Source organism: Pavona decussata, unplaced genomic scaffold (genome assembly GCF_977016875.1).
Source record: "Pavona decussata unplaced genomic scaffold, jaPavDecu1.1 SCAFFOLD_234, whole genome shotgun sequence".
Lineage (NCBI taxonomy): Eukaryota > Metazoa > Cnidaria > Anthozoa > Scleractinia > Agariciidae > Pavona > Pavona decussata.
This window is the reverse complement of record NW_028145639.1, coordinates 1,747,668-1,818,618: the sequence shown is the minus strand read 5'-3', so window position 1 is coordinate 1,818,618 and position 70,951 is coordinate 1,747,668. Positions and strand designations below refer to the sequence as shown.

The window sequence follows — 70,951 nt, the reverse complement described above, 5'->3', positions numbered from 1 at the left end:
AAACAAATTTGTTTTTACGACTCAAAATCTAAACGAAAATTTTGTTTGTTCTTTTTTTCATTGAAACTCTAGTGTTGTCGCATCAATGTTTACATTTATTTTTTCTCGAAATGCTCGTGTTTTCAGAAAGAAAAGATTGAAAACATTTCTGTGAAGTCCAGCTGATTTAAATTCATACCACTTTTGAAGTTGTCAATTATTTCATTTTCACACTCGGCGAAAAAAAGTTTTTACGACTTAAAATCCAAACAAAAATTTTATTCCGTACTTTCAAACTCTAGTGTTGTCCCATCAATGTTTACATTGATTTTTTTTCTCGAAATGTACTTTTTCCCAGGAGGAAAAAATCGAAAACATCCCTGTTAATAAGTTGGGAGTTTTTGTTAAGTTATTTCAGATTTACCCAAGAGGCTGGCATCATAAAACATTTATATTATTCATTACTGGGAGTAAATGTTTATGAATATGATAAACTGTCTGTGCCATCTTATGAATATCGACACGTTCGCTGCATCGACTGATAAACGTCTGTTACACGAGAGAATTCATGCACTTTCAAGTTCTTGGTTATCAAAGTTTTTGCTTATCAAATTCAAGGAACATTATTTTTATGGTCATAGATATTACGATAATTATTCGGTTCTCGAATTTTTGGCCTACTTTATCAGGAAATGTAATTCTTAAGGGAATGTTTCGCAAGTTCTTGAAAGTGCTTGTGTTCTCTTGTTGTTTTACAGTTGATAGTTGTCATAAAACTCTGATGTCTGGTGTAAAGGAAAGTTGATTAGTTTTAACGTTGATTAAAAAAGGCTTGTTATACAGACCACAATAAGAACACAACTTTTCGACCAAATTAATATTTCTGATTATCGAGATCAAACAACAGTGAATGATGTTTTATTTTTTGCAAACCTCTAGTGAAACTATTAATCAATTCATTTGATGATTCAATTTATCTGCACCACCAAAACATTTTGATCGTCGTTCGATTTTAAACAGAAGAAAATAATGGGACAATATGATCATTTTTTCATCAAAATTAAACATTTTGGAATCAGTTAATTGTAATTCATAATGATCCAAGATACTTTTTGTCACTTAAATGTCTTTGTCATTCTTGTGTTTTATAATCTTGAAGATTTCGAAACGATTTTGCAGCAGTTTGATTCTTTGTAACAAAAGTTGCGCTGATTATTGTCGCGATATTAAATTATAGGAAAATACTTTGAATTGATTGTTCGTTATCAAAAAATTTCAAGATTTCCGTTTGGAACCAAACCACGAAACATTTAGGCGACGTTTTTGTTTTACATATAATTATTTTGCTATTATTCACTGTTAATTGTGGATCTAGATTGTACAAGAAACTAATTTTCCCTGGACACATGCTTCTTCAACTTATAAATTGTTCTATGACCAAATACACTCGATTCAAACGGGACCATTACGTAGAATTTCGTTTTTCAATTTGTTTATAAAAATTATAAACAGGCACTGAAACACCGAGCAAAACTTATTTGGTCGCGCAATTTCTTCTCACTTAGATATTGTCTTCAGTTTTCGTTTCAAAAATTTTGCACATTTTGCTTTCGACAACATTCACTAGATTCTTTTCCTCACTAAACGCAATTACTATTACCTTGATTTCATTGTGCGTTTATTGTGGTCTGCCTAACATTGCATGCGTTTATTTGGTTGTTTGATTTTTAAAATGAAACTTGTTCGCACTTAATAAAATGATTTTGTACCAAGAACCAGACATTGGCGTTTTATGATAAACTCTTAATTCTAGATGTTTTGTTGGAGGAAAAGATCTTTCTCTCTGCAAGCATGTTCTCGATGTAGCACATTAAGCTGATTTATCAATGCATAATCGTGAAGAGCTAAAGTTAAATACTTAAAATCGGCTTGGATTTGATACTAGAAAGAACATGGAGCCATATAATTGTCTATTTTATGCTCTAAATTTTATCACTTGCTCCAAACTTATTTCAATGGCGACAAAATGGTTAGGCCACACATTTTCCACTGTGCTACAATGAAAATTGTCTTGCAGAAAAAGATCTTGTCATTAAAGCAACATGGCAAGCTATGATTGATTGGACTTAAAAAAAAACTATTGCGATACGAGAACTTTGAAATCATTTTTTCCAAAACATTCTGTACAATTTCCGTACAAAAATTTTTTCATAGCTTGCCATGTTGTTTTTAACATCCTCCTTGTATACACCATCTCGTGCGGAAATTTTTAAGATTATTTTCGGCCTAAAACGTTTCTGCACGAGATGGTGTATGTTTTTTGGCGGGTTAAAATTTGTAGGGGTTGCCCCTTGAACTTTTTTGGAACCAAAAATGTTCAAGGGGTCCCCTTCTAAATATTTTGTCAAAATTGTTGCCAGGGGAAACGCTGTGCAAATTTACTCAAATTTTCCCGCCAAAAGACTTAGTATATATAGGAAGAAAAATTTTGTCACACCTTTTAATTAATTAAACGATTTTCACTTAATTAATTAACTGAAGTAGAAGAACTTGTAACAATTAATTGATATATTATTAAGAGAGAGAAAATAAAGACAATGAAAGTGAAATGACTGTTGAAATTTTATTGTTGTTGTCTTCTAATCAATTATTATTACTTACATTAAAACAAAGAACACTAAAAGTAACTATTGAAAATTAAAAAAAAATCCGGCGCATGCGTATTTTGAGGCACCGTATTTTTTCCAAGTTTTTTGGCGGGAAAATTTAAGATTTTCAAACAAATGTTAACAACTTGGCACTTTTTAAAAATTAAAAAAAAAATTGGCGCATGCGTATTTTAGGCGCCCGTATTTTTTCTAAGTCTTTTGGCGGGAAAATTGAGGCGATTTAAACAGGGGTTACCATAAGCGAATTGAAAGGAAATTCGACATTAAGTATTCCAATACAAAAATGTGAACAAGTTTTGGCTAACAAATATTTAATGCAGACTTTGCTCTTTTACAAATAGATTCAGATAAACTGAACTGCAAATTTGTTTGTTTTTTTTCAAAAGTTGCTATCTGTAAAATATTTACTCGTCAAAGCTTGCTTACGATTGATGAAAACAGCGCGAAATATTTTGTACGATTTGGAAACAATTTAAAATTTCAGACGGTCAATAACATGTTAAACAACAATTTGAATTATCAAAGACTTTCAACATCTTGCGAGTTCAAGAGGAGCATGCGATATTCGAAAGCAAACATTACATCGTGTAAATTCGCCTTTCGGTATTGATACAGTGCAACACAAAAATAACTAACAATTCTAAATTTGATGACAAAATGGATCGTTGAAATAATTTCCAAAAAATAAACCAGTCAATGAAAACTGCCGATAAATTTGGGCTGATAACAGATGACTATTTTAGTCATGAATTGTTTTCTTCACTAAAATAGGAGCGAAATAACAAACTTTGGACTAAAAATACTCATGACCTGATAATAAATATGCTGACAAATTGTGGCTCTTCAAAAAGCACTCATTGAAAATTGAAAAAAATCGCGCATGAATTCGAAATTCTTACCAGAAAACTACTATCAAATGACCTAAAATTTCCACTGAGAATTCGTGTTAGAAACTTAAACAAGAACCCGCAATAAAAAAGAGATAGCTTCTCCTACCTCATTGTCACACAGTCACCGCTTTAACGTCACATTAGGAATGGCGGACAGAGTGAGCAAGTAGAAAGTAAACGTGAAATCGGTATTTCAAGAAATAAAGCCAAAAAATAACCTAAGCTGCTAAAAGAATATTTTGGACAAAATATACTACAATTGAGACGCAGAAACAAATTAACAATTCTCTTGCTTTATTCACGAGGGAAATACGCATATGAATTTCAAATTTATTCTGTCAATATTCTATTGCATCTTGCCGCACAGACTCGGCGATTTCACAGCTCAGTGTCTACAATGAAATGACTGGCGGCTTGGCCAGGCCAAGGTTCCTTTATAGTGCGGGTCCGTGTTTAAGAATCTTGCCTAAAAACAGACCAACGGCCTAACAGTTTCCTTGACGAGTCGGGATCTCAGCCTTATAAAATCTATTGGCGTTTGGAAAGTGACAAACAAAAGATAATGAAATGGCAACTTTTGACAAAGGTGTATTGAGGTGTAAACTCAAAACAAACAAAAAATCGACCTAACACTTTCGCTAAGAAGTAAAGTTTCAGCCTCAAATTTTTTTTTCTGAAAGTTTACATATGAACGAATCAAAATATATAAATTATATTCTGAAAACAAATAAACGGCCTAGCTTTTGACAGTAAAATCATTACTCAAACAGTCAAAATTTGAAATGAAAACAAACAAATAGCCTAATGTTTTTCCAGGGAAATCAATAGAGCCCGAAGCTATATTCTTAATTAAAAATATAGTGACAAAAGTTGAATTGAATACAGAAAAAATGTCGGTAAGTGTCGGTAATGTCTGAAGCTTAAAATCCTTACTAAAAATTGACTGAACCAATCCAAATCTTATTTGGAAGCAGTCAAATGGCCTAACTTTTTTTTTCAGAGAAATCAATTAAGTCCGAAGCTATAATCTTAGCTGAATATATATAAGCAAAAGTTGTTAATGGAATTGAATACAAAAAAATGCCAGGAATGCCTGAAGCTTAAAATCCTAATTAAAAAATGACTGAACCAATCCAAATTTTATTTGAAAGCAGTCAAATGGTCAAACGTTTTTTTCCAAAGAAATCAATAGTGTCCGAAGCTATAATCTTAACTGATAATAAATTAACAAAAGTTGAATTGAATAATGAAAAATATCAGGAATGTCTGAAACTTAAAACTCTTACTAAAAATTGACTGAACCAATCCAAATTATCAATCAAATGGCCTAACCTTTTTCCAGAGAAATCAGTGGCGTATGAAGCTTTTTACCTTTACTGAAAGCTCACTGAAACAGAACTTAAACTGGACTGACAAACAGTCTGCCTGAAACAAAAGTGTCTGAAGTTTTAAATCCTTATTCTTTGTTGAAAATTGGCTGAATCAATTAAACTTTGAATAGAAAACAGGAAATGATAAAGTAACAATTTTTAAAGTGAAATAGTATCTAGAACGTTGGCTGAAACTGATAAACAGTACACGATTCAGTTTTTGATGAAAAAAGTGTCTCAACACCGAAATTCTTGATAAAACCCCACAATTAGCCTCGAATTTTTAACCAAAAAATTGTGTCAGCTACAAAATAATTAGTTTACGAATTGTCTAATGTTGGATGTCGCCTTTCATTAATAAACTTTCAAATTATGGAAGTGAAACTGCATGAAAGAGAAAAATATAAAGCCATACTGTCCACCGAGAAATTGAATGTCTCCACCTTTCTTAAATTCCCTTTGAACACTTCTTAACAGGAAAACATTTTTATTGAAAAATGCCTCGAATACAAAATTCTTAATAAGAACTTGTAAACAAATAGTCTAACATGTGCTTAGTGAAAGTTGGAAAACAAAATTAAACCGGACGTATCCTGATAAGTAAAGTTTTACTGTAAATACAAGTAGAAATCGGCGTGTTCCTGACACTGGATTATCAAGTTGAAATATAAATTTTTCGGTGTATAATTTACATTTTAACTTGAAACGTTGTTTTTTTATCGTTGACTTTTGCTTGTATTTGTATTAGTAAACCAAAAGTAGACAAAAAAATATTTTTTTCTGAGAAATCATGTCTCAACCTCAAATCGCTTAACGAAAATTAATAAAGGTAAACTCAAAATGACAAAACGTCTCTTAATGTTATTTAAAAATGAAAAATGGCTCAACATTTTCACCGCTTAGTTGTAATTTTCAATGAAAACAGTCAAACAATCAAACATTTTTACTGAAATGTATCAATTTCAAATTCTGGTTGAAAACTGACAAAAACTGACGGCCTGTCATTCGTATTTTCCTTAACAGAAATCGTGGCTCAACGTCAACAGTCTTACTCAAAGCCAAAAATACAAAATGTTAACTGAAAAATCAAATGGCTTAGTGGAATCCCTGCGCAGCTTAAGTTTCTTCGAAAAACAGCAACTTTTGAAGCAAAATATGTTTTATGTTTTACACCATTTCAGCACATTCAGGCCAAACTGATGAAAACATTGAGTTGTAACATTGCCACAAGGTGAACAAGGCAAAACTTTGATACATTTTGTCTGCTTTCATTATTTTCGTATCAATTTTCCTTGCTTGGTCGTCTTTTTTTCCTTTAAAAATGTTTCAAGCTCACTTTTGAGAAAAGATGAATTTTTAACGGAAGGTAGTAATCGATGAGTAGGCCTATTTCCGTCGATTCTTTTCTTTTTTTTTAACAAATTACCCATTTTTTTTTTTTTTGCATCATCTCTAACAAAATTGATCCGATTTTTCACGTTCAGGCAGGTTCTCTAGGATCTCTTCTGCATTGCTGTTTTCTCAAAATCTACCCTGTGTTTTTAAAAGATGATTAACTGATAAATACATTTGGTGCAATGTGGCTGAATATGCCTGTTCTTATCGTCAATGATTGAACCTGTTGAACCAGCGACTAAAACACTAAAACAGATAAATGGTCAATTCTTTTCACTAGAAAATTTCACTTAGACGTCAACATCTTCACTTAACAGTCAAAAAGATCCAACGTTTGTACTGAGAAATAGTTGCTGCATCTCAACTACAGCGAAAAATTGAAAACTGGTAAGCTATTTTATTTGGAAACCGCTGTCTCACAAACATGTGACCAAACAATTTTTTTTTAGAAAAATAGGCGTGTCTGTTTGAGTTATGTTCCCGAAAATTAAGATAACCGAATACCAATTTTACAGCTGTGCTATTGATGTAACAAATGGTCCTACATTTTTAGTGACGAATTCTTTCTTTATCTCTACCATTTTGAAGTCTTTACAAGTGTCAAAATTGATCGAGCTGGTAATAGTCATAAACACTTTTTTTAATCATGAATGGTTTCGTAATATCGCAGCCTCATACTGAGAATTTAAAAGAAGCTAAAAGAAGAAAGACAATTGCATATTCAATATTTTACTGAAAAATTCGCTTTCATTAACCAATTTTGAATTACAAAAGGGTAACACTGACAAATCCAATCTCTCTGGCAACAGAAAAAAATCAAAAATGGCAACTGAATTCAGTGACAACAAGTTTTCACATTTTTTTCTGACCGATCGAGCAAACCTCAAAGCCTAACAGTTTCCTTGACAAATCGGGATCTCAGCCTTATAAAATCTATTGGCGTTTAAAAACTGACAAACAAAAGATAAATGGTTATTGACAACGTTTGACAAAGGTGTATTCAGGTGTAAACTCAGAACAAACAAAAAATCGACCTAACACTTTCCATAAGATATAGCGTTTCAGCCTAAAAAAATTTACTGAAAATTGCATTAAAAGAATCAAAATTTCTTCTGAAAACAAATAAACGGCCTTGCTTTTGACCGTAAAATCATTAGTGTCTGAAGGATTAAATTCTTACTCAAACAGTAAAAATTTGAACTGAAAACAAGCTGATACTGTTAAGAAACCAACATCTTGTAGTACTACATGCAATACCAACTGAATCAGTGAATGAATAATGACTTGACATGTCTGCAAAAAAAAATTGTTTCAAAGTCAACATTCTTCCTAAAATGCGAGAAGAAGCTGGTGAAATCTTCAAGTGATTGATTCAAACTGAAAAAAAAAAAAGAAAAAAAAAAACTACCGGTACTTTGTTCGAGTTATTTTTGGAGTTGGATAGTGAAAAGAGAAGTATTGATTTCAGTTATCAGCGACGTAAGTTTTGGTTTGTTTTGCTTTAATAATTGGAGTCTGACTTTTAAAAGAGAAATGTTATAGGTGACATTAACTGATGTTTGGACAGACTGAGCGGAAGTCATCATCAGAGTCAAGTAAATTGTAGAATGTCAGTAGATGGTGTTTAGGCCCCTGGTCACTGATTGGTCAATTAAGCCGTCCCGTCATTGGCTGTTAGAGGGGTCTTCAATCGAGTGTCGTAAAACCAAAACCAAAGTAATGAGCCAATCAGAACTCGAAGTAAATACATGTAACCGGCACCAAGCGCGGGAAAACGCGTGCGGGCAAGTCACGATTGGTTCGACTTTTGTTTCTCATTGGTTGAGAAAGTGGCGCGAGTTTTTGCTAACAATCACAGATCTCTGTAAGCAAAACCATAGTAAACGCTTAATTGTTTTTGACGCACAATTGAAAAGCGTTCTAAAAGCCAAGACAGTGATTGGTCAGTTGTAAGTGTCTTTCCGTTTTTTGTTGGTCTAACTTATGTCAGTCTGTTGTTAGTCAATTGATCAGTACGTTTTGTCAGTATTTTTGTTGGCCATTCTGTTGATGTGGTCGATAAGCAGTAAGGATAAGTTAGTAAGATGGAAGATGCCGAGCTCTTGGTATTGGATTCATTAAAATTTGTTCTTAGTTATCAAGTCCTCACTTTAGGTAATGTATTCAGCACTCAGTCAATTCTGTATGCTTGATTTCTGCCGCTCCCTCAGGTCAAGCCGAGTAATTCTGTGGTTGATTTCTAAATGGAGCTCACCAATGTGATCTGTGTCATCATTATTTTTGGTCACTCGCTAGTGTTTAGCCAGTCATTTATTCAAACTTTTGCCCGACTCACCAATCATAGGCGGGCTGGCAGTCAGAGAACATGTTCAGTTTTCTTGTAAGCTGTTTCATGTGCGTCACCACTTTCGTCCTTAAGCTGGCGATGTATAGCAGTCACCGTGATAATTTTTTGAGCAGCATGCCATGTAAATTCAAATTAAGATCTGTTTCTGCCCTGGTGAGCTAGGAGCTGATTCAATCGCTTCTAGGGCCATTTAGGTAACAATTTGAGGCAAAATGGCGCCATCAAAGAACATTTCAGCCCACTCTGGGACTTGTTTTAGCCCTTGGGGGCATTTCAGCCATTGACATAAGGAAATTCTGACACTAATTTCCAAGTTAGCTCTGCAAATAGCACTTTATTTTACTTACCAAATCGCCCAATTTCAAGGTTTAAATTTAAAACAGAGCTTTTAAATTTACAGTGCATGGATTATGCAAGGTTTGTCATACGTCTCAGAATCGAAGTGACTTTAATATGGTGGCCGGTATTGTCGCTATAAAACTAGGTGTCAAGCTGATGTTCGTTTGGCAGGATCGTTGTTTCTCCTCGTGTTCAATCTAATCGCAGACTCTCAGTTGTGATTGTCCTTCCTTAAACCATTGTTTTATTTCTTTATGTCGTCCGGTGTGCTGTTAGGCGAGTCGCAGGCTTGTCCAGAATATACAGTGGTTGTTTTCGATTGTTTGATAGTCCGTTACTAGCTGAAATACATTTTGTCAAGTTTTTTGTCGGTGTGTGCCGGCCTAATGTACAATTGTTGTCCGTAATGAGTTGATCTTAGTTGCTCTCAGGTCTTAGTTATAGAAACTTGAATTCCCTTCAATTCGATCTTCTCAGTAAAACATATCTAGGCGTTTTGTCCACAAGGTAGAAGTTTAGAAAGGCCACGATATCCATGTTTTTTTTGACAGCCGTGGTTTAATACTAGGAAAGTTTTTTATGGCTACCTGCATTCTGACTAGTTGGAGTTGGAATATTGGTGGAGTGTAATTTCACGTTTAAGGTGTCAGTGTCTGTGTCAGTCATTTGTACCAAGTTTCAATCATATCTGAAGTTGTTAGTTTTTGTTTAGGTTCATCGCAAAACGTTCTAGCGTAAGTCGTTTTAAAAGAACTCAGCAGCAGTCCAACAGAACGACTCAAGTGCTTTTCAGTTGGTAGCAAGGCTGAGTCATTTGTCGCCAGCGCCAATCTGCTTCAGTCTTGGTAGCGTCTAGTCTCGTCTAGGTTCTTAATTATACCTTAGTTTGTCGCTAACAAGTGCGTCCAGTTTGTGTTTGTTCTCTCCATTCAACAGTTGTTCGTCCTCTGTCTACTCATCTCGAAAAGGCAGTCAATGTCACCAACGACAAAATCGAACAATGATTCTAGACAGACGAATGTTCTGTACCTTTATACTCTGTTGACAGAGGTTTGATCGCACAATGCATAGGAAATACAGATTCGGTTTAGCTGCTTTCATTTTCTACCTGCTATGAATTATCACAAAGCACTGAATTTTGTTTTCTTAATATCGGGAAACTTGTTATTCATATGTTGCACTGTATCTTGAAATTTATCTTTTAAAATTAATTTGTTTCAGAAAAATGGAAGAAAAGCTATAAATCCAAGTACATGGGCGTTCACTTCCAATTTATCCCAAATTTGGCGCAAATTAATTATTCCACAGAATTGCTCTCTACTACAAGCCGTCCAGGACCTTCGCAGTCGCCGATGAAAAAAAATAACGCCTAGGACCCTGGCCGAAAGGTACCAGATTAACCCGCACAGAGGACATATGCGCGTATAAACCGTACTCTAAACTTTGCAATCCAGTTACTCCCCCCTCCCCTATAAAAAAGCTTAATGTACATCAGTTTATGCTTGCACTATCGCGTTACACCTAATGCTAGACTAAACACCGGTTTATCTTCGAAATAAGCGGCCTATATGCGGGTGAATATGGTAACCTTTTAGCTGCGCTTATTCACGAATAATGTTATAGTATCTACCTCTACTTCTTGTTAAATTGATCTCTCTCGCTTGCCTCCTTGCTTGCTTGCTTGCTTGCTTGATTCCAGTATCTGAATGTCCCTTGTATCCTGAAAAGAATAAAGCAAAGATAAGATTAATGCAATTACACCAGGATACAAAGCACGGCGGAGGCTTGTGCCTGCGTATACACAGCAGATATCTCAATCAACGTTGTCGAATTTTCAAGCCTCAAGCTTACACAACAGGACTGAACGGTCGTATCGGTAGCTGTAAATCTCTTTGTATTCAGCTGTAATTTCATGGTTGTCAAAGACAAACGACTGGAGAAAATACGGTTTGCCTCTTCGATTTCATTTCTGTAGAGATGAGCGATATCCGAGTTTGGTAAATTTGTTAATAAATTAGCTGTGTCACCTTGTTGGGTGGGGTGCCACATTCCTAACTTTTAATCAATTTTTTCTCCCAAAGAGTGGGGCCTAACCCCTGGGGAGGACTCCCATATAAAAGTGACAGGGTGATCGTCGGAAATGTTTGAAAAGAACCCCTAAAATTAAAGGTACCCAATTTTGTGGGCGTGGTCCAAACCCTCCAAGAGGTACCAAATCAGTTGATTGACATTTACCTCCTCTCATATTTTGTGGCTCAATACCCTAAAAGGTACCACCATACCTCTGACAGAAGCCATTTTTAGATTTTAGCACCCTAAGGGGAACCAAACCACGAATTTTAACCCCTTAAAGATAAGACGATCATCCCCATCACTTGCCCCTGGGGTAAATCATACAGAATTTATCTCACTTGCCCTTCTTACATATAATCATATTAAACAAGTTCAAGAATTATACCTCAGTTCTGCTCCTTGTTTAAAGTAACAATCTTTCTTGCTTGCATGTGCCTCAATTCCAATCGTGTGTCGTGATAGTATTGCTCTGTAAAGAATAAAACAACAAAACAGTTCAATAAAGTAATGAGAGAAATCTCCACAACATAGAACGCAGGGAGAGTGTTTACACGATTTAAGCAAAGCTTAACTCAAATAAAGAATAGACATATTGACTTCACTTCAGACTAGAAAGGCCCCAAGGAGCACGTTCCATACACGATGGGGGTAGGGGTGTGTAACCAGTCATTGAAGCTTTCACCTGTACTGTTGGAGCTAATAAAACAAATGAAGCCAATTAAGGTGAAACAACTCACCACTTCGAATAACTGTAGGTTGAAATTGATGAGGCCTCTTTGACACTTCCTTTGCTCGCTTTAGGAGTTACCTGAAGACGGAAAAGCATTATGTTATTAAGATATACTGGTAACACTTCCTGTTGTGTTCGTATAAATATTGATCGAAACAGAAATTAAGTTAACGAAAATAACTACTCACCTTTTAAACAATTTCATACTGCCGGAGGATGATGTTTTCTTTGGTTCATTTTATTTTGTCCCATCATGATGTCTGAAATTAACCTAGGGAGAGAGATGAATTAGACACACATGTTGGTTAACATCTCGTTCTTAACAAGTGGTCACTTCTACCTTAAAGTATCGGAGAGGCGGACCAACTAGTTACCCAAATCCTATCATACTGACCGCATTGAGGACGAAAGTGCAAAAGTGTATCGAAGTCGGGAAAACTATTGGATGCAGGGGTTTCAACTTCCTGCTTTCCAACCCCGCCGTTGCCATATGCATAATTTACCTATATTTCTCCCAGTTCTTGCCAAATGCCTTTTTTTTTTCTAGTTTCAATTCTCTTTAATATCAAGTTTTGGTCTCCCTCTCTCCCCTGCCCATTTTATTATACGCTTGAATCTCTCCTTTAAAAAACACGCTGAAATCTTTGAATCCTTATAAAAGCAGGCCTGCCCTTTTGACGTACCTCATAAACTTGTGCGGCAAGAATTGCCCAGGGAAAGATCGTGAATATCTCTTCAAACAAAGCTGACAGGACACATAAAAGGAGTCACTGCAAAGGAAGCATAAAAAATTACTTAAAAATTCAAAAGCTGGTGGTAAATGTTAGCAAGTCAAACAAGGTTTTGGATTTAAGAGCAATAACCGGGGGGGGGGGGTAACTTATAATTTCAGGCCTTGAGAAGAGGAGGGAGGGGAGAGGGGCTTATGAGAGTGCAGGAGCTTGTCTGAAATAATGAGTTCTGAACAAAACTTAAATTAGCCTTCACAAACGTTTACCATACAACTGAAACATGGCACTAATGGATTATGTATCACAGACGCAATGCCATTTTAGCTAGTAGCGCAATAATACTTTAGCTTATTAATGACCAAGTGTTCCTATTGACAAACTGATATGACTGGCCTTTTGGCCATTGGTGTGCCTGTGGCTTGGAGTATTTCTTTTGTGTTTTTTTAGCATGTGAAGGGGCGGCTTAATAGAGAGGGGCTTTATTAAAAGCCTAACATTGGGTGGGCGGTCTTATTAGAGAAGGAAGCTTAATAAAAAGAGGGTCCCTGAATATAGGTTTTACGCTAATTGAATCTGACCGGTAAATTTAAAAGTAAATATTCAAGGAAAGTTGTATCATGAAAAAGAGATGTTTTCCAAACGTGTAGAAAACACCCCATAAAAGTCAACGGTTATGCCAGGATTAATTGCTGCCCGTCACGTCAGTGTGTGTATACTGTATATCGAACATTACTGAACATCAATTTAACGTGCAGTTGATTAAAAGGTATAGTTGTTAACAGAAAATTATGCAACCACCAATTGACAATATGAATAAATGTTGACTTCAAACAAGCCCAATAAATATAGTTGTTCTGGGTGGAATTTTACTCGATATGGTCGTTTAATTGTTATAGCTACTTCATGTAAACTAAGATAAATGAACTTCACTTGTTGTTGTTGTTGTACAAACGACAGTAGAATCTCGATAGCATGCACCCACCCCACCCCCCATAATTCGAATTTCTCGCTCGTTTGAACGATTCCCGATACAGCGAATTTTCGTTTTCTTTAAAAACTCTTTGTTACCACTTACGGCTCAAGCTATAGAAATTCAACTGTATAACTACATTAGATGAAATCTGTTACCTGAAAACTGTAGAAGCCATTTGTGCTGTACAAACTTGCCGTCATTTCACCACGTTCTACCAGACTTTCCCTCTAAAGCCAATGTTCTGAAATGGAAGCCGAGCCAGGTTATAGCTTTCTTCGTTGCCGACACTCTCCCTCTCACTCTCAATAATGTTAAAGCCGTTTCTACGTTTGAAGCTAACTACATGAAGTTTGAAGCCATATACAACTCCATCGAAGACCTTGTATTCCTCGTGGTTGAAGTGTTAACTAAAATGAAATTTTAATGAGTTTATCTGCAATTCAAATTAGAGCTTTTTAATTCGCAGTTCCTTTTTGTCCAAAAAGGAGCAAAACTATTCTTGTCCACATTAGAATTATCATACCGTTTTCACCAGATCACACTAACTTCACGATGCCTTTTCAAACACGCCGTTAATGCGAGGGACAGGCGAAACACATATCAACCAAATTGTGTTAATAATGTGTGAGACTGTGAATTTGCATCCCTTTATAAACTCAAAGTGATTTCGGCGAAATAAAAATTGTCAAATTTTCTTAAACTTTCTGTGATTGTTCAGTACTATGTATTATTTCAAGAAGTGTAATAAAAAAAGCTACGATCCAGTAAATTAACCCCGTAATCGCTTGCAATATTCGCTTTCAAAAAATGAGTTTATTTTATAAGTTATTAACAAGTCTGGTGGTAACAGAAGTTGTACAGTTAACGGAGAACTTAACAAACGTTCTCAGATAGGATGTATAAAGAATAATCAGAAATAAAACATAAATTTCTTAGCAGGGAAGAATAGTATGAAGCAGTAAGGACCAAAAACGTTTCTTCCATGCGACTTTTCAGAATCAAATTTTATGTCCACAAGTGGTGCGCTAAGCGCACACTAGTCACGTAGAAAATTATGAAACGCGTGAGACTAAGACTGTCCTTTTTACAGGCAATATTACAAATCTTCAGAATTTTACGCTAGCAGATTGTGTAAAAAAGTGTTCGCGCTGGTGGACTGTGTAGGACAAGTGTGCGCGTAAGTGGATTGTGTAGGACAAGTGTGCGCGTAAGTGGATTGTGTAAACCAAGTGTGCGGGCTAGTGGATTACGTAGGACAAGAATGTGTAGGACAAGTGTGCGTGCTAAAACATTGTGTAGGACAAGTGTACGCACTAGTGGATTGTGTAAGACAGGTGTGCGGGCTAGTGGATTGTGTAAAACAAGTGTGCACAAAAATACATTGTTTAGGACAAGTGCAAGCGCTAATAGATTGTGCTAAGCAAGTGTACGCGCTAGTGGATTGTGTAGGACAAGCGTGCACGCTAGTGGATTGTGTCGGATAAGTGTACTCGCTAGTAGATTGTGTAGGACAAGAGTAAGCGCTAGTGGATTGTGTAGGACAAGTGTACTCACTAGTGGATTCTGTGGGACAAGTGTACGGACTAAAGGATTGTGTAGGACAAGTGTACGCGCTAGTGGATTGTGTAGGACAAGTGTACGCGCTAGTGAAGTGGGTAGGAAAAGTTTGCAAGCTAGTGGATTGTGTAAAACAAGTGTACGCGCCAGTAGATTGTGTAGGACAAGTGCACAGACTAATGGATTGTGTAGGACAAGTGTGCGCGCTAGTGGATTGTGCAGGCCAAGTGTACGGACTAATGGATTGTGTAGGACAAGTGTGCGCGCTAGTGGATTGTGTAGGCCAAGTGTACGGACTAATGGATTGTGTAGGACAAGTGTACAGACTAAATGATTTTGTAGGCCAAGTGTACAGACTAATGGATTGTGTAGGACAAGTGTACAGACTAATGGATTGTGTAGGACAAGTGTGCACGCTAGTGGATTGTGTAGGCCAAGTGTACGGACTAATGGATTGTGTAGGACAAGTGTACAGACTAACGGATTGTGTAGAACAAGTGTACAAACTAATGGATTGTGTAGGACAAGTGTACAGACTAATGGATTGTGTAGGCCAAGTGTACAGACTAAAGGATTGTGTAGGCCAAGTGTACAGACTAATCGATTGTGTAGGCCAAGTGTACAAACTAATGGATTGTGTAGGACAAGTGTACAGACTAATGGATTGTGTACAACAAGTGTACAGACTAATGGATTGTGTAGGCCAAGTGTACAGACTAATAGATTGTGTAGGCCAAGTGTACAGACTAATGGATTGTGTAGAACAAGTGTACAGACTAATGGATTGTGTAGAACAAGTGTACAAACTAATGGATTGTGTAGGACAAGTGTACAGACTAATCGATTGTGTAGGACAAGTGTACAGACTAATGCATTGTGTAGGACAAGTGTACAGACTAATGGATTGTGTAAGACAAGTGTACAGACTAATGGATTGTGTAGGCCAAGTGTACAGACTAATGGATTGTGTAGGACAAGTGTACAGACTAATGGATTATGTAGGACAAGTGTACAGACTAATAGATTGTGTAGGACAAGTGTACGCGCCAGTAGATTGTGTAGGACAAGTATACGGACTAATGGATTGTGTAGGACATGTGTGCGCGCCAGTAGGTTGTGTAGGACAAGTATACGGACTAATGGATTGTGTAGGACATGTGTGCGCGCTAGTGGATTGTGTACGACAAGTGTACAGACTAATGGATTGTGTAGAACAAGTGTACAGACTAATGGATTGTGTAGGACAAGTGTACAGACTAATGGATTGTGTAGGACAAGTGTAGAGACTAATGGATTGCGTAGGACAAGTGTACAGACTAATGGATTGTGTAGGACACGTGTAGAGACTAATGGATTGTGTAGGCCGAAACTACAGACTAATGGATTGTGTAGGACAAGTGTACAGACCAATGGATTGTGTAGGACAAGTGTACCCGCCAGTAGTTTGTGTAGGACAAGTATAGGACTAATGGTTTGTGTAGGACATGTGTGCGCGCCAGTAGATTGTGTAGGACAAGTATGCGGACTAATGGGTTGTGTAGGACAAGTGTGCGCGCCATTAGATTGTGTAGGACAAGTATATGAACTAATGGATTGTGTAGGACATGTGTGCGCGCCAGTAGATTGTGTAGGACAAGTATACGGACTAATGGATTGTGTAGGACAAGTGTGCGCGCCAGTAGATTATGTAGGACAAGTATACGGACTAATGGATTGTGTAGGACAAGTGTGCGCGCTAGTGGATTCTGTATGAAAAGTGTGCGCGCCAGTAGATTGTGTAGGACAAGTATACCGACTAATGGATTGTGTAGGACAAGTGTACAGACTAATAGATTCTGTAGGACAAGTGTGCGCGACAGAAGATTGTGTAGGACAAGTGTACAGACTAATGGCATGTATAGGACAAGTGTGCGCGCTAGTGGATTGTGTAGGACAAGTGTGCGCGCTAGTGGATTGTGTAGGACAAGTGTGCGCGCTAGTGAATTGTGTAGGAGAAGTGTACAGACTACTGGATTGTGTAGGACAAGTGTACCGCTTAATGGATTGTGTAGGACAAGTGTGCGCGCTAGTGGATTGTGTAGGACAAGTGTGCGCGCTAGTGGATTGTGTACGACAAGTCTACAGACTAATGGATTGTGTAGGACAAGAATACCGACTACTGGATTGTGTAGGACAAGTGTACCGACTAATGGATTGTGTAGGACAAGTGTACGCGCTAGTGGATTGTGTAGGACAAGTGTACGCGCTAGTGGATTGTGTGGGACAAGTGTACGCGCTAGTGGATTGTGTAGGACAAGTGTACAGATTAATGGATTGTGTATGACAAGCTTACGCGCTAGTGGATTGTGTAGGACAAGTGTACGGACTAATGGATTGTGTAGGACAAGTGTGCGCGCTAGTGGATTGTGTAGGACAAGTGTACAGACTAATGGATTGTGTAGGACAAGTGTACGCGCTAGTGGATTGTGTAGGACAAGTGTACGCGCTAGTGGATTCTGCAGGACAAGTGTGCGCGCTAGTGGATTGTGTAGGACAAGTGTACGGACTAATGGATTGTGTAGGACAAGTGTACGCGCTAGTGGATTGTGTAGGATAAGTGTACGCGCTAGTGGATTGTGTAGGATAAGTTTGCGCGCCAGTAGATTGTGTAGGACAAGTGTACAGACTAATGGATTGTGTAGGACAAGTGTAAGCGCTAGACGATTGTGTAGGACAAGTGTACGCGCTAGTGGATTCTGTAGGATACGTGCACGCGCTAGTAGATTGTGTAGTACAAGTGTACGGACTAATGGATTGTGTAGGACAAGTATGCACGCCCGTAGATTGTGTAGGACAAGTGTACAGACTAATGGATTGTGTAGGACAAGTGTGCGCGCCAGTAGATTGTGTAGGCCAAGTGTACGGACTAATGGATTGTGTAGGACAAGTGTGCGCGCCAGTAGATTGTGTAGGCCAAGTGTACGGACTAATGGATTGTGTAGGACAAGTGTGCGCGCTAGTGGATTGTGTAGGACAAGTGTACAGACTAATGGATTGCGTAGGACAAGTGTGCGCGGTAGTGGATTGTGTAGGACAAGTGTCCCCACTAGTGAATTGTGTAGGAGAAGTGTACGGACTAATGGATTCTGTAGGACAAGTGTACGGACTAATGGATTCTGTAGGACAAGTGTACAGACTAATAGATTGTGTAGGACAACTGTTCCCGCTAGTGGATTGTGTCGGCCAAGTGTACAGACTAATGGATTGTGTAGGACAAGTGTGCGCGCCAGTAGATTATGTAGGACAAGTATACGGACTAATGGATTGTGTAGGACAAGTGTGCGCGCTAGTGGATTCTGTATGACAAGTGTGCGCGCCAGTAAATTGTGTAGGACAAGTATACCGACTAATGGATTGTGTAGGACAAGTGTACAGACTAATAGATTCTGTAGGACAAGTGTGCGCGACAGTAGATTGTGTAGGACAAGTGTACAGACTAATGGATTGTATAGGACAAGTGTGCGCGCTAGTGGATTGTGTAGGACAAGTGTGCGCGCTAGTGGATTGTGTAGGACAAGTGTGCGCGCTAATGAATTGTGTAGGAGAAGTGTCAGACCAATAGATTCTGTAGGACAAGTGTGCGCGACAGTAGATTGTGTAGGACAAGTGTACAGACTAATGGATTCTATAGGACAAGTGTGCGCGCTCGTGGATTGTGTAGGACAAGTGTGCGCGCTAGTGGATTGTGTAGGACAAGTCTACAGACTAATGGATTGTGTAGGACAAGAATACCGACTACTGGATTGTGTAGGACAAGTGTACCGACTAATGGATTGTGTAGGACAAGTGTACGCGCTAGTGGATTGTGTAGGACAAGTATACGCGCTAGTGGATTGTGTAGGACAAGTGTACAGATTAATGGATTGTGTATGACAAGCTTACGCGCTAGTGGATTGTGTAGGACAAGTGTACGGACTAATGGATTGTGTAGGACAAGTGTGCGCGCTAGGGGATTGTGTAGGACAAGTGTACAGACTAATGGATTCTGTAGGACAAGTGTACGCGCTAGTGGATTGTGTAGGACAAGTGTACGCGCTAGTGGATTGTGTAGGACAAGTGTGCGCGCTAGTGGATTGTGTAGGACAAGTGTACGGACTAATGGATTGTGTAGGACAAGTGTACGCGCTAGTGGATTGTGTAGGATAAGTGTACGCGCTAGTGGATTGTGTAGGATAAGTTTGCGCGCCAGTAGATTGTGTAGGACAAGTGTACAGACTAATGGATTGTGTAGGACAAGTGTACACGCTAGTGGATTGTGTAGGACAAGTGTACGCGCTAGTGGATTCTGTAGGATACGTGCACGCGCTAGTGGATTGTGTAGGACAAGTGTACGCGCTGGTGGATTGAGTAGAATAAGTGTGCGCGCCAGTAGATTGTATAGGACAAGTATACGGACTAATGGATTGTGTACGACAAGTGTGCGCGCTAGTGGATTGTGTAGGCCAAGTGTACGGACTAATGGATTGTGTAGGACAAGTGTGCGCGCCAGTAGATTGTGTAGGCCAAGTGTACGGACTAGCGGATTGTGTAGGACAAGTGTGAGCGCTAGTGGATTGTGTAGGACAAGTGTACAGACTAATGGATTGTGTAGGACAAGTGTGCGCGCTAATGGATTGTGTAGGACAAGTGTACAGACTAATGGATTGTGTAGGACAAGTGTGCGCGCTAGTGGATTGTGTAGGACAAGTGTACGGACTAATGGATTGTTTAGGACAAGTGTACGGACTAATGGATTGTGTAGGACAAGTGTACGCGCTAGTGGATTGTGTAGGACAAGTGTACAGACTAATGGATTGTGTAGAACAAGTGTACGGACTAATGAACTGTGTAAAACAAGTGTACAGACTAATGGATTGTGTAGAACAAGTGTACGCACTAGTGGATTGTGTAGGACAAGTGTGCGCACTAGTGGATTGTGTAGGACAAGTGTACGCGCTAGTGGATTGTGTAGGACAAGTGTGCGGACTAATGGATTGTGTAGGATAAGTGTACGCGCTAGTGGATTGTGTAGGACAAGTGTAGGGACTAATGGATTGTGTAGGACAAGTGTACGGACTAATGGATTGTGTAGAACAAGTGTACGGACTAATGAATTGTGTAGAACAAGTGTCCAGACTAATGGATTGTGTAGGACAAGTGTGCGCGCAAGTGGATTGTATAGGACAAGTGTACAGACTAATGGATTGTGTAGAACAAGTGTACGGACTAATGAATTGTGTAGAACAAGTGTACAGACTAATAGATTGTGTAGATCAAGTGTACGCGCTAGTGGATTGTGTAGGACAAGTGTACGCGCTAGTGGATTGTGTAGGATAAGTGTGCGCGCTAGTGGATTGTGTAGGACAAGTGTGCGGACTAATGGATTGTGTAGGACAAGTGTACGCACTAGTGGATTGTGTAAGACAAGTGTACGCACTAGTGGATTGTGTAGGACAAGTGTACGCACTGGTGAATTGTGTAGGACAAGTGTAGGGACTAATGGATTGTGTAGGACAAGTGTACGCGTTAGTGGATTGTGTAGGACAAGTGTGCGGACTAATGGATTGTGTAGGATAAGTGTACGCGCTAGTGGATTGTGTAGGACAGGTGTAGGTAGTAATGGATTGTGTAGGACAAGTGTCCGCGCTAGTGGATTGTGTAGGACAAGTGTAGGGACTAGTGAATTGTGTAGGACAAGTGTACGCGCTGGTAGATTGTGTAGGACAAGTGTACGCACTAGTGGATTGTGTAGGACAAGTGTACGGACTAATGGATTGTGTAGGACAAGTGTACGCGCTAGTGGATTGTGTAGGACAAGTGTGCGCGCTAGTGGATTGTGTAGGACAAGTGTGCCCGCTAGTGGATTGTGTAGGACAAGTGTGCGCGCTAGTGGATTGGTAGGAAAAGTGTACGCGCTAGTGCATTGTGTAGGACAACTGTACGGACTAATGGATTGTGTAGGACATGTGTGCCCGCTAGTAGATTGTGTAGGACAAGTGTACGCGCTAGTGGATTGTGTAGGACAAGTGTAGGGACTAGTGGATTGTGTAGGACAAGTGTACGCGCTAGTGGATTGTGTAGGACAAGTGTAGGGACTAATGGATTGTGTAGGACAAGTGTACGCGCTAGTGGATTGTGTAGGACAAGTGTAGGGACTAGTGGATTGTGTAGGACAAGTGTACGCGCTAGTGGATTGTGTAGGACAAGTGTAGGGACTAGTGGATTGTCTATGACAAGTGTACGCGCTAGTGGATTGTGTAGGACAAGTGTACAGACTAATGGATTGTGTAGGACAAGTGTACGCGCTAGTGGATTGTGTAGGACAAGTGTACGCGCTAGTGGATTGTGTAGGACAAGTGTACAGACTAATGGATTGTGTAGGATAAGTGTACGCGCTAGTTGATTGTGTAGGACAAGTGTACGCGCTAGTGGATTGTGTAGGACAAGTGTTAGCGCTAGTGGATTGTGTAGGATAAGTGCACGCGCTAGCGGATTGTGTAGGACAGGTGTAGGGACTAATGGATTGTGTAGGATAAGTGTGCGCACTAGTGGATACTGTAGGACAAGTGTACGCACTAGTGGATTGTGTAGGACAAGTGTGCGCACTAGTGGATTGTGTAGGACAAGTGTACGCACTAGTGCATTGTGTAGGACAAGTGTACGCACTAGTGGATTGTGTAGGACAAGTGTACGCGCTAGTGGATTGTGTAGGACAAGTGTACGCACTAGTGCATTGTGTAGGACAAGTGTGCGGACTACTGGATTGTGTAAGATAAGTGTACGCGCTAGTGGATTGTGTAGGACAAGTGTACGCACTAGTGGATTGTGTAGGACAAGTGTGCGGACTACTGGATTGTGTAGGATAAGTGTACGCGTTAGTGGATTGTGTAGGACAAGTGTACGCACTAGTGGATTGAGTAGGACAAGTTTGCGCGCTAGTGGATTGTGTAGGACAAGTGTACGCACTAGTGGATTGTGTAGGACAAGTGTGAGGACTACTGGATTGTGTAGGACAAGTGTACGCACTAGTGGATTGTGTACGACAAGTGTACGCACTAGTGGATTGAGTAGGACAAGTTTGCGCGCTAGTGGATTGTGTAGGACAAGTGTACGCGCTAGTGGATTGTGTAGGACAAGTATACGGAATAATGGATTGTGTAGGACAAGTGTACGCACTAGTGGATTGTGTAGGATAAGTGTACGCACTAGTGGATTGTGTAGGATAAGTGTACGCACTATTGGATTCTGTAGGACAACTGTACGCGCTAGTGGATTGTGTAGGATAAGTGTACGCACTAGTGGATTGTGTAGGATAAGTGTACGCACTACTGGATTCTGTAGGACAAGTGTACGCACTAGTGGATTGTGTAGGAGAAGTGTACCCGCTAGTGGATTGTGTAGGACAAGTGTACGCGCTAGTGGATTGTGTAGGACAAGTGTGCGCACTAGTGGATTGTGTAGGACAAGTGTACGCGCTAGTGGATTGTGTATTACAAGTTTACGCGCTAGTGGATTGTGTAGGACAAGTGTGCGCACTAGTGGATTGTGTAGGACAAGTGTACGCGCTAGTGGATTGTGTAGGACAAGTGTACGCGCTACTGGATTCTGTAGGACAAGTGTACGCACTAGTGGATTGTGTAGGAGAAGTGTACGCGCTAGTGGATTGTGTAGGACAAGTGCACGCACTAGTGGATTGTGTAGGATAAGTGTGCGCACTAGTGGATTGTGTAGGACAAGTGTACGCGCTAGTGGATTGTGTAGGACAAGTGTGAGCACTAGTGGATTGTGTAGGATAAGTGTGCGCACTAGTGGATTGTGTAGGACAAGTGTACGCGCTAGTGGATTGTGTAGGACAAGTGTACGCGCTAGTGGATTGTGTAGGACAAGTGTACGCGCTAGTGGATTGTGTAGGACAAGTGTACAGACTAATGAATTGTGTAGGACAAGTGTACGCGCTAGTGGATTGTGTAGGACAAGTGTACAGACTAATGGATTGTGTAGGACAAGTGTGCCCGCTAGTGGATTGTGTAGGACAAGTGTACGCACTACTGGATTGTGTAGGACAAGTGTACAGACTAATGAATTGTGTAGGAAAACTGTACGCGCTAGTGGATTGTGTAGGACAAGTGTACGCACTAGTGGATTGTGTAGGACAAGTGTACCGACTAATGAATTGTGTAGGACAAGTGTACAGACTAATGAATTGTGTAGGACAAGTGTACAGACTAATGAATTGTGTAGGACAAGTGTACAGACTAATGAATTGTGTAGGACAAGTGTACAGACTAATGAATTGTGTAGGACAAGTGTACAGACTAATGAATTGTGTAGGACAAGTGTACAGACTAATGAATTGTGTAGGACAAGTGTACAGACTAATGAATTGTGTAGGACAAGTGTACAGACTAATGAATTGTGTAGGACAAGTGTACGCACTAGTGGATTGTGTAGGAAAAGTGTACAGACTAATGAATTGTGTAGGACAAGTGTACGCGCTAGTGGATTGTGTAGGACAAGTGTACCGACTAATGAATTGTGTAGGACAAGTGTACAGACTAATGAATTGTGTAGGACAAGTGTACGCACTAGTGGATTGTGTAGGACAAGTGTACGCACTAGTGGATTGTGTAGGACAAGTGTACGCGCTAGTGGATTGTGTAGGACAAGTGTACGCACTAGTGGATTGTGTAGGACAAGTGTACAGACTAAAGAATTGTGTAGGAGAAGTGTACGCGCTAGTGCATTGTGTAGGACAAGTGTAGGCACTAGTGGATTGTGTAGGACAAGTGTACGCACTAGTGGATTGTGTAGGACAAGTGTACAGACTAAAGAATTGTGTAGGACAAGTGTACGCGCTAGTGCATTGTGTAGGACAAGTGTAGGCACTAGTGGATTGTGTAGGACAAGTGTACGCGCTAGTGGATTGTGTAGGACAAGGGTACGCACTAGTGGATTGTGTAGGACAAGTATACGCGCTAGTGGATTGTGTAGGACAAGTGTACGCACTAGTGGATTGTGTAGGACAAGTGTACGCACTAGTGGATTGTGTAGGACAAGTGTACGCGCTAGTGGATTGTGTTGGACAAGTGTACGCACTAGTGCATTGTGTAGGACAAGTGTACGCACTAGTGGATTGTGTAGGACAAGTGTACGCACTAGTGGATTGTGTAGGACAAGTGTACGCACTAGTGGATTGTGTAGGACAAGTGTACGCACTAGTGGATTGTGTAGGACAAGTGTACGCACTAGTGGATTGTGTAGGACAAGTGTACGCGCTAGTGGATTTTGTAAGAAAAGTGTACGCACTAGTGGATTGTGTAGGACAAGTGTACGCGCTAGTGGATTCTGTAGGACAAGTGTACGCACTAGTGGATTGTGTAGGACAAGTTTACACACTAGTGGATTGTGTAGGACAAGTGTACGCGCTAGTGGATTGTGTAGGACAAGTGTACGCGATAGTGGATTGTGTAGGAGAAGTGTACGCACTAGTGGATTGTGTAGGACAAGTGTACACGCAAGTGGATTGTGTAGGACAAGTGTACGCACTAGTGGATTGTGTAGGACAAGTGTACGCACTAGTGGATTGTGTAGGACTAGTGTACGCACTAGTGGATTGTGTAGGACAAGTGTACACACTAGTGGATTGTGTAGGACAAGTGTAATGACTAAAGAATTGTGTAGGACAAGTGTACGCGGAAGTGGATTGTGTAGGACAAGTGTACGCACTAGTGGATTGTGTAGGACAAGTGTACGCACTAGTGGATTGTGTAGGACAAGTGTACGCGCTAGTGGATTGTGTAGGACAAGTGTATGCACTAGTGGATGGTGTAGGACAAGTGTACGCACTAGTGGCTTGTGTAGGACAAGTGTACGGACTACTGGATTGTGTAGGACAAGTGTACCGACTAATGGATTGTGTAGGACAAGTGTACCCGCTAGTGGATTGTGTAGGACAAGTTTACGCGCTAGTGGATTGTGTGGGACAAGTGTACGCGCTAGTGGATTCTGTAGGACAAGTGTACAGATTAATGGATTGTGTATGACAAGCTTACGCGCTAGTGGATTGTGTAGGACAAGTGTACGGACTAATGGATTGTGTAGGACAAGTGTGCGCGCTAGTGGATTGTGTAGGACAAGTGTACGCGCTAGTGGATTGTGTAGGACAAGTGTACGCGCTAGTGGATTCTGTAGGACAAGTGTGCGCGCTAGTGGATTGTGTAGGACAAGTGTACGGACTAATGGATTGTGTAGGACAAGTGTACGCGCTAGTGGATTGTGTAGGATAAGTGTACGCGCTAGTGGATTGTGTAGGATAAGTTTGCGCGCCAGTAGATTGTGTAGGACAAGTGTACAGACTAATGGATTGTGTAGGACAAGTGTAAGCGCTAGACGATTGTGTAGGACAAGTGTACGCGCTAGTGGATTCTGTAGGATACGTGCACGCGCTAGTGGATTGTGTAGGACAAGTGTACGCGCTAGTGGATTGAGTAGGATAAGTGTGCGCGCCAGTAAATTGTATAGGACAAGTATACGGACTAATAAATTGTATACGACAAGTGTGCGCGCTAGTGGATTGTGTAGGCCAAGTGTACGGACTAATGGATTGTGTAGGACAAGTGTGCGCGCTAGTAGATTCTGTAGTACAAGTGTACAGACTAATGGATTGTGTAGGACAAGTGTGCGCGCCAGTAGATTGTGTAGGCCAAGTGTACGGACTAATGGATTGTGTAGGACAAGTGTGCGCGCCAGTAGATTGTGTAAGCCAAGTGTACGGACTAATGGATTGTGTAGGACAAGTGTGCGCGCTAGTGGATTGTGTAGGACAAGTGTACAGACTAATGGATTGCGTAGGACAAGTGTGCGCGGTAGTGGATTGTGTAGGACAAGTGTCCCCACTAGTGAATTGTGTAGGAGAAGTGTACGGACTAATGGATTCTGTAGGACAAGTGTACGGACTAATGGATTCTGTAGGACAAGTGTACAGACTAATAGATTGTGTAGGACAACTGTTCCCGCTAGTGGATTGTGTCGGCCAAGTGTACAGACTAATGGATTGTGTAGGACAAGTGTGCGCGCCAGTAGATTATGTAGGATAAGTATACGGACTAATGGATTGTGTAGGACAAGTGTGCGCGCTAGTGGATTCTGTATGACAAGTGTGCGCGCCAGTAAATTGTGTAGGACAAGTATACCGACTAATGGATTGTGTAGGACAAGTGTACAGACTAATAGATTCTGTAAGACAAGTGTGCGCGACAGTAGATTGTGTAGGACAAGTGTACAGACTAATGGATTGTATAGGACAAGTGTGCGCGCTAGTGGATTGTGTAGGACAAGTGTGCGCGCTAGTGGATTATGTAGGACAAATGTGCGCGCTAATGAATTGTGTAGGAGAAGTGTACAGACCAATAGATTCTGTAGGACAAGTGTGCGCGACAGTAGATTGTGTAGGACAAGTGTACAGACTAATGGATTGTATAGGACAAGTGTGCGCGCTCGTGGATTGTGTAGGACAAGTGTGCGCGCTAGTGGATTGTGTAGGACAAGTCTACAGACTAATGGATTGTGTAGGACAAGAATACCGACTACTGGATTGTGTAGGACAAGTGTACCGACTAATGGATTGTGTAGGACAAGTGTACGCGCTAGTGGATTGTGTAGGACAAGTATACGCGCTAGTGGATTGTGTAGGACAAGTGTACAGATTAATGGATTGTGTATGACAAGCTTACGCGCTAGTGGATTGTGTAGGACAAGTGTACGGACTAATGGATTGTGTAGGACAAGTGTGCGCGCTAGGGGATTGTGTAGGACAAGTGTACAGACTAATGGATTCTGTAGGACAAGTGTACGCGCTAGTGGATTGTGTAGGACAAGTGTACGCGCTAGTGGATTGTGTAGGACAAGTATGCGCGCTAGTGGATTGTGTAGGACAAGTGTACGGACTAATGGATTGTGTAGGACAAGTGTACGCGCTAGTGGATTGTGTAGGATAAGTGTACGCGCTAGTGGATTGTGTAGGATAAGTTTGCGCGCCAGTAGATTGTGTAGGACAAGTGTACAGACTAATGGATTGTGTAGGACAAGTGTACACGCTAGTGGATTGTGTAGGACAAGTGTACGCGCTAGTGGATTCTGTAGGATACGTGCACGCGCTAGTGGATTGTGTAGGACAAGTGTACGCGCTGGTGGATTGAGTAGAATAAGTGTGCGCGCCAGTAGATTGTATAGGACAAGTATACGGACTAATGGATTGTGTACGACAAGTGTGCGCGCTAGTGGATTGTGTAGGCCAAGTGTACGGACTAATGGATTGTGTAGGACAAGTGTGCGCGCCAGTAGATTGTGTAGGCCAAGTGTACGGACTAGCGGATTGTGTAGGACAAGTGTGAGCGCTAGTGGATTGTGTAGGACAAGTGTACAGACTAATGGATTGTGTAGGACAAGTGTGCGCGCTAGTGGATTGTGTAGGAAAAGTGTACAGACTAATGGATTGTGTAGGACAAGTGTGCGCGCTAGTGGATTGTGTAGGACAAGTGTCCCCACTAGTAAATTGTGTAGGAGAAGTGTACAGACTAATGGATTCTGTAGGAAAAGTGTACGGACTACTGGATTGTGTAGGACAAGTCTACCGACTAATGGATTGTGTAGGACAAGTGTGCACGCTAGTGGATTGTGTAGGACAAGTGTACGGACTAATGGATTGTTTAGGACAAGTGTACGGACTAATGGATTGTGTAGGACAAGTGTACGCGCTAGTGGATTGTGTAGGACAAGTGTACAGACTAATGGATTGTGTAGAACAAGTGTACGGACTAATGAACTGTGTAAAACAAGTGTACAGACTAATGGATTGTGTAGAACAAGTGTACGCACTAGTGGATTGTGTAGGACAAGTGTGCGCACTAGTGGATTGTGTAGGATAAGTGTACGCGCTAGTGGATTGTGTAGGACAAGTGTGCGGACTAATGGATTGTGTAGGATAAGTGTACGCGCTAGTGGATTGTGTAGGACAAGTGTAGGGACTAATGGATTGTGTAGGACAAGTGTACGGACTAATGGATTGTGTAGAACAAGTGTACGGACTAATGAATTGTGTAGAACAAGTGTACAGACTAATGGATTGTGTAGGACAAGTGTGCGCGCAAGTGGATTGTATAGGACAAGTGTACAGACTAATGGATTGTGTAGAACAAGTGTACGGACTAATGAATTGTGTAGAACAAGTGTACAGACTAATAGATTGTGTAGATCAAGTGTACGCGCTAGTGGATTGTGTAGGACAAGTGTACGCGCTAGTGGATTGTGTAGGATAAGTGTGCGCGCTAGTGGATTGTGTAGGACAAGTGTGCGGACTAATGGATTGTGTAGGACAAGTGTACGCACTAGTGGATTGTGTAAGACAAGTGTACGCACTAGTGGATTGTGTAGGACAAGTGTACGCACTGGTGAATTGTGTAGGACAAGTGTAGGGACTAATGGATTGTGTAGGAGAAGTGTACGCGTTAGTGGATTGTGTAGGACAAGTGTGCGGACTAATGGATTGTGTAGGATAAGTGTACGCGCTAGTGGATTGTGTAGGACAGGTGTAGGTACTAATGGATTGTGTAGGACAAGTTTGCGCGCTAGTGGATTGTGTAGGACAAGTGTAGGGACTAGTGAATTGTGTAGGACAAGTGTACGCGCTGGTAGATTGTGTAGGACAAGTGTACGCACTAGTGGATTGTGTAGGACAAGTGTACGGACTAATGGATTGTGTAGGACAAGTGTACGCGCTAGTGGATTGTGTAGGACAAGTGTGCGCGCTAGTGGATTGTGTAGGACAAGTGTGCCCGCTAGTGGATTGTGTAGGACAAGTGTGCGCGCTAGTGGATTGGTAGGACAAGTGTACGCGCTAGTGCATTGTGTAGGACAACTGTACGGACTAATGGATTGTGTAGGACATGTGTGCCCGCTAGTAGATTGTGTAGGACAAGTGTAAGAACTAATGGATTGTGTAGGACAAGTGTACGCGCTAGTGGATTGTGTAGGACAAGTGTAGGGACTAATGGATTGTGTAGGACAAGTGTACGCGCTAGTGGATTGTGTAGGACAAGTGTAGGGACTAGTGGATTGTGTAGGACAAGTGTACGCGCTAGTGGATTGTGTACGACAAGTGTAGGGACTAGTGGATTGTCTATGACAAGTGTACGCGCTAGTGGATTGTGTAGGACAAGTGTACAGACTAATGGATTGTGTAGGACAAGTGTACGCGCTAGTGGATTGTGTAGGATAAGTGTACGCCCTAGTGGATTGTGTAGGACAAGTGTACAGACTAATGGATTGTGTAGGATAAGTGTACGCGCTAGTGGATTGTGTAGGACAAGTGTACGCGCTAGTGGATTGTGTAGGACAAGTGTACGCGCTAGTGGATTGTGTAGGACAAGTGTTAGCGCTAGTGGATTGTGTAGGATAAGTGCACGCGCTAGCGGATTGTGTAGGACAGGTGTAGGGACTAATGGGTTGTGTAGGATAAGTGTGCGCACTAGTGGATTGTGTAGGACAAGTGTACGCACTAGTGGATTGAGTAGGACAAGTGTACGCACTAGTGGATTGAGTAGGACAAGTGTACGCACTAGTGGATTGAGTAGGACAAGTTTGCGCGCTAGTGGATTGTGTAGGACAAGTGTACGCACTAGTGGATTGTGTAGGACAAGTGTGAGGACTACTGGATTGTGTAGGACAAGTGTACGCACTAGTGGATTGTGTAGGACAAGTGTACGCACTAGTGGATTGAGTAGGACAAGTTTGCGCGCTAGTGGATTGTGTAGGACAAGTGTACGCGCTAGTGGATTGTGTAACACAAGTATACGGAATAATGGATTGTGTAGGACAAGTGTACGCACTAGTGGATTGTGTAGGATAAGTGTACGCACTAGTGGATTGTGTAGGATAAGTGTACGCACTACTGGATTCTGTAGGACAACTGTACGCGCTAGTGGATTGTGTAGGATAAGTGTACGCACTAGTGGATTGTGTAGGATAAGTGTACGCACTACTGGATTCTGTAGGACAAGTGTACGCACTAGTGGATTGTGTAGGAGAAGTGAACCCGCTAGTGGATTGTGTAGGACAAGTGTACGCGCTAGTGGATTGTGTAGAACAAGTGTGCGCACTAGTGGATTGTGTAGGACAAGTGTACGCGCTAGTGGATTGTGTATTACAAGTTTACGCGCTAGTGGATTGTGTAGGACAAGTGTGCGCACTAGTGGATTGTGTAGGACAAGTGTACGCGCTAGTGGATTGTGTAGGACAAGTGTACGCGCTACTGGATTCTGTAGGACAAGTGTACGCACTAGTGGATTGTGTAGGAGAAGTGTACGCGCTAGTGGATTGTGTAGGACAAGTGCACGCACTAGTGGATTGTGTAGGATAAGTGTGCGCACTAGTGGATTGTGTAGGACAAGTGTACGCGCTAGTGGATTGTGTAGGACAAGTGTGAGCACTAGTGGATTGTGTAGGATAAGTGTGCGCACTAGTGGATTGTGTAGGACAAGTGTACGCGCTAGTGGATTGTGTAGGACAAGTGTATACGCTAGTGGATTGTGTAGGACAAGTGTACGCGCTAGTGGATTGTGTAGGACAAGTGTACAGACTAATGAATTGTGTAGGACAAGTGTACGCGCTAGTGGATTGTGTAGGACAAGTGTACAGACTAATGGATTGTGTAGGACAAGTGTGCCCGCTAGTGGATTGTGTAGGACAAGTGTACGCACTACTGGATTGTGTAGGACAAGTGTACAGACTAATGAATTGTGTAGGAAAAGTGTACGCGCTAGTGGATTGTGTAGGACAAGTGTACAGACTAATGAATTGTGTAGGACAAGTGTACGCACTAGTGGATTGTGTAGGACAAGTGTACCGACTAATGAATTGTGTAGGACAAGTGTACAGACTAATGAATTGTGTAGGACAAGTGTACAGACTAATGAATTGTGTAGGACAAGTGTACAGACTAATGAATTGTGTAGGACAAGTGTACAGACTAATGAATTGTGTAGGACAAGTGTACGCACTAGTGGATTGTGTAGGACAAGTGTACAGACTAATGAATTGTGTAGGACAAGTGTACAGACTAATGAATTGTGTAGGACAAGTGTACAGACTAATGAATTGTGTAGGACAAGTGTACGCACTAGTGGATTGTGTAGGACAAGTGTACGCACTAGTGGATTGTGTAGGACAAGTGTACGCGCTAGTGGATTGTGTAGGACAAGTGTACCGACTAATGAATTGTGTAGGACAAGTGTACAGACTAATGAATTGTGTAGGACAAGTGTACGCACTAGTGGATTGTGTAGGACAAGTGTACGCACTAGTGGATTGTGTAGGACAAGTGTACGCGCTAGTGGATTGTGTAGGACAAGTGTACGCACTAGTGGATTGTGTAGGACAAGTGTACAGACTATAGAATTGTGTAGGACAAGTGTACGCGCTAGTGCATTGTGTAGGACAAGTGTAGGCACTAGTGGATTGTGTAGGACAAGTGTACGCACTAGTGGATTGTGTAGGACAAGTGTACAGACTAAAGAATTGTGTAGGACAAGTGTACGCGCTAGTGCATTGTGTAGGACAAGTGTAGGCACTAGTGGATTGTGTAGGACAAGTGTACGCGCTAGTGGATTGTGTAGGACAAGTGTACCCACTAGTGGATTGTGTAGGACAAGTGTACGCGCTAGTGGATTGTGTAGGACAAGTGTACGCACTAGTGGATTGTGTAGGACAAGTGTACGCACTAGTGGATTGTGTAGGACAAGTGTACGCGCTAGTGGATTGTGTAGGACAAGTGTACGCACTAGTGCATTGTGTAGGACAAGTGTACGCACTAGTGGATTGTGTAGGACAAGTGTACGCACTAGTGGATTGTGTAGGACAAGTGTACGCACTAGTGGATTGTGTAGGACAAGTGTACGCACTAGTGGATTGTGTAGGACAAGTGTACGCGCTAGTGGATTGTGTAGGACAAGTGTACGCACTAGTGGATTGTGTAGGACAAGTGTACACACTAGTGGATTGTGTAGGACAAGTGTACGCGCTAGTGGATTGTGTAGGACAAGTGTACGCGATAGTGGATTGTGTAGGACAAGTGTACGCACTAGTGGATTGTGTAGGACAAGTGTACACGCAAGTGGATTGTGTAGGACAAGTGTACGCACTAGTGGATTGTGTAGGACAAGTGTACGCACTAGTGGATAGTGTAGGACTAGTGTACGCACTAGTGGATTGTGTAGGACAAGTGTACGCACTAGTGGATTGTGTAGGACAAGTGTACGCGCAAGTGGATTGTGTAGGACAAGTGTACGCGCAAGTGGATTGTGTAGGACAAGTGTACGCACTAGTGGATTGTGTAGGACAAGTGTACGCACTAGTGGATTGTGTAGGACAAGTGTACGCGCTAGTGGATTGTGTAGGACAAGTGTACGCACTAGTGGATGGTGTAGGACAAGTGTACGCACTAGTGGATTGTGTAGGACAAGTGTACGGACTAGTGGATTGTGTAGGACAAGTGTACGCGCTAGTGGATTGTGTAGGACAAGTGTACGCACTAGTGGATTGTGTAGGACAAGTGTACGCACTAGTGGATTGTGTAGGACAAGTGTACGCACTAGTGGATTGTGTAGGACAAGTGTACGCACTAGTGGATTGTGTAGGACAAGTGTACGCGCTAGTGGATTGTGTAGGACAAGTGTACGCACTAGTGGATTGTGTAGGACAAGTGTACAGACTAAAGAATTGTGTAGGACAAGTGTACGCGCTAGTGCATTGTGTAGGACAAGTGTAGGCACTAGTGGATTGTGTAGGACAAGTGTACGCACTAGTGGATTGTGTAGGACAAGTGTACAGACTAAAGAATTGTGTAGGACAAGTGTACGCGCTAGTGCATTGTGTAGGACAAGTGTAGGCACTAGTGGATTGTGTAGGACAAGTGTACGCGCTAGTGGATTGTGTAGGACAAGTGTACCCACTAGTGGATTGTGTAGGACAAGTGTACGCGCTAGTGGATTGTGTAGGACAAGTGTACGCACTAGTGGATTGTGTAGGACAAGTGTACGCACTAGTGGATTGTGTAGGACAAGTGTACGCGCTAGTGGATTGTGTAGGACAAGTGTACGCACTAGTGCATTGTGTAGGACAAGTGTACGCACTAGTGGATTGTGTAGGACAAGTGTACGCACTAGTGGATTGTGTAGGACAAGTGTACGCACTAGTGGATTGTGTAGGACAAGTGTACGCACTAGTGGATTATGTAGGACAAGTGTACGCGCTAGTGGATTGTGTAGGACAAGTGTACGCACTAGTGGATTGTGTAGGACAAGTGTACACACTAGTGGATTGTGTAGGACAAGTGTACGCGCTAGTGGATTGTGTAGGACAAGTGTACGCGATAGTGGATTGTGTAGGACAAGTGTACGCACTAGTGGATTGTGTAGGACAAGTGTACACGCAAGTGGATTGTGTAGGACAAGTGTACGCACTAGTGGATTGTGTAGGACAAGTGTACGCACTAGTGGATAGTGTAGGACTAGTGTACGCACTAGTGGATTGTGTAGGACAAGTGTACGCACTAGTGGATTGTGTAGGACAAGTGTACAGACTAAAGAATTGTGTAGGACAAGTGTACGCGCAAGTGGATTGTGTAGGACAAGTGTACGCACTAGTGGATTGTGTAGGACAAGTGTACGCACTAGTGGATTGTGTAGGACAAGTGTACGCGCTAGTGGATTGTGTAGGACAAGTGTACGCACTAGTGGATGGTGTAGGACAAGTGTACGCACTAGTGGATTGTGTAGGACAAGTGTACGGACTAGTGGATTGTGTAGGACAAGTGTACGCGCTAGTGGATTGTGTAGGACAAGTGTACGCACTAGTGGATTGTGTAGGACAAGTGTACGCACTAGTGGATTGTGTAGGACAAGTGTACGCACTAGTGGATTGTGTAGGACAAGTGTACAGACTAAAGAATTGTGTAGGACAAGTGTACGCGCAAGTGGATTGTGTAGGACAAGTGTACGCACTAGTGGATTGTGTAGGACAAGTGTACGCACTAGTGGATTGTGTAGGACAAGTGTACGCGCTAGTGGATTGTGTAGGACAAGTGTACGCACTAGTGGATGGTGTAGGACAAGTGTATGCACTAGTGGATTGTGTAGGACAAGTGTACGGACTAGTGGATTGTGTAGGACAAGTGTACGCGCTAGTGGATTGTGTAGGACAAGTGTACGCAGTAGTGGATTGTGTAGGACAAGTGTACGCACTAGTGGATTGTGTAGGACAAGTGTACGCACTAGTGGATTGTGTAGGACAAGTGTACGCACTAGTGGATTGTGTAGGATAAGTGTGCGCACTAGTGGATTGTGTAAGACAAGTGTACACGCTAGTGGATTGTGTAGGACAAGTGTACGCGCTAGTGGATTCTGTAGGACAAGTGTGAGCACTAGTGGATTGTGTAGGACAAGTGTACGCACTAGTGGATTGTGTAGGATAAGTGTGCGCACTAGTGGATTGTGTAAGACAAGTGTACACGCTAGTGGATTGTGTAGGAAAAGTGTGAGCACTAGTGGATTGTCTAGGATAAGTGTGCGCACTAGTGGATTGTGTAGGACAAGTGTACGCACTAGTGGATTGTGTAGGACAAGTGTACGCACTAGTGGATTGTGTGGGACAAGTGTACGCGCTAGTGGATTGTGTAGGACAAGTGTACGCACTAGTGGATTGTGTAGGACAAGTGTACACGCTAGTGGATTGTGTAGGACAAGTGTACAGACTAATGGATTGTGCAGGACAAGTGTGCGCGCTAGTGGATGGTGTAGGACAAGTGTACGCGCTAGTGGACTGTGTAGGACAAGTGTACAAACTAATGAATTGTGTAGGACAAGTGTACGCGCTAGTGGATTGTGTAGGACAAGTGTACAGACTAATGGATTGTGCAGGACAAGTGTGCGCGCTAGTGGATGGTGTAGGACAAGTGTACGCGCTAGTGGATTGTGTAGGACAAGTGTACGCGCTAGTGGATTGTGTAGGACAAGTGTACGCACTAGTGGATTGTGTAGGACAAGTGTACGCACTAGTGGATTGTGTAGGACAAGTGTACGCACTAGTGGATTGTGTAGGACAAGTGTACGCACTAGTGGATTGTGTAGGACAAGTGTACGCGCTAGTGGATTGTGTAGGACAAGTGTACGCACTAGTGGATTGTGTAGGACAAGTGAACGCACTAGTGGATTGTGTAGGACAAGTGTGAGCACTAGTGGATTATGTAGGACAAGTGTACGCACTAGTGGATTGTGTAGGACAAGTGAACGCGCTAGTGGATTGTGTAGGACAAGTGTACGCACTAGTGGTTTGTGTAGGACAAGTGTACGCGCTAGTGGATTGTGTAGGACAAGTGTACGCACTAGTGGATTGTGTAGGACAAGTGTACGCACTAGTGGATTGTGTAGGAGAAGTGAACGCGCTAGTGGATTGTGTAGGACAAGTGTACGCACTAGTGGATTGTGTAGGACAAGTGTACGCGCTAGTGGATTGTGTAGGACAAGTGTACGCACTAGTGGATTGTGTGGGATAAGTGTGCGCACTAGTGGATTGTGTAGGACAAGTGTACGCGCTAGTGGATTGTGTAGGACAAGTGTACAGACTAATAGATTGTGTAGGACAAGTGTACGCGCTAGTGGATTGTGTCGGACAAGTGTACGCGCTAGTGGATTGTGTAGGATAAGTGTGCGCACTAGTGGATTGTGTAGGAAAGTTGTACGCACTAGTGGATTGTGTAGGACAAGTGTACGCACTGGTGGATTGTCTAGGACAAGTGTGCGCACTAGTGGATTGTGTAGGACAAGTGTGCGCACTAGTGGATTGTGTAGGTCAAGTGTACAGACTAATGGATTGTGTAGGACAAGTGTGCGCACTAGTGGATTCTGTAGGAAAGTTGTACGCACTAGTGGATTGTGTAGGACAAGTGTACGCACTAGTGGATTGTGTATGACAAGTGTCCGCACTAGTCGATTGTGTAGGACAAGTGAGCGCACTAGTGGATTGTGTAGGACAAGTGTAAAGACTAATGGATTGTGCAAGACAAGTGTACGCGCTAGTGGATTGTGTAGGACAAGTGTACACACTAATGGATAGTGTAGGACAAGTGTGCGCGCTAGTGGATTGTGTAGGACAAGTGTACGCGCTAGTGGATTGTGTAGGACAAGTGTACGGGCTAGTGGATTGTGTGGGACAAGTGTGCGCACTAGTGGATTGTGTAGGACAAGTGTACAGACTAATGGATTGTGTAGGACAAGTGTACGCGCTAGTGGATTGTGTAGGACAAGTGTACGCGCTAGTGGATTGTGTAGGACAAGTGTACGCGCTAGTGGATTGTGTAGGACAAGTGTACGCGCTAGTGGATTGTGTAGCACAAGTGTACAGACTAATGGATTGTGTAGGAAAACTGTGAGCACTAGTGGATTGTGTAGGACAAGTGTAGGGAGTAATAGATTGTGTAGGATAAGTGTACGCGCTAGTGGATTGTGTAGGACAAGTGTACGCACTACTGGATTGTGTAGGACAAGTGTGCGCGCTAGTGGATTGTGTAGAACAAGTGTACGCGCTAGTGGATTGTGTAGGACAAGTGTACGCGCTAGTGGATTGTGTAGGACACGTGTACGCGCTAGTGGATTGTGTAGGACAAGTGTACAGACTAATAGATTGTGTAGGACAAGTGTGCGCACTAGTGGATTGTGTAGGACAAGTGTACAGACTAATGGATTGTGTAGGACAAGTGTACGCGCTAGTGGATTGTGTAGGACAAGTGTAGGGAGTAATGGATTGTGTAGGATAAGTGTACACGCTAGTGGATTGTGTAGGACAAGTGTACAGACTAATGGATTGTGTAGGACAAGTGTACGCGCTAGTGGATTGTGTAGCACAAGTGTACGCGCTAGTGGATTGTGTAGGACGACTGTACCCACTAGTGGATTGTGTAGGACAAGTGTACAGACTAACGGACTGTGTAGGACAAGTGTACGCGCTAGTGGATTGTGTAGGACAAGTGTACAGACTAATGGATTGTGTAGGACAAGTGTACGCGCTAGTGGATTGTGTAGGACAAGTGTACAGAATAATGGATTGTGCAAGACAAGTGTACACGCTAGTTGATTGTGTAGGACAAGTGTACACACTAATGGATAGTGTAGGACAAGTGTGCGCGCTAGTGGATTGTGTAGGACAAGTGTACGCGCTAATGGATTGTGTAGGACAAGTGTACGGGCTAGTGGATTGTGTAGGACAAGTGTAAGCGCTAGTGGATTGTGTAGGACAAGTATGCGCACTAGTGGATTGTGTAGGACAAGTGTACAGACTAATGGATTGTGTGGGACAAGTGTACGCGCTAGTGGATTGTGTAGGACAAGTGTACGCGCTAGTGGATTGTGTAGGACAAGTGTACGCGCTAGTGGATTGTGTAGGACAAGTGTTCAGACTAATGGATTGTGTAGGACAAGTGTACGCGCTAGTGGATTGTGTAGGACAAGTGTACAGACTAATGGATTGTGCAAGACAAGTGTACGCGCTAGTGGATTGTGTAGGACAAGTGTACACACTAATGGATAGTGTAGGACAAGTGTGCGCGCTAGTGGATTGTGTAGGACAAGTGTACGCGCTAGTGGATTGTGTAGGACAAGTGTACGGGCTAGTGGATTGTGTAGGACAAGTGTACGCGCTAGTGGATTGTGTAGGACAAGTGTGCGCACTAGTGGATTGTGTAGGACAAGTGTACAGACTAATAGATTGTGTAGGACAAGTGTACGCGCTAGTGGATTGTGTAGGACAAGTGTACGCGCTAGTGGATTGTGTAGGACAAGTGTACGCGCTAGTGGATTGTGTAGGACAAGTGTACGCGCTAGTGGATTGTGTAGGACAAGTGTACAAACTAATGGATTGTGTAGGAAAACTGTGAGCACTAGTGGATTGTGTAGGACAAGTGTTGGGAGTAATAGATTGTGTAGGATAAGTGTACGCGCTAGTGGATTGTGTAGGACAAGTGTACGCACTACTGGATTGTGTAGGACAAGTGTGCGCGCTAGTGGATTGTGTAGAACAAGTGTACGCGCTAGTGGATTGTGTAGGACAAGTGTACGCGCTAGTGGATTGTGTAGGACACGTGTACGCGCTAGTGGATTGTGTAGGACAAGTGTACAGACTAATGGATTGTGTAGGACAAGTGTGCGCACTAGTGGATTGTGTAGGACAAGTGTACAGACTAATGGATTGTGTAGGACAAGTGTACGCGCTAGTGGATTGTGTAGGACAAGTGTAGGGAGTAATGGATTGTGTAGGATAAGTGTACACGCTAGTGGATTGTGTAGGACAAGTGTACAGACTAATGGATTGTGTAGGACAAGTGTACGCGCTAGTGGATTGTGTAGCACAAGTGTACGCGCTAGTGGATTGCGTAGGACGAGTGTACCCACTAGTGGATTGTGTAGGACAAGTGTACAGACTAACGGACTGTGTAGGACAAGTGTACGCGCTAGTGGATTGTGTAGGACAAGTGTACAGACTAATGGATTGTGTAGGACAAGTGTACGCGCTAGTGGATTGTGTAGGACAAGTGTACAGAATAATGGATTGTGCAAGACAAGTGTACGCGCTAGTTGATTGTGTAGGACAAGTGTACACACTAATGGATAGTGTAGGACAAGTGTGCGCGCTAGTGGATTGTGTAGGACAAGTGTACGCGCTAATGGATTGTGTAGGACAAGTGTACGGGCTAGTGGATTGTGTAGGACAAGTGTACGCGCTAGTGGATTGTGTAGGACAAGTATGCGCACTAGTGGATTGTGTAGGACAAGTGTACAGACTAATGGATTGTATAGGACAAGTGTACGCGCTAGTGGATTGTGTAGGACAAGTGTACGCGCTAGTGGATTGTGTAGGACAAGTGTACGCGCTAGTGGATTGTGTAGGACAAGTGTACGCGCTAGTGGATTGTGTAGGACAAGTGTGCGCACTAGTGGATTGTGTAGGACAAGTGTGCGCGCTAGTGGATTGTGTAGGACAAGTTTACGCGCTAGTGGATTGTGTAGGACAAGTGTACGCGGTAGTGGATTGTGTAGGACAAGTGTGCGCGCTAGTGGATTGTGTAGGACAAGTGTACGCGCTAGTGCATTGTGTAGGACAAGTGTGCGGGCTAGTGGATTGTTTAGGTCAAGTGTACGCACTAGTGGATTGTGTAGGACAAGTGTGCGCGCTAGTGGATTGTGTAGGACAAGTGTGCGCACTAGTGGATTGTGTAGGACAAGTGTGCGCGCTAGTGGATTGTGTAGGATAAGTGACGCACTAGTGGATTGTGTAGGAAAAGTGTACGCACTAGTGGATGGTGTAGGACAAGTGTACGCACTAGTGGATTGTGTAGGACAAGTGTGCGCGCTAGTGGATTGTGTAGGACAAGTGTGCGCACTAGTGGATTGTGTAGGACAAGTGTACGCGCTAGTGGATTGTGTAGGACAAGTGTACGCGCTAGTGGATTGTGTAGGACAAGTGTACGCGCTAGTGGATTGTGTAGGACAAGTGTGCGCACTAGTGGATTGTGTAGGACAAGTGTGCGCGCTAGTGGATTGTGTAGGACAAGTTTACGCGCTAGTGGATTGTGTAGGACAAGTGTACGCGGTAGTGGATTGTGTAGGACAGGTGTGCGCGCTAGTGGATTGTGTAGGATAAGTGACGCTCTAGTGGATTGTGTAGGACAAGTGTACGCGCTAGTGGATTGTGTAGGAAAAGTGTGCGCGCAAGTGGATTGTGTAGGACAAGTGTGTGCACTAGTGCATTGTGTAGGACAAGTGTGCGCGCTAGTGGATTGTGTAGGAAAAGTGTGCGCACTAGTGGATTGTGTAGGACAAGTGTACGCGCTAGTGGATTGTGTAGGACAAGTGTGCGCACTAGTGGTTTGTGTAGGACAAGTGTGCGCACTAGTGGATTGTGTAGGACAAGTGTGCGCGCTAGTGGATTGTGTAGGATAAGTGTACGCGTTAGTGGATTGTGTAGGACAAGTGTACGCACTAGTGGATTGTGTGGGACAAGTGTGCGCGCTAGTGGATTGTGTAGGACAAGTGTGCGCACTAGTGGATTGTGTAGGACAAGTGAACGCGCTAGTGGATTGTGTAGGACAAGTGTGCGCGCTAGTGGATTGTGCAAGACAAGTGTGCGCAATAGTGGATTGTATAGGACAAGTGTGCGCACTAGTGGATTGTGTAGGACAAGTGTGCGCACTAGTGGATTGTGTAGGACAAGTGTTCGCGCTAGTGGATTGTGTAGGACAAGTGTACACACTAATGTATTGTGTAGGACAAGTGTGCGCGCTAGTGGATTGTGTAGGACAAGTGTACGCGCTAGTGGATTGTGTAGGACAAGTGTACGCACTAGTGGATTGTGTAGGACAAGTGTACGCGCTAGTGGATTGTGTAGGACAAGTGTGCGCACTAGTGGATTGTGAAGGACAAGTGTGCGCGCTAGTGGATTGTGTAGGACAAGTATGCGCACTAGTCGATTGTGTAGGAAAAGTGTACGCGCTAGTGGATTGTGTAGGACAAGTGTGCGCGCTAGTGGATTGTGTAGGACAAGTGTGCGCGCTAGTGGATTGTGTAGGACAAGTGTGCGCACTAGTGGATTGTGTAGGACAAGTGTACAGACTAATAGATTGTGTAGGACAAGTGTACGCGCTAGTGGATTGTGTAGGACAAGTGTACAGACTAATGGATTGTGCAGGACAAGTGTACGCGCTAGTGGATTGTGTAGGACAAGTGTACCCACTAATGGATTGTGTAGGACAAGTGTGCGCACTAGTGGATTGTGGAGTACAAGTGTACGCACTAGTGGATTGTGTAGGACAAGTGTGCGCACCAGTGGATTGTGTAGGACAAGTGTACGCGCTAGTGGATTGTGTAGGACAAGTGTGCGCACTAGTGGATTGTGTAAGACAAGTGTGCGCACTAGTGGATTGTCTAGGACAAGTGTACGCGCTAGTGGATTGTGTAGGACAAGTGTGCACACTAGTGGATTGTGTAGGACAAGTGTGGGCACTAGTGGATTGTGTAGGACAAGTGTGCACGCTAGTGGATTATGTAGGACAAGTGTGCGCACTAGTGGATTGTGTAGGACAAGTGTGCACGCTAGTGGATTGTGTAGGACAAGTGTGCGCACTAGTGGTTTGTGTAAGACAAGTGTGCGCACTAGTGGATTGTCTAGGACAAGTGTACGCGCTAGTGGATTGTGTAGGACAAGTGTGCACACTAGTGGATTGTGTAGGACAAGTGTGGGCACTAGTGGATTGTGTAGGACAAGTGTGCACGCTAGTGGATTATGTAGGACAAGTGTGCGCACTAGTGGATTGTGTAGGACAAGTGTGCACGCTAGTGGATTGTGTAGGACAAGTGTGCGCACTAGTGGATTGTGTAGGACAAGTGTACAGACTAATGGATTGTGTTGGACAAGTGTACGCTTGTGGATTGTGTAGGAGAAGTCTACAGACTAATGGATTGTGCAGGACAAGTGTACGCGCTAGTGGATTGTGTAGGACAAGTGTACACACTAATGGATTGTGTAGGGCAAGTGTGCGCGCTAGTGGATTGTGTAGGACAAGTGTACGCACTAGTGGATTGTGTAGGACAAGTGTACGCGCTAGTGGATTGTGTAGGACAAGTGTACGCGCTAGTGGATAGTGTAGGACAAGTGTGCACACTAGTGGATTGTGTAGGACAGGTGTACGCACTAGTGGATTGTGTAGGACAAGTGTGCGCACTAGTGGATTGTGTAGGACAAGTGTGCGCGCTAGTGGATTGTGTAGGACAAGTGTACGCGCTAGTGGATTGTGTAGGACAAGTGTACGCGCTAGTGGATTGTGTAGGACAAGTGTGCGACCTAGTGGATTGTGTAGGACAAGTGTACACACTAGTGGATTGTGTAGGACAAGTGTACGCGCTAGTGGATTGTGTAGGACAAGTGTACGCGCTAGTGGATTGTGTAGGACAAGTGTGCACACTAGTGGATTGTGTAGGACAAGTGTACAGACTAATGGATTGTGTAGGAAAAGTGTACGCGCTAGTGGATTGTGTAGGACAAGTGTACGCGCTAGTGGATTGTGTAGGACAAGTGTACGCGCTAGTGGATTGTGTAGGACAAGTGTACGCACTAGTGGATTGTGTAGGACAAGTGTGCGCACTAGTGGATTGTGTAGGACAAGTGTGCGCGCTAGTGGATTGTGTAGGACAAGTGTACGCGCTAGTGGATTGTGTAGGACAAGTGTACGCGCTAGTGGATTGTGTAGGACAAGTGTGCGCGCTAGTGGATTGTGTAGGACAAGTGAACACGCTAGTGCAATGTGTAGGACAAGTGTGCGTGCTAGTGGATTGTGTAGGTCAAGTGTACGCGCTAGTGGATTGTGTAGGACAAGTGTGCGCGCTAGTGGATTGTGTAGGATAAGTGTACGCGCTAGTGGATTGTGTAGGACAAGTGTGGGCGCTAGTGGATTGTGTAGGACAAGTGTGCGCACTAGTGGATTGTGAAGGACAAGTGTGCGCGCTAGTGGATTATGTAGGATAAGTGTACAGACTAGTGGATTGTGTAGGACAAGTGTGCGCACTAGTGGATTGTGTAGGACAAGTGTACGCGCTAGTGGATTGTGTAGGACAAGTGTGCGCGCTAGTGGATTGTGTAGGACAAGTGTGCGCACTAGTGGATTGTGTAGGACAAGTGTGCGCACTAGTGGATTGTGTAAGACAAGTGTGCGCACTAGTGGATTGTGTAGGACAAGTGTACGCGCTAGTGGATTGTGTAGGACAAGTGTGCGCACTAGTGGATTGTGTAGGACAAGTGTGGGCACTAGTGGATTGTGTAGGACAAGTGTCAACGCTAGTGGATTATGTAGGACAAGTGTGCGCACTAGTGGATTGTGTAGGACAAGTGTGCGCACTAGTGGATTGTGTAGGATAAGTGTACGCGCTAGTGGATTGTGTAGGATAAGTGTACGCGCTAGTGGATTGTGTAGGACAAGTGTACGCGCTAGTGGATTGAGTAGGATAAATGTGCGCGCCAGTAGATTGTGTAGGAGAAGTATACGGACTAATGGATTGTGTAGGACAAGTGTGCGCGCTAGTGGATTATGTAGGCGAAGTGTACGCACTAATGGATTGTGTAGGCTAAGTGTACAGACTAATGGATTGTGTAGGACAAGTGTACGGACTAATGGATTGTGCACGCCAAGTGTACAGACTAATGGATTGTGTAGGCCAAGTGTAGAGACTAATGGATTGTGTAGGACAAGTGTACGGACTAATGGATTGTGTGGGACAAGTGTACAGACTAATGGATTGTGTAGGCCAAGTGTACAGACTAATGGATTGTGTAGGACAAGTGTAAGGACTAATGGATTATGTAGGCCAAGTGTACAGACTAATTGATTGTGTAGGCCAAGTGTAAAAACTAATGGATTGTGTAGGCCAAGTGTACGGACTAATGGATTGTGTAGGCCAAGTGTACAAACTAATGGATTGTGTAGGACAAGTGTACGGACTAATGAATTGTGTAGGACAAGTGTGCGCGCCAGTAGATTGTGTAGGACAAGTATACGGACTAATGGATTGTGTAGGACATGTGTGCGCGCCAGTAGATTGTGTAGGACAAGTATCAGGACTAATGAATTGTGTAGGACAAGTGTGTGCGCCAGTAGATTGTGTAGGACAACTATACGGACTAATGGATTGTGTAGGCCATGTCTGTGAGCCAGTAGATTCTGTAGGACAACTATACGGACTAATGGATTGTGTAGGACATGTCTGTGAGCCAGTAGATTGTGTAGGACAAGTATACGGACTAATGGATTGTGTAGGACAAGTGTACGGCCTAATGGATTGTGTAGGCCAAGTGCACAAACTAATGGATTGTGTAGGACAAGTATACGCACTAATGGATTGTGTAGGACAAGTGTGCGCGCTAGTGGATTGTGAAGGACAAGTGTACAGACTAACGAATTTTGTAGGACAAGTGTGCGCGCCAGTAGATTGTGTAGGACAAGTATGCGGACTAATGGATTGTGTAGGACAAGTGTGCGCGCTAGTGGATTGTGTAGGACAAGTATACGCACTAATGGATTGTGTAGGACAAGTGTACAGACTAATGGATAGTGAAGGACAAGTGTACGGACTAATGGATTGTGTAGGACAAGTGTACGGACTAATGGATTGTGTAGGACAAGTGTGCACGCTAGTGGATTGTGAAGGACAAGTGTACAGACTAATGGATAGTGAAGGACAAGTGCACGGACTAATGGATTGTGTAGGACAAGTGTACGGACTAATGGATTGTGTAGGACAAGTGTGCACGCCAGTAGATTGTGTAGGACAAGTATACGGAGTAATGGATTGTGTAGGACAAGTGTGCATAGTGGATTGTGTAGGACAAGTGTACGGACTAATGAATTGTGTAGGACAAGTGTGCGCGCTAGTGGATTGTGTAGGACAAGTATACGCACTAATGGATTGTGTAGGACAAGTGTGCGCGCTAGTGGATTGTGAAGGACAAGTGTACAGACTAATGGATTGTGTAGGACAAGTGTACGCGCCAGTAGATTGTGTAGGACAAGTGTGCGCGCTAGTGGATTGTGTATAAGGACAAGTATACGGACTAATGGATTGTGTAGGACAAGTGTGCGCGCTAGTGGATTGTGTAGGACAAGTGTGCGCACTAGTGGATTGTGTAGGACAAGTGTGCGGACTAATGGATTGTGTAGGACAAGTGTACGCACTAGTGGATTGTGTAGGACAAGTGTGCACGCTAGTGGATTGTGTAGGACAAGTGTGCGCACTAGTGGATTGTGTAGGACAAGTGTGCGCGCTAGTGGATTGATTAGGACAAGTGTGCGCGCTAGTGGATTGTGTAGGACAAGTGTGCGCGCTAGTGGATTGTGTAGGACAAGTGTGCGCGCTAGTGGATTGATTAGGACAAGTGTCCGCACAAGTGGATTGTGTAGAACAAGTGTCCGCCCTAGTTGATTTTTTAGGAGAAGTGTGCGCGCTAGTTGATTGTGTAGGAGAAGTGTACGCGCTAGTGGATTGTGTAGGAGAAGTATGCGTGCTATTGGATTGTGTAGGACAAGTGTAAGCGCTGGTGAAATGTGTATGACAGGTGCGCGCGCTAGTGGACTGCAGCTATTTTATCAGTCTCCTTATTGTCTGCAAGACATGTTCATCAGATTAAGCTAGTAAGTAGCAAATCAGACTGATGGCTGAAAGGATTGTGCAATCTTACCACACTTGGGGATTTCCCAGCTACTCTTTGTAATGTTTATCAGACAGAAAACTTCCTCTTCACCAAATGTGCATTCTCCAAGTTTATGTTGAACAAAAAGCTGGGCATCACAAGGAATTCACCTACAATGTAGGTCTTTTAAAATGTTGCTTAAAGTATGATTATAGTGCTAATCCTGGCCTGGAACTGTGAACAAAACCTAATAGGCTGTCATGGTACATGTAGTTAACATGGGTTAGCACTAATCATGCCTAAAAAACGCAGTCCTGGGGATACAGTTCCAACAGTCCGGCAGGGCAAGGGACCATGAATATTGTGCACAATCAACCCTCTTCAGGAAGGGTCCAGTCTGTGAATTACAATTAAACTGCAGCTGTGTTTTGAGGGGAAAACATGAGTCTTCACAGGCCAAACACCTTTCATCAGCACTTACAGATTACCCAACAGTTGCTGATGCTAACATTGCAAAAGAATTAACTTGCAGCCGGTCATTTAGCTGGTCCATATTATCACTTAACCCACCTGTGCTTTGAAGTCAAACACACCCTTTCTTTACTAAGCCACACTTTGCTTTAACTCAAGAACATCATTGACAGGCCTATCACTCAACCTGTAACAAAGAATAATAAATTATTGCTTTTATCTATCAGACAGAGAAGAAAACCGGCCTCTGCAAATTTCATGTGAATGGAGGGGCCAAAACCTACTAGAGTGAATAGGATTGAGAATTCTTTACTATGATGAGTCAACCCACATGTATGATAAAGGGCTGGGCAAACATGAAATAATTTACAGTGCTTTCATTAGTTGCTGGCAGCTACAGTACTAATTGAGTTTATAATATTATAAAATGAGTAACAGGCAACAAGGATGGAGACAGTTTGTGTTTATGACTGGCTTGTAGGCTCTTTGCAGCTGATAGTCACATGGTACAAAATCCAACATTTTAGAGACCAAGCTACACACTGGGACCTCCAAAACAAAGAAAATTCAACTTTGACTGAATGAAGTTGTTTTGGTTTGGATGTGGACCCCAGTGCGCAATTTAATGCTCTCCAGTATGGCAGATAATCTCTACCATGTGACTGTTAGCTGCAATTAGGGCCCATTGCTTTCCTTACGAAGACAGCTTCCTCCCCCTGTGGAAGTCAAATGGCTTGCGACTTACATATGAGCTAATATAATAACATACGTCAAGTTTTATCCGGTGAAAGGGAATTCGCCACAGTAAAGAACAATCAATGATCAGCTGAGTGTTGTCTACATGTACCCACCAGTACAACGTTTTTATAAGGTTTTTTTTATTATTATGCACTATTTCAATGGTTTACAACAAAAGGAAATTACAATATATAAGAAAAGTAACATAAAGACAGCATTAAATTACATATAAGAGTGAAAAGTAAAAATGTGCGCAGTGACCAAAGGAGCTTAACCAGGATTTTTGAGTTGGTCACTGCCACGTGCAACTAACTGGCGTATAACCTGCAACTAACTAGAGCAAAAAAAAAAGTAAAGAATAATAAAAGTGCAAATTTTAAAATAATTTCATTTCAAAAGTGCTTAAATTTTAAGATATTTTGTGAGTATGATTCAATTTTGCAAATTTATAACAGATATTATTAATAACAATTTTGCAATTTGTAAGTAACGTTTAAAAAACTTAACAAAACTTGAAAACTTGTAACTTGAAACTTAGGAAAGAGTGGTCAATAGGCATAACAGTTTGAAAATGAGAATTTTTTTTACCCCACCGAAAATGATTTTTGCAATTTAACGCAATGATAAGCGAAATCCCAAAAACTTGTTGTCACAATAAACACTTGCCTTACTACGCCTTTCAATAACCTACGGACTCTCGGGACTTCAAACACAACTAACGAGTTGTGTATTTTACTGTGTATTGAAACAATCATAATTATGGCGACAACCAGTTGACCACAATCAGCTGACACGCAACTAACGAGTTGTGTATTTTACTATGCATTGAAACAATCATAATTACGGCGACAACCAGCTGACAACAAAAATACAGGAACCGACGCAAAGTGGATCGAAATCTGCCAATTACAGTGTATTAACTTGACTTTTGACCCTGTTGCTCAAGCCAAAAGTTTTTGTTTCTTAGAGGTCCACTGCAGTGATTGACAGCAATGAAAAGCATAACGGTTGGTTGAATCTTGAACTTCAGAGTCGTGTGTATGTCATTGAAAGGCGCAGTAAGGTATCCCTGGTATGTTGGAACAAAGATGCCATCCTTGACACCTTTACTTGCTTTAATTTTGTAAAAAACAGATGTCAACTGATCTTTACCAGCAATTCAAACTAGTTTAATAATTAATAATTATCAACTTTTCTTATCTAACTACATTTTGTAACCTTCGAATAATGTGTGAAACAAGTAACAAAATTTGTTGTGAATATCATATCGCCGGTGTCTTGACTCTTATTTAATATGACACGATATTCATACAGTTAGTAGTTATTTGTAACTAGTGTAGAAAAACAGTTTGGTGGTTATTCGTACAGTAAAACAAGCCGTTTTCTAATGCAAGTGCCCTTATCTGGCTTTACGTTTTCCTCACACTATTCTTTGCCACTTATCAGAAAAGCTTAGGTTGTATAATAAATCTCTTATTAGATGTTTTGGTCTGTATAATTATGTAATGAGCCCCGCAGGACAAGTCAAAATATGGCACAACTCGTAAAAATATATACAATACTATACACTAAAATATGTATTCTGTAATAAGCTATAATTTGTATTTAAGGGTTTAAGATTACAAAAGGGGCACATGTATGTTCATATATCACTTTTTTAGCAAAGTCAGAATAAATAAGTATATATGTGCCATGGACATCTCATGGTTGTTCATTTTTTTCTTTGGGGGGACATCTTCCCCCATCCCACCACCCACCACCCACTGCAAGTACGGATTTTGTCCGATGGCTGATTTAGGATAAGAAACAGCAACAGCAATTGTGATCTTGACATAAAAACAACAACAAAATTATAGCAAAACATCTATCTTCTGAAAAACTGATCACAAAAAAATGACCTACACACAAAAGGCCAAACAAAATTTTTGTATGAAAATCACAAGTAGGTTGCAATTAACAGACATTAAAGTTCTTAACATTTGTAAACTACAGATTTCAAGAAATACCAAGCATACGTGTGACCCAACCCCCCCCCACAACAGTTTCCTCCCCCCCCCCAAAAAAAAAATGTGCCATTAGATGTACATCAACATTTCCCCCCTTGAGAATATTGGACATGTGTTGAACATCAATGAAAACATGTGAAAGTTCACAGAAAAGACCTCACAAATGTGCTGACCTGGTTACATGGTAATTGCCAAATTGCTCCAAACCTGAAATGTAATGTACACTGCAATGAAATTCCCGAACAAAAATTTCCAAGCCCACAGCAGGAATCGAACCCATGTAACCTTCCAGTTACTAGCTTAAAGTCTGGATGCTCTAACCACTGAGCTATGGGTGACTCATGTGGTGAGCAGGTCACAAACTTGGGGTTATATTTAGCCTCAGGACTTCGCATCTCACAAATTATTAGTACACTGGACACTCATCATATTAGCGAATTACCTGCATCACACAAGCACATTAACCGCCAAATACCTGCATCTCGCAAGCACATTAAATTTAAAGCATTGCATACACTTAGACATTTAGCGAACCAGCCAACCACCCAACGCTATGAAATAGATGTAATGTACACTACATCTTGGTTACTGTAAGTGATTGCATCTATTTCATAGCATTGGGTGGCCCCTCAGTGGCTTTGCCACCCTCCCAAGGTTGTTATCGACGTAACAAAACAAGATGACGGCCATTTGACCAAGTGCAAGATCTTGCATTGGTGAAGACCCAGAAAATAAAACAGGGCTTGAACAATCGATGAAACCGATGATCGGAAAATCAATCGATCAATCGATGACAATCGATGCCTTGTTAGTTAATTGGCATCGATTGGCATCGGCCAATCGATGACCAATCAATAATCACACAAAAGTGGTCGCAACTCATCGATTGTCATGGATTGGTGTTAAAAAAAAATTTCGGTATTCCACACGTTCCAGCATGTACGTATACCCTCTCGCAGTACGCACAAATGTTTCAGATTTGAATTCGTTCACTGGATTGTTTGTATGCAGATGCGACTGGAGACGAGTGAGCTCTGAATGGTGGGTGATGTAATTATACTGAATTATACTGAATTGTAATAAAATAAACCAGAATAAACGTGAATAGGCTTCGGTAATCACTCTATTACTTCTTTGTCACAACGAAGGTGCATAAAGTAAACAGGGTAAAAAATGAATAAAGTTTACTGCATGCAGGCTTAAATAGGTGAGCCCTATCGTAAAAGCTGGAAAAAAAGAGACCATATCGAGAAACTTAGAGCTGCGCGGGAAAAAGCCATTACAACACAACATGTACAGCCTGACTGTCCGAAACACAGTTACCAGGGAACTATAGGCCACAGTTTGGACTGAAAATAAAACGCATAAAAAATGAGAACCAATCGATGACAATCGATGTCAATTAACTGATCGATTGGCATTGATAATCGATAAAAATTGATAATCGATGAAATCGATAATCACAAAAAACCCGTGCATTGATTGTTCATCGATTATCAATATCAATCGATTAATTGGCATCGATTGTCATCGATTGATCGATTGATTTTCCGATCATCGGTTTCATCGAATTGTTCAAGCCCTGAATAAAAATATAGGGGAATGTAAACAGTCTAATCTTGAGTTTGTTCCTTTGGTGCCCATTTTGAAGTGTGAAATATACAGTCAGCTGATGGCAGATCCTAAAAGCTAATACACGGAAACTTCTATAAAAAAAATTGAGTTTTGTGATTAGCTCTAATTTGACGCGGAGACGTCCTAGCTACGGCCCCAAAAATGAAGCCATCCAGCCAGCAGTTGAATGAAGATAATTACCATATATGAAGTACCTACCCCCGTCGGTCATCCGGTGAAAAAAAAGCGATGCTCTCTCTTACATTCATTTTAATAATCTGATGTTGCGAAATTTTCAACAGAATGTTGAACATTGATTTCAAACCTTCCGCCATCTTTTCAATCTGCCATCGCGCCAAGAATTCTTCTTGGTCCCAGCGTCCCTCGGCCTATAAAAGGTTGGGTGCCTGTTTTCCATCGGCGATGAACAGGCTGACAAGTTGTTTCGAAACTCATTATGAAAGGGGGGTTAAGGTGGGGCTCTACCTGAATTTGAGTGAAATTTGAAGAGGTTTTAAGAATGGATAGAAGAAAGAAAATGATTTTTGGAACACTAACAGACAGTCGATAACCACGCAAGAGCACCCCAGGTTGCTAGTCGACTAAATTGGTATCCGTCTATTAATTATTAACTACAAATTCTAATTTTAAAACTTCACTAAATCTTCAACATTTCTTATTTCTTTTAATTTTACCAATCCTTCAAGAAAAATTATTTCTTCCAAATATACCTAAAAATCACCCAAAAATTCATAAAACACCCCAAATCATTGATTTGTGTTATGAATGGAGGGTTTTTGTATTGCTTGAAATGCAAACAAGATATTTCCATTTGACCGATTTTAAGCGGTGTGTAAACGGCTTTCAGGTGACCCCCACCTTAAGTGTAAAGTCTTTAATTTTATTATGAGAATTAATAAGTTTTTCATTCATATGCAAATAAAACTAATTTTTCATATGCACAACTAAGCACTTAGCCTCACTTTCATAATGAGGCTCACAGCAACTCGGAAATGGCCTGTTGAAATGCACTCAAAAAAGTCGCTTGTACGTCTCATATAATTTAGTCGCATCAAATACTATTTGATCGTCGAGGATGAGGGAATAAGCGAGGAAATGGCACATCTAAAAACAAAGCAAAATGCCATTTACTGATATGATTTCATTTTTCTGAACGCTAAGTTTTCTTAAAATTAGTTTGCATAACACGGATGCTATGCACTGATAATATCTTATTTTTAGTATTTTGCAGTATCAAATTAACAGCTTTAAATCAAGACGGTGTCATAACCTTAACAGCGGAGTGAAATTAGCGATCATCGAGAGACATCTATTATCATCTAAATGACATGATTTTAGTGAATTCGGCTGTGAATTTGGCATAGTTAATTATTTGAGCTACTAGTTACCTACGAGTGCCAACAAACCGCAGCAATCTACTGTATTTTGAAACTAAGGCCCCGTTTATATGGAGAAAAGTTGTCCCGGGCAAGAGGGTCACCCTCCCAGCCGAGTCAACTTTAGCGAGCGTTTATATGAGAAAAAAGTTGACCCTTTTGCCCGAGCCAAGAGCTGACCGTCTAGAGCCGGATCATGAAAACATGCGTAAAAAAAAAAACCGCCTCGAAGTCTGCAAATCAGATCGGTTGTTTTTCGTAAGTTTACAAACGTTGGCTTTTTATACCCAAGAAATTCTGGTTCCTATGGTTTTTGAAACCAAGTTAAACAGTTCTGAAGTTAAAACTTCCCGGGCAAAATCGGTTTGCGAAGGCTAAACGAGTCGTGGTTGACTGAATCTAGCCGCGTGACATTTCAAGTTCTTTTCGCGTTGAATTTCGCCTGTCGTTAAGTCCGTAATCACACAAAACTGAGATACAAGTGTTTGTTGTGGCATAACTTGATAACACTAAACGCCAAATGATTTATATACCTTTTCATATAATTTGACTTTGTCGGCGTTGAAGTCGGTGGCATTGAACTCGCACATTCCCAATGACAACAGAGCTCACGCATGCTCTGATTGTCTCGCCTTGACGGAGTTGACCCGGCTAGGCGAGCCAAAGTGTTTATATGGAGAAAAGTTGGCCCGGCTAGGAGGGTGACCCTACCATCGCAAAAGGGTGACCCGGCTAGGCGGGTCACCCTTCTAGCCGAGCCAACTTTTTGTTTCTCATGTAAACGGTTCGCCAAGTTTTGTAAGGAAATGTAGGAAAAGTTGGCTCGCCCAGGGTAGCTCGGGTAGGCGGGTGACCCTTCTACCCGGGACAACTTTTCTCCATATAAACGGGGCCTAATTCTGTGTTTTTCGGATGTTGAAGAGCATTACCCATGTGAGTTGAGGCTCCTAATTTGCATAATTGAGAAATACTGGTATGTGGTAGTGCCGCCAGGGTCTTGAAATCGTCTGGCCGCACGATTTTATTTTATGATAAATAGAGACCAAGTCTTTGTCTTTCCAAAGCTATATGGACATTGCTGTAGAAAGTCTCTCTTGGTTTACACGTTTTTTTGGACACCAATATTTCCCTGAAGGTGGGTTGGTAACCGTTGCTGTTTTTCTACTTGAAACGAGTATGTGGAAACATCAGATATTTTTAAAGTATTAGGAAGACTTGTGCTTGTCAACCATAGCGTATTTGGCCTTGCATCAAATTTTAATTGTTGTGAGAAGTTACCAAAATTGAAATTTTGTATTTTCTTCATTACAAAAAATTCAGTTTTGGACCACTAAGGGATCCCCCCGCCCCGGAAACTGAGGAAGAAAGTATTTAGGACCCAAACGAAAGGTGCTTTTAAATTAACTGGACAAAGTGTCATTCATGTGCCACATTTGAAGCAAATCCATTATGTGACCAATTTGGGTTACAAGGTTCCGAGGTTAGGAAGCGGTTTACAGTGTGTCCACGACGTATCGAAGAAAATAAGTAACAAAGCATCAATTACACTAGACTCGCATGAAATTTGAAACGCATTTTAGTGATAAAAAAATCATTCCAAGCGTATACTTAAGTGCATAACAAATTGAATTATTAAGAATTGGTCTTCACGGCGGTTCTTGGGCTTTCAAGCATAACCACAGGACTTCACTTGCGGCGATGACTCAATCTTATCCTAAGTAAAAGTATTCATGAGTACAAATGTCTCTTTATAAAGAAAGATGGAATACTAAACATACCATCAGATCAAAATTGGACATGCACGAATTTTGCCTACAGACTAAAACATTACGACTGTGAAGCCAACGGTCGGCCAAAGGATAGAACTGGGCATGCGCTGTTGGTGACCGTAGACGGCAAAAATAATTGAAATACGGTAGGTTTGCTTTTGTTCGGTCTCGATCTCGCCCTCACCTTGAGGCTTAAGCTTTCTCGTCTACATTTCCCTTAAGGCAACTATTTAAAATGATAAGCTTAATGAACAGAATTGATATTAAAAATGTTCTTAATAATTCATGCGTTACCTGCTGACATTACATATGACATTTGCATACATGTGTGAAAAGTGTTCCTAAAACACAGAAGAATTAAAACATCAAGTCGATATGGAATGTTATTTCCTCGCGTCCAATTACTAATCTCCTCATAACCCAAGGTAAGTAGGGAGATAAGTTTTATTTAAGGTTTAATAAGGTGTAGTGTATCAGCTGAACTCTGCCAGTTTATTTAGAGCGGTACAAAACAATACATCAATCAAAAGTTACTACAAATCGAAATTGACTCACCATTGTCATTCATTGCAGGCCTTAAAACTTTATTTTACATGGCGTTTTTTGAATTCGCTTCGATATTTATGGACCGAAAACAGCCTTAACTTTTTAATTATTTTGAAAGGAAAGTTAGGAAGGTGCGTGACAAATCAGTTTAGTATGCATTTCTGCATCATTCCATGAGAAATACCAATAGGGCTTTCTTCCGCATCTGTCGTTCAAATTTTTAGTCGAATTTCCAATGAAGGAATAACAGGTTTTCGGATAGGACATAGGACATAGAAGGATTCAGCAATTGTGGAGGGAAGGACTCACTCGACCTTGTAAAAACGGCCGGCTATGAGAGATATTTTTATGTGAGTGGGGGTGCCAGCGAAATTAGTTATGCTTCTTTAAGGCGCAAAGATGTTAAAGCTTTCAACAAAAAACGTTTCGGTGGAAGGTTTCAAAAGATGGGAAATGAATAGGAACATCTAGATGAAAAACTCGTCACACATTGAATTGCATACGTGCTGAATAAAACACGAGTGGAATGCGTTTCTTATTTTCACAATCATTATTTGCCTTTGCCTATGCATTGCTTGTTTAATTGCTTCTTTGTAAGACTGCGTGGTTAGAAATCAATGTACAGATCTAGACGTTGTGAATGACTTCGGGCCCATGCGAGGACTGACTAGGGTGCAATTTGTTCAGTCTGTGCGCTGAGAAAGACTGGGCGAGGCGCATGGGAAAATTTGAATCAAATAAATCAGATGGGATCAGTTAAGTAACACCGGTTTTTTTATACATATCACAAGAGTAACATGATCCCTTGTAAACTGTCAGTTTTGAGCACCTTCCAAAGAGTTGTTTTTGTTTAAATTTGCTCAAAAAATTCAGCATTTAGTTCACTTATCCTTCCTTGCAATTGCATGAAAATGTAAGATACTTATTATACTAATACTTTATTCAAGTAACTATACAAAAACCATTGTAAATAATATAATTGAAAAGGAAGACCGTGAGGTTAGCCTTATGTAAAGGTTCTCTACCAAAATTTATAAACCATAAAAACTATAGAAACAAAAATTGATATAATAATATTAATTACAAACTGTAAAATATAAAATTAAAATATGAACTATAGTACGTTAGTGCTCCGCGCTAAATACATTGACACTTAAGTAAAGTTATTTATTTATTTATTTATTTGGTTATGTTCGTTAACGTGGACTGGAGCAGCAGTTTAAAGAGAGAAAGAGACAACGACAACAACAACTTTATTCTACCCCTACGGAGCACTACAATGAATGTTCATCCATGCGCTTTTTTAAACTTTGTTAGCATCAGCATTGGGATATGAATTATTACTCTGCTCCTTAAAATAATATCCCAAGTTCGTTTTAACAATCTTCTATATGGTTGGTCCGGTTTTCCTTGGAATTTTTATTTTTATGTCCAGAAATGCAGCTAACCCTGAATTTGGATATTTTATATAACATAGACCTTTTTGTCATTTTCATATGACTTCATGTTTGACAGAATTATTTTTGTTTTAGTATGAATTAAGATTTAGGGGACACCTTGTGATGTCTATCATACACTTCATGCATCTTATTAGCGTGCATTCCTGGACCTATCTATTATGAAGGATTTTCCAGAGCGATATATTGAATCTTAACTCGGCTGAAGGTGAATTACTGAGGTTTACAAAGAGATTGCGAGAAAATGCTTGGGAAAACAGGCCGGGAACAATTGCAGAAGATCCCACTTATCTTACGATGCTTCAATCAACCGAGCCCTCGGCTATAGAATAGCGACATAACTTAACCACGGCTGCAACGCTAAAACCAATAAACGTCCGTTATAAAGCTAGTTAAGCTCGCTCACTGATTTCTCTGATCACGTTGGTCGGAACTATCTGAATGGTTAATTCGTTAGAAGGAAATTCGAGTTCACAAATAGGAATTAGGAATCTCGATGTATGTTCAAGTTAAAGCCCATTAAAAATACTTTGACTTTGGCCACGCGTAAGACTACGAGCAGTCCTCTCTTAGGGATAGTGAACTGCTTAAACTCTTAAGAATAAAAGGCACTACCAGTATTGGCTCCCTGTGAAGTCATTGTTTTACAAATTAAATGTTTTGCGTGTTCTCGTTGTCATCGCCGTTGCAGTTTTCATAAGGTAAAATCCAAGAACGACAGAAATGAAGCTTTACAAAAAAAAGATGGTATATCACATCGTATAGTGCGAACACTGCCTATAGCTAATCGTCTGAATCGTAAGCACTCAAAAATAACGCTTCTATAGGCTATCGACAGCATGGCCAGACGCCGATTTATATCATGGGAATATTTCCCTTTCTCCCAACAAATACACAATGAGTATGACTTATTTTTCAGTGTGCATGTACCCAGTTGATGTTGTTGTATGATTTGCGCGCGTTTTATTCCATTACATGAACCTTTTAACAAGCGCTTTTATGACAAGTATCGTCTCTTTTTTTCCGGAAATTTCTGTAGTATGAAAACTCTGATAACAAGTTTAAAATTCAAAATATGGCACTGCACCGCTATCTTAGCCAATAAAAAGCACTTCTTTAAGAAAACTTATTAAAGATAGCCCTGAAAATAAAAATATTCCGGAGCCGTGAAACCAAATTAAAATTTGAGATGCGCAGATGTCTGTAGTGCATTTAAGGGATGTTAAAAGATTTGTATGAATTATCGTATTTTTGTTTTTGTATTCAACATTTACAGTGTTCAAACTCCGTGGTTTTTCCTCAATGGGAGATATCTTTCTTAAATAACTTACATGCCGCAATCACCAGACAAAGCCATTAAATTTTAGCCTATAGAATGGCAAAGAAACCACAGATCTCAGCCGATAAACCTTACTAACGATTGACAGATTTGCTGCCGGTAAGTTCCGTCTCCAGACTGTACTTTTGGTAAATGGAGTGAATAATAATATACTGCCGTTTCATCGCTCGTTTTAATCTAGGACGCCGCTCTTCGTTTGACTGGTAAGCGACGTATAAGAGAATGTTTTTAATTAACTTGCGTTGTCTTCATCTCATGCACACACGTACAATTTTGATTTTTTGCGGCAGTTTACTTTCTGTTGTGTTTCCATAACAAGCATTAAAAGGAGCCAGTTAGAGACATTTCAGTTAAATCTTCACAGCTGGCTCGATTATCTATTTCTTTTTCTAGTTTTTTTGCACGCTTTTTCCTGCGATTTCTTCGTGTAGGTAAATTCAAATAATATATATTTTTATTTTGCTATTGAAGATTTAATTTCATTCCCTCAATACACGTGACACAGACGTTTTCCTCAAACTGTTTTCCTTATAATTTTTCATACGAGGTTCCCTCTAATTGTCTTGGCGTAGTCTGGGTTATATTTTAGCATTGTGTATTGGTAATCTTGTCGCACTAATGCATGTGAATTATTTATAGGCGAATTAGTTACAGGAAAATTTTATTTTGTCCTCGTTTCTCAGTAAATCGTTCCGACTATTTCCACAGAAACAAAGGCATAATTAAGGTTTTCAATTCGATTAGACTGCTATTCAGTTTCGCTTTATGTGCCACGATAAAACTGTGAAAGCGTTAGACGCCAAACAATGCAGAAGGAAGATTACTGTTTAAATTTAATAATAAAAAGAAATTCACATTTCTGACAGATGAATTAATATAAATTTAAATGCAACAGAAGCAAGTCTTGTACAATAGAAGAAGCTGCCATTAGCGGCGGTAGCCCGCATAAAGTCGAAACCAAATCCTGTGCATATGATACCTTTTAATAAATCTTGCTTGGTATCTCTCGACCTTTTTTCCCTCAAGGGGTAGCCTTTATGCATCACAGCGCAAGTCTTTGTAGTTGGAAGTCTGCAAGGGGGGAGGGGGGGGGGAATTGTAAGCCCTTTCTACCCATGTTATCTTAGACCAAAAAAATTTTAAAAAAAATTCTTTTCTGAAAATAGCGAAATTCATATTACGTAATTTACAAATTCGTATGCGTGGTCGGCAAAGCCTGCTATATTGGTGAAACCGCTCACCACATTTCTACACCAGTACGTCCATGAGTAGCCTCCCACGCAGACGTCCTTAGGGGTTCGTCACGCGTTCCTGCCGAACCCCTAAGAACGTCTGCGTAGGAGGCTAGTCCATGAGCGCCTTATTTCTTTTACAAACATTTACAGACATCGAAAGTTCCAAATTAACTGAAATAAAAAAGGCATTATATATTAAATAGGAATGTAAACCATTTACTAAATGAAGTAAGACTTTCTTTTCAATGCACTTTTTGTTTTTCTAAGCATTATGTAATCATCGTAATCTGAAACATGTATTGGAATTTTTACATTGCGTTGTAATGAAAATTTGTAACTGCTCCAGTAGTTTAAGGCTTTGCTCACTGACCGCTTTAACCAGAAAAAATGGTTTATGCATGACTCCGTTTAGAAAGGAACTGAGAACGAATCTTATGGTCCTTAACATTTTGAAGTAAAATAAGCTTTCCAATACATCACGTGGCAGGTCACGTGAAAATTTTTTGGAAATTAATAAATGCTTGATGAATTGGCGACGATTTTAAGAGAAAAACATGATAAAAACTCTTTCCTGATGCAGGTTATTTGTCTCCCACCGTTCGTCTTTGGCATGACCGTACCAGTTTCTCTCTAAAACGAGTTGTAAGGACAAAGGTCATTTTTCAGTCGAGAATTTAACCTTTGGTAGTTGAGAAATCGAACCGGGTCAAACACAGAAAGTTAAGTATGTTAAATCTTTATCGTAAAAGCTAATTTGTTTATCTGTACAAAAGACTTCGCTGCCGTATCGCAGATTCATAATTTGATTACGATATCACGTGATCGCATGTGAAGAATTTCATCCTGTTCTACTAGGCAGTTTAGCCGAGAATATTGTGGATCTTCCATATTTTCTGAACACAATTTAAACCCATGAGCGAAGATGACATTACTGTTACTCTGCTGTTCTGGCGAATGTTTGGAAACTTAATTCAAGAATTACGAGACGTTTTCAATGTCCTTACACACACACTGGCCGAACGCTGCAACCGAAATACATTGGAAGCTGAAGACTGAATAGGATTTACTTATCCAGAAGTAGTATCAGCTCCGTGCGGTGGAGACGCGGTTGCAGTGGTTAGCGCGTAAGGCTGTCGATCGGACAGTCTAAGGATCGGAGGGTGGTTGGTTCGAGGCTTAGTTGGTCTCTTTATTACTCAGGGCCCAGTTGCTCGAAGCATGGTAAGCGCTAGCCCAGGTTAAATACCATGACAACCTATAGGTTTTAATACCTCTTAACCAATGGTTAGCGCTAATCATGCTTCGAGCAACTCAGCCCAGATTACTGTGTTGTTTCCTTAGACAAGGAACTGTGCTCCACATTGTCTCTCTTCACCCAGGTGTATAAATGGATACCGGCGGCGTTCTGTTGGGCGTAGCCCTGCGATAGACTAGCATCCAATCCTGGGGGGAGAAGCGATACTCCTAGGTGCTTCATGCTACAGAAACCGGGCTAAGCTCCGGCCGTGTGGGACACTTAGGCTCGTAGTGCAACTTCATCTTTTTCAGCTAGTATAAAACTGAGTTTTGCTCTTTCTGTTTTCACGCTTGCTTGAGTAACTTAAACCGCTCAGAACTTCTCCTTAAAAGACCCCAGTAGAGACTCTAAAGATTTGTTTCCCCGTTGATAAAATAAATTTTACAATCAATAGAGTCCGCCGGTAACAAATGTTTGAGTCACGGAACGCAAGTCTTTCCCAAGTGTCACGTGATATTCTCCAGCTGAATCACCTCAGAAGTCGGTTCGCTTCTTTGCTTGCTTAAAATGTCTAACGAGGCCGTACTGTTTAAAGATATTTTCAGATTTCCAACATACGTTTGTGCTTTGACCTATCAGTTTTCCTTAGTAAAACATTACCATTAAAACGCGGACATCATTCAAAAAAATTAAAGGTGCAATGATGAAGTCATATTAGGAGCCATCAAACGAGAAACAAGCGAGATAATAGAATGTGGTTTTCCGTTCCCCATTTTTGAATAGAGATTTTAATTTAGCATCATCACAGCTTTAGCCTGATAGAGCATGCACACCTGTTTTCCGTCTTTTATTTCACCGAAAAGGCGTCTGCTCTTGCAGGCCTTCATAGGTTCTGAGTGAGAAATTGAGTTTGCCTTCAAAACCGCTGTCACGCAGTCATTTTGTTATTATTTATTCAGTTTGCAAGATTAAAAGGAATCATCCGTTAGTTCATCCGCTACTGCTGTGTACCAGACCTTCCTCTTCTTCTTTCCGTCCACCCTCACTCCCTCCCCCCACGAGCTTAAAGACAGTAAGGAAAGCTTAAGTTGCGCAGTCATGTGCAACCCCAAAAAGGCATTATTTTTAAGTAACGTCATGATTTACCAATGAACTTCTTGCTAGTCGCTATTTTTACTCTGAGGTCAACCGTGTTCGCAAATTGTGCTAGGTTCGTTTTAATTAAAATTCGCGTACGTAGAAGTAAATAAAGTTGTACCCAAACAATTTAATACCGACTTTGTCGGTTTACCTATGGTAATCTTCTGATAATATATGTGGCTTTGTAATTTCAAATCTTATCGAGCCTTCAGAAAATAAATTAAGTGGATCAGCTGGAAATCTGTAAGGCTAACCGACCGAGAAAAAATGTTCAAGTGTTTTAAGCCCCACTTGCTGGTCTTTGTTTTGACACAAAGTTGATGTGTTGATCGGAATAACTCTATGTCTTTTGTGTCTGACGCACTGAATATGAAATTAAAAACACCCCTTTGTACAGTTTGACAAAAATTGATTGTCGCATTGACACGAAATTAGCTTCCACTATAACCCTTGTTTTGTCTCAATCGGCGATTAAAAAGTTAGTTTTCGAGGCTGTAGAAAACCGTTCGTTTTTTTAAAAGCTTAACGACTGAGAAACAATTTTCTTAATAAGAAATCCTTTGAGCCAACAAATGGGAAAAAATTGACTAGAAAACTGCGACTCGATACTAAATACACTCTAGTTCAAATATTTACTGCCGATGCATCGTTCTGAATCGTTTACCGGATTATTGTTTCTATCATGAACTAAGTCTTCGCATACGTGTTTATGAAGCCGGGCGGTTTGTGCGCCAATGAATTAGAAAGCTTTCCCTGGCATGTGTGATAATTATAAAAAGCTTAAACAGTGATTATTCGCTCTGATTAACGTGTGTTATTTCTTATCCAGGGTCTAGAAATGGTCTCGTTGTCTCACCTAACTTACGCAATTCCTTTATTAACGGTCAATTTACAAACCTTTTTAATTAAGTTTTGCACGTTGTTATTTGGTCCAAAATAATTACGTCAAGGCCTTGCCCACAAGGCTAGCTGGGAATACTGTCTTGTAAAGTACTTTATAAACTGAAAACAATGCAACTCAATTATGATTTACGTTGACGGGATTAATGGATTCTAAAATGCACTCAACCAAAGAAACTAAAGATTACTGCATGTAAATTTTTACTCACTTAAAATTGCAAATGAGCAGAGAGTGTTGGTAGTTGTCGCGTTCAATCCAGGCAACATAGACGTTCGCTAGCAATTGTTAAAATATCTTTATGGGCGCAGTTCACAGGAGAAACTTGTCTTGTAACGTTACCGTATAGTTCACAGTTGTTCATCAGACAGAAGTATATCATAAGTGCGACTTTTGTTGGACACGGCGACGCAAGGCGAAGGTATGCTTGATATCTTTGTTTGGCTATTGACAATAACATGGCGATTTATCTGGCTACCACGTTTCAAAATGGATCTTCAGGAAGGAGATAATCGTTTGCTGAGGATACACATTTTATTTTACTCACAAGAAGATCCTTTTCAACCTAGGTGGAAGTCGTATAAGTTTGGCGGATGGTATGATAATTATATTTTTCTAAGAGAAGCAAATTCAGTTACGTCTGACTAAGTAAATTAATATAGAAAGAGATATTTATAGAGTGGTGACGCCTGTCTATCGGGTTTTGCTGTTAGACAGTTTGAAAGAATGTCGTAAATGAGAGTCTTAAACTACGTTTCTCTTTATTACACGTTTGAAAGAACCTTATATAACGTTACAACAAAAAGATTTTCGTTTGGGTAATGGTTTTGCCGCAATATAAGTAGAGTGAGCGTTTAACCTAAGACCTAGCCGATTGGAATTTAAAACACCATTTTACAAGCTTAAAACCAAGAAGTTAAAGAGAGTCAACTTATTGTATTGAAAGTTAATTTCAGGCTTGGTGGTGCGAGAAATTGGTCCTTCTAACAGAGGATTAGATGTTGATAAACATATTGGTTTCCAAGGTGTTTGGATCTCTGCTATATGTTAGTTTTTGATCCAAAATTAACAGGGTTTGTTGAGTCAAATGTGGATTTAAATCATAGTAAAGGGTGGAGGAAATTCATTCACGACTGCTTCAGTACAACCTAAAATCCGTTTTGAGCGATATTTCTACTTGGAATATGGACCTTATACCTAATCACAGCGCCAACGAAAACGTCACTTTGAAAATACCATGCATGTATTCTCCTTAAAACTTTGAACTTGGTCAGTTCGATTCACGTTCTTGTTTTGCAGAGATTTTATGATACACGTGCCGACTCATTATTTTGCTTGTTAAACCTTTTGTTTTCTTAATGTTCTCGTTGCCATCGACGTCGTGTTTGCGTAAGGTTCCTCTGTTACGAGTTTTATTACGTGCACAAAATTAAAATCAAGTCACGCGTTATACTTAAGGGCCATTTAATCGACTTACAATGTAAAAAGGCATTCATTTATCAAAAATCTGTAGTACAGCGTTCGTTACTACCAACATAGATACTTTGAACTGAGTCATTGTGGTGAAAGATGTGTTAAAAACTGTGTTTTCATGTTTCCCCTTGGTATGAACTGAATCAAAATTGCCAGGAAATTTTGCCTTCGCTTTAAATATGAGCCTGCGTACCAAATCAGCGTCACATCTGTTAAATGCATGCCTGGTTAGATGAGATGACTTTTGATCCATATTTGAAATGTTTGACATTGTAACAAATAATGATAAGCATATATACGAGATAAAAATCATACGAATTTATCTATCTCGGTAACCTTCATCAAAAAGCGTTAAACGTTCATTAAATCCGCCACGACAGAAGATTAATTCAAAATAAGAATAGCAATCACAATAATAATGATGATGACGATGACGATCAATTCAATGAACATCAATCTCAAAGGCTAATCAACATCACTGAGATTCAAATGATTACTCTTCTGGGAACGGCACATATTCTGAGGAAGGTTCCTTCAGTACCTGAGGACCATGGTTTGGCCGAAAAGCGAGCAATAAACCATAACAATAACAATAATAATAATAATAATAATAATAATAATAATAATAATAATAATAATAATAATAAAATTTATTTCCTGTGTCAAATTGAAACTCTAGCTCAGAGGGAGAAATCCCTCTTTTAATTGGGAACACCTAACCAAAATGCCGTTATTTTATACCGGCATGATCAATTTATAAAAATTTAAAAATTATATACACGATTAATTCATAGACATAAATAAGAGACACGGTTAAAAAAGCCGAAGACAAATTTCAAAGTCAACAGTCACTACATTCACATTTAAGGAACCTGCTAGCCTGAGGTCGTTCTTGTGTATGCCTGCTTTAAAGGCCATAAGCGAAGGACAAGATCTATCTTCGGTCGACAGTACTTAATACTCCGGAATTTTGATCCGAGATATTTAATCGAATGTTTCCCGCGTAAAAACTATGCTACTATACTTAAAGATGGTAAAGGGAGGTCCAATTATCTCAATTTGTATTGAGATGATTCACGTTTAAACAAATCGTGAACATGCTAAACACACAGTGAGTTTTTTACTTTACATTTTACTTTTTTGACACAGAAAAAGCCGCGTGGTAAGGCGTGAGAAAGAACCATGGCCGGATTATACGCTTAAATAAATGCATTAATGTTTTACCAACATTAGTAAGAAGCATTACAAGTGCGGATTAGGTATGGGAGAGGAGGAGCCGGAACAGAGGAGATGAAACCCCCAAAGCGTTTTGAATAGCAGCTCATAGATCAGAGTGATCAATGAGTGTTGCCTGAAACTAAAGATATGCCGATTGTTAAAATACATTGACTTCATCAGATCATCCTTACTTTCCCCTCCCTTAAATCCGCTCCGTCTGTGTAGCCACACGGATTCTTCCGGTGTGGCACTTGTCCTCTCACTACACTTCCGCACATACTCTCTACGTTTTAAAGCAAGAACGCCAACGAGAACAACCTAGCTTACACACTCAGTAAACAGTACCGCAACCAAGTATTGTTTACATTTAAAGATTTCATACCTTGCCATGTCGATAACGCCTAGCTAACAAGGCACCGACAATAGAACAACAGCATGTCAGCTCAGTATCTTTAGTGAATGATCGCATGTGCAATTCTGGTTGCAGTTTAAACGTTGCAGCCGCCTGTTATAGGACAAAGGGTTTTGGTCTAGGTGTTATGGGGCAGAGATTTATTGTAAACATGTTATTCTAACAGCGAATGCTGAGAAAGACTAGTTATGCATCCAACCACCTGGGTACTTTAAAATGATTTTATTGATAAAGCCGTATGGGCCCTCGTGAGTGAATTTGCCTCTTTCGTTGAATTGCTTTTTCATCTCATGAAACTGAGGTAATTAGACAATGATATCTGATTATATGAACCGTAAACATCCTTTTACTTCATGCTTCAGCAGAGGCGATTTATGACAATTCACGGCCCATATTATCCGCTAAGTATCACCGAAATTATGTTGATTTTTCGAAGTTTTTTTAATTGTGCGGAAATGTTTATTTATTTTGAGGATGGCAGCGAAATGAATCTCTTTTGACTAAACTCAGCGGAAAGCAATCACAAGTTTTAACTCTAGATCAGCGTGCGGTTAGACGAGGTGGATTTTATTCGTCATTTTCTGATCCATCTTGAACGCTCATTGCACGGCAAAATAAAACAGATGTCAACATCATTAAGGAAGAAAATCTCACTCCACCAATCATAACGATGTATTTTGATCACGTGGCCAACAGGTGCTAAAGAAGCACAAAGCAATCGGATTATATTGTGAACGAATTTGTGTGTGTTTTATTAGTCGTGGAGATAATTCTCTTCTTTTTTCCACTTTTCGTGACGATCCCCTAAGCATCTACACATCTGAAGACAGTATATTTGTTTTAAAATTTTATTCTTGATTCGTGCTCGTTTCACTGACAAAAAGGCATTTTTCAAAACTATAGTAAGATCTTGTTCGTTTTGGTATACACGTGCTAGGTAAGTAAAATAAAATAATCATGCAAGGATCTATTAAAGCGCCTGTAATTTGCATTTTAGATCTTCTTCGCCGGTTTCCCTGTAAATAAATTCACATCTGAAAAATCAAGATCCCATGCTTCACAAACGCTGTGGGGCAATTAAGAAAGATTACTGTCACAAGAAAATACGGTCACCAAAATATTTTCTTTCGGTTATAACACTTTGCAGCGAAGATCGGCCATAACTCGTCGAAGGCATTTAACCATTCTTAAGCCGTAATTGAGGTAAATTCAAGAATATTCCTAGGGCTCCTCTGAGTTAATGAACAAGGTTTGCCATCTTGCATGCTAATTCTGACTTTCTCCTCTGCTTTAATTTCAGGAACCAATCGAAGACCTCATAACTTATTTTAACCAACGGCTTTCATTATATTGTCTGTTTTGTCTGGACTTTGGCTCTTGAGTCGCCGACGAGCCGAGTTTTGGTGTCTTTGTTGACAAGTGCAGAATGGAGACAAGTCGTATGAACTAGCTGTAGTCGCTGCGACCTTTAGTTTACATTTTACGCCGTGAACGTTGTATCCTAGACTACCCAATACAACAGATCACCACTGGCTGAGAGCAGAACAACACGGAATTCATTAAAACAGCACTAAAATTATCGACGGACGACCTTCGGTGTATGTTATTCTGTTATCTGCCATCAAAGTCGGTATGTCATATATATCACCCGGGTATTTACGCTAGGAACCTCGCTTGTGTTGAATATCACATAAAAGGCGGACTTCTTCGATATGGCTGGAATTGAACACAGCACGAGTGTTATTAAAAGCGACCGAAGTGAGAAATCAAACGATATTCAATATTCAGGAAATCTTCTTTCAACGAGAGTCACTACCGCGCCAAACTTCATGAATGTGCGTGCTTAGTATCTGGATAAAAGAATTACATCTTCGATACAGGAAATCTATTTGAGGAGGAGTTATGTTGGGCTACGAAAAATCAAACGCCGATCTATCTCGCGAAGATGCTTTTGAGAAAATTCAAAGTAGCCCCAGTCTGGTTGAGGGGTGTAAACTCGACAGAAACGCGGAGCCTCAGTATAATAACGAGATTGAAAATGTGGATGGAAGTTACGATATGTTTCAAGATTTTCAGCCCGTAGCATTTTTCGTCTTTCACCGCGATCGACGTCCTCGAAGATGGTTCATTCGCCTAGTGACATGGCCATATCCTTTTTAGCTTGAAAGTTATTATTATTTTATGTTTACTTTGGTGATGTTGAAGTATTTTAAAATTTTATAGAGCTGCATTAGAGGGTTTCCGATTGTATATATACACATATATTTATTTGGTGTAAAATTAACCCCAGTCATCGCGCTCTCTAGTTTGTTATTTTCGTTGCCATTTGTTTGTTCTTTCGACTTTCGAACCTTTCCATGTATGAATTTAAATTTAACATTAATTTTAAATTCTACCATTTTATTTTTAGGTACGATGGTGTGAAAAACAGTGGTAGTAGAGTTATTCTGCTTTGATAACCTTTTAGATTATTACTTTATCCGTTAATTTATTTTCTCCTTTCCTCAAGTAAACAGCTTCAAACGCAAAGTTTACTAATCTGGCATCTAAGGTGCTTAATATCTCTCGTTAATTTTTGTTTCCGCTGGAAGCTTGTGTAATTTTGAAATGCGAATTTAACCCAAATCTTCGACTCGCTGAATCAGGCCTTTGCGTGTTATCAGCGTTTATTAAGCAAGTCTTGCACTGAAGATCTACATAAAAGCTGAAAAGGTCTTTTTACACTCAAGTACCTCGGCAACAAGCTATTACTCCATGCTTAGTTCGTTCATCTGCAATATTGACGAAACCGAACAAAAGCGTCTACCGACAATGAGCAAACATTGTAAATTAGCGAAAATTGTCTCACCTGCACTCATACGAAACAAAAGAAAAACCTGGAAATTACTTCGCCTCGTTTTGCCGGCTATTTGGCTAGAAAAGAATACGCTTTCGTATCGCTTGTTAAATCAAGTGCGTTATAAATCAAATGTAACTTTTTTCCTCGCAAAAGCCATTATTCCTGGCCAACCTGTTAATGCTGTCATATTGTACTATTTTCCGGTTCTATTTCCATCTTTTTTTGTTATCTGTCAGCACTTAATCACGAGATGAAAACGTAAAAAGGTAGCTTCCGAAATGTAAGTGATATTGGAGGAAAGGATATGCTGTGTTTTAATGGCGAGGCGTGTTGGCCCAAGTCGATTTGTCAGAAATGTTATTATTTTTTTTTAGTTCGATCTTTTTAATTCCTTTCCGTCAGGTAGCTTATTAAAGTCAATATTCAAATCGAAGGGAACACTAAAAATAATTAAAATAATCGAACCATCTGGCGAGTTAACCAATTGTGTCCGCGAACGAATTCGAAACAGTCTTACTGTAAGTGCGGACGAAGTGCAAAAAAAGATTGTGTAAATAAGAGACAAATTGTGTAATCAATAGATAGCCGTATCCAGCTGAATTACGGGAGCGTATATTCTAGAAACTACCTAAAATGTTCAGCATAAGAAACTAAGAATTTCGTCGGAAATATATCTGTAGCAACATTGCCGTAAGCATTAAGACAATAACGACGAGTTTTACTTTTGACTACAGTTAAAAATGTGGCAGTAAAAAAATTACACTGAAAACTGCAAGATTGTACCAAAAAAAACCAAGCAGGTTGCACTCGAAACGATAAATTTGGAAAAAGGCGAGTTCTAAAACAGAGGCCAAGAGCAACCGGCCCCGATTCAAGCGGGTGTCACGCGGATTGTGCCATTAACAAGGTCTTAGCCGGAGAAAGTCTAAAGAAGCATTTAAGTCAGGTTGTAAATAAGGATGTAAAAGGGAAACATGATTTGGAGGGTGGTTTAGTCCTATTGAGACGTATTCGGGGATATTCTAGCATCAGGCTTTCTCCACAGATCAGTTCCAGTTGACAATCTTTCACCGCGCTGAGACATGTCCAGTTATCTCTCTCAGCTCACTCTCAGTCCGTATTTGATTATTTATTTCGGTTCTTGATGATAGAAAATAAGCACAGACCTTTTTCTTTGAGTTCCTTAGTTTTCTAAACACGCGTTGTTTGCTCTAAACCGCCCCCAACCGGTACGATATACGCAAGTCGGTTACGCAATTTTCTTGGCCTTTTCGAGGTTGACGTCCACTGTTTTATTAATACGGACACAAGACGTATTAAGCCTTCGGAAGACGCATTTGAAGGGGCGTTAGAGCCTGAAGGAGGACTGTCATCTTAGCATATGCAAAACCACCTGCCAAAAAAATGTACTTTGTCGATCTTTGAACGTCCTAGCCTGTGAGGAAAGCGTTAGAAAGAGGAGGGAATAGGGTAATCTCACTTCCCATGCGCGTCACATATCCCCCTTTTCTGTAACCCTCTCCAGGGACACGAAGGTCTTTGCATCAAGATGTGTTTTTCTCACTAGAGAAATAACCGTTCGAATGTTTGAAAGTAATGTTTTCAATAGCGCTGTTTTGTGTTTTTTCATGTCATATCATGCTAACGGAATGGGTTTAAAGCTTTTTATCAAGCGGTTTTTTTGTCCACTACTGTACACAGATAGTAACTCCGAAACGAACTTAGAAAAAACAGAATGCCAAGAAAACTTAGAGATGTTTAAATAAAATAACCCAGGTTGGAATTGTAAGTGTTACAACCAAATTCTGCAAAATTTATTTTAGTCAGACAAGCTTTTGTTCTTGAGTTTTATGGATTTTCTCCTTGAATTAGTCGAACGGCAGTTAAATTTTACAAGAAATTGTAGTTATCGAGCTTTCTTGTCGCTCGCGTAAATCACCTGTCTATGAATAACTTATGTATTATTTTTAGTCGTTTACAATCTGACTGCTTTGTGACATTTGTATACCTCAGACAGTGAAGACAACTCTACAACTGACAGTTCAAAGCCTGAAAAATGAGATGTTTGAATTTTGTGGGGAAATTCGTTTATTATTATCTCCGGATGTCAAAGGTTCAGTGAAATATGATGGTAAAATACATTTGCCTTCAGTGTTACTTGATGTTTATATTATTACAATTTGTTTCATTTATGAGAAAAAGAATAATGTTTACTTAGGAAAATGTTCATTTAACATTTGCATATGCAGAGAAGGTTATTGCGAAATTATACCTAACAGTTTTTTTTTCTTTTCTTTCCTTTATTAAAAAATGTCATCTTGCAGTTGGTGGAAGCTGTCTTTAATTTTTATTTACAAACCTGGAAATTTACTTTAATTCCAAGAGCAATAATTAAGTAAATAGTCCGCACAGTATGAGTCAAATTGACAAGAAATTTTCGATTAAAACAGGTTATTTTTTCTACTTTAGCCTCGCCAAAACTTTTTATGCCTTTCCTAATCTTTCTTTTGATTTCATTCTTTTTTAGCTTTGCCCTTTTTTTTGCTCGGTAATTCCGTACTGACCTAAATAAGTCATGAGTTTATGAAATAATGTTTAAATAACGGTTTATCATTTAGCTAGATTAATGATTGACAGCTAGTGCCTCACCACTCCTGATGGATTTTACCGTGTTTAAATAAAGATTTATTGATTATTGATTGCCTAAAAGCACAAAATATGGAAACTTTCAGTATCCGTTAGATGTCTCTAAGAGGACTATAATCGTGAGAACTCTTTTTAGTAAAGCAACCCTTCTATTGAAATATTCAAGACGTCATTTTAATCAAGAACACAGAGAAATTTTCAAATGTAATTGGAACTCTGTTGACGTGTTTGCTTCAGGCATCTGTCTGTTTTTTGGCAGGTTTAAATATAGGTAGGTACACGTAGGCTAAAGAAATAAGATTCGGGGTTTAACATTTACATTTTTTAGGTAGTTCTCTACTGAAATTCATTACACCCACAAGGGCCAGCGACATAAGCACGATTAAAAGAGTCTGCTGGCGGGGTGTGTGCAAGACAGTGCCCACGCTCGCGTCAAACAGAATCGCGCCGAGAATCAATAAGGAGGCAACGCCAACGAAAAACGTTACTTAAAAATATAAGTTCGCATTGCTTGAACTACTTCGCGATTGCATGTTTCAAATCGTTCAACTTATTCAATGTGGCCGAACTATCCAGTGACAGAACAGATGAGACGGAGAATGAAATATTCACCGTCCTGTGATCACGTTCTCCACAAAACCTTGAATTTGGTCATTTCACGTTGTTACTTGCAGAGTACGGCCAAGAAATGTACCAAATTTAAACAGAGGCACTTGTTGAGAGATTAAGCTTGTTGTTTTGCGTCGTCGTCGTCGTCGTTGCTGAAGTTCCCTACTATTTTAAGTATCAATTAAAAAGCCATCAGAATTTGTGATTTCTTATAAAGTTTACAGCAACTAAGGGGCCCACAAGCAAGGTGGACAATCTCCAAAACAGCAAATTGTTTATTTCCATTTTGTTTCAGACCAAAATAGGTGAATTCGCTAATTCCTTTTGAAATAACCCACTTTGCTTCTCCCCCTCAATTTGGTATGAAATTTCATTGCTCATTTATTGACTTGATGATTGATAAGATTTTGCCAGCTAACAGGTATAATTTTCGAAAGTTATCTTTTTTCTAAGATAAAAAATTTAAGATTGCGGAGGTAATGACGCTACTCGCACGTCCTTTGACGTCATACTATTTTGTGGACCGCTTATGGGCATCAAAGGACGTGAAAATTACGTAA

The 70,951-nt window shown here is 40.9% G+C and overlaps 1 protein-coding gene and 1 long non-coding RNA gene across 5 annotated transcripts in view; one reads left to right on the top strand and one right to left on the bottom strand.

Annotated features, from left to right (window-relative positions):
• Positions 1–10,333: 10,333 nt before the first annotated feature.
• LOC146458080 (uncharacterized) lies at positions 10,334–50,525 on the bottom strand. The gene is made up of 8 exons (XR_014858339.1): positions 50,396–50,525; positions 45,918–46,005; positions 13,652–13,903; positions 12,476–12,562; positions 11,981–12,063; positions 11,800–11,870; positions 11,448–11,531; positions 10,334–10,709 (listed from the first exon to the last, which is right to left on the bottom strand). It is a non-coding gene; the product is annotated as an uncharacterized LOC146458080 (long non-coding RNA).
• A 10,913-nt stretch (positions 50,526–61,438) lies between these two features.
• The window catches only part of LOC146458079 (voltage-dependent T-type calcium channel subunit alpha-1H-like), a 33,430-nt gene continuing 23,917 nt past the window's right edge, over positions 61,439–70,951 (top strand). For 2 of the 4 annotated variants that reach the window (XM_085091345.1, XM_085091341.1), the window contains exons 1-2: positions 61,439–61,615; positions 65,598–66,444. In XM_085091345.1, coding sequence (XP_084947471.1) covers positions 66,200–66,444 — 245 coding nt within the window. In that variant the 5' untranslated portion in view covers positions 61,439–61,615; positions 65,598–66,199. Of the gene's footprint in view, positions 61,616–65,076; positions 65,235–65,290; positions 65,501–65,597; positions 66,445–70,951 lie in introns of those variants that run through there. The other 2 variants (XM_085091344.1, XM_085091342.1) reach the window with 2 other exon arrangements.